The 72,089-nt window shown below is 41.5% G+C and overlaps 1 protein-coding gene across 2 annotated transcripts; it reads left to right on the top strand.

Moving 5' to 3' along the window:
* The first annotated feature begins 31,414 nt into the window (after window positions 1-31,414).
* On the top strand, window positions 31,415-47,173 carry Larp6 (La ribonucleoprotein 6, translational regulator). Of its 2 annotated transcripts, none has more exons than XM_076848672.2 (3): window positions 31,415-31,691; window positions 42,153-42,360; window positions 45,579-47,173. In XM_076848672.2, exons 1-3 carry the CDS (start codon window positions 31,492-31,494, stop codon window positions 46,644-46,646), a joined length of 1,476 nt encoding a protein of 491 aa, XP_076704787.2. In that variant the 5' UTR covers window positions 31,415-31,491; the 3' UTR covers window positions 46,647-47,173. The 2 variants fall into 2 exon arrangements, with proteins under 2 accessions (XP_076704787.2, XP_076704785.2); XM_076848670.2 differs by having other exon boundaries at window positions 42,150-42,360.
* The last annotated feature ends 24,916 nt before the right edge of the window (window positions 47,174-72,089 follow it).

Here is a 72,089-nt window from a genome sequence, read left to right as displayed (position 1 = left end):
AGAAAAAAACAACAAGCTGTTGAAACTAGCACAGGAAGAAACAAAGTCTGAATAGCCCTATATCCATCAAAGAAATTGAATTTGTACTTACGATCTTTTCCACAAAGAAAAATATCTAAGGCCCTGGTGACTTCACTTATAAATTCTTTCATATAAGAAATAATACCAATAATATCCAGCTTTTCCAAGAGAAAAGGACTAGGGAATACTTTCTACCTCAACAGCTCAGCATTGTCCTATTAGTGAAACTAAGCAAAGATGTTGCAAGAAAGGCAATTAGAAACCAATATTTCTAGTGTACTTAGATGTGAGAGTTCTTAACAAACTGTTAGCAAGCATATCCTCAATATATTATAAGTATAATACCTGATGTCTGAGTTTAGCTTAGCAATACAAGGTTGGTTTCACATCCAAAAATCAATCAATATAATTCACCACATTGAAGAATAACAGAAAAATCATCTCATCTCATTAGATTTAGAAAGAATTTTTTAAAATAAGGTTTATTGTTTTGCTAGCAAAGGAGGAACACAGGGGACTCCTGTCCCAGAGGCTGTGATTATGCCCATCAGCAGGAACAGAGTGCTTTTAAAGAGGCAATTAATTCAAAGGCTACATTCCACATGTTCTCTGTTGGAGTTGTAATTCAATCATTAATTTTGGAGATAGTCATTTCTGAGATCCTCTGGGGAGGAGTGGATTTGGGCAGAGAACATGGATTCCCCCAGAGCGTGTTTGTAGACGGCCGGTGTGAGTTCGGGAATAAAGAATTGCTGTTTGAATCTACAAGCTGTGTGGAGACTCGTGATTTGTGCCCAGTCAGAGACTGCGGCATTTGGTGGCTCGTACGCGGAACGCCTGAAGCTTGGGGGTAAGTGAAATTGCTCGCCCCTGAGGGAAGGCGAGAGAATGGGTAACCATTTCAAAAAACAATGTGTTCTCCTTTTGATTTATTTTGTTTTTGTTTCAAGCTGCCTATCCCTAGAAATTTCTCAGGCAAACTGGAAAAAATGGTTGACTAAAGGTTTGAAGTTTGTCGGCCCTGAGGAAGAGAAAATTGATACAACGATTTTTTATTCCGTTTTTGCTTCATTCAGTTTCGGTTTCGTTTTGTGTTACCTTATTGGGATGCGTTATCTTTATAGTAGATTAAAACAAACTGAACAGATGTTAAGTAAATTGTTAGAGGTTCAGAACATGGAGAAAGACATTTTAGATCAAGCAAAAGAGAAGGTCTCTCAAGCTAGTCAGACAGAGGAAGAAAATTTAAAGGAAAAGGGGTTGTTAGGAAAAAGGCCACAACAGGAGGCTGTTACTAACTCCGTTTTATCACAAGAGGGTTTAATTCAACCAACAGCCCCACCGATAGAGATAGCTGAGTGGCCCTCAAACCCCGTAGTTGATAAATGGAATCCTGAGACAGGATCTCAAAGATTAGCATGCCCTGTACTTGAACAGGTAGGAGGGCAGCGAATTCACCGTGCTTTAGATTTTAAAACAGTGAAGCAGTTAAAGGAGGCTGTAACAACCTATGGTCCCCAAGCTCCCTTCACGGTGAGCATGGTCGAGTCCATTACTAACTTGGACATGATGCCAGCAGATTGGGCTAGCATGTGTAAATCTGTGCTAAATGAAGGACAATATTTGTTATGGAAGGTTGCCAATGAGGAATTTTGCGCAGAGACAGCTAGGCGAAATGCAGCAGCCGGTTACCCTCAAAGAAATCTAGAGATGTTGCTAGGGAAAGGACCTTATGAGGGTCAGCGGCAACAAATTGAATATGATCCTGCTATATATGCACAAATTGCTGCAGACGCAGTTAGGGCATGGAAGACTTTACAAGGACATGGAGATTTACAAGGTCAGCTATCTAAGGTAATACAGAGAGCTAATGAACCTTATGCTGACTTTGTAGATAGGCTAATGCAAACGGCTGCCAAAATATTTGGGGATACGGAACAAGCAATGCCATTAATAAAACAACTGGCTTATGACCAAGCAAATCGTTGCTGCAGAGAGGTTATTAGACCATGGAGACATGAAGATTTAAACACATATATTAAATTATGTAGAGATATTAATGAACAAGGGCAAGTCTTGGCAGCTGCAGTACAACAGGCTTTAGATGCCAGGCCAAAAACATGCTATGATTGTGAACAAACAGGACATTTTAAAAGGAGTTGCCCCATAGGAGGAGGATTTAACAAAACTAGGTATCAAAGAAATAGAATACCGGGTATTTGCCCACGATGCCGTAGAGGGAGACATTGGGCTAATGAATGCCGTTCTCAAACCACCATAGAGGGTACTCCCTTATCAAAAAACGGACAAGGACCAGGTGTTTACCCACGATATCGTGGAGAAAGGCATCAGGCTCCATTGCCAAAAAATGGACAGCCGGGCCCAATGCTCCGGGGCCCACAACCACAAATATATGGGGCAGTGGAGGAACCCAGCAACACCATCAGAGTAGTGCCCAGGACACATTGTCCATTAAATCCCTCATCAGACAAACCAGAGGGAGCGCAGGGTTGGACATCTGCGCCTCTGCCAGAGCAGTACTAACTCCAGAGATGGGAGTTCAAATCATTCCCACAGGAATAAAAGGACCTCTTCCCCAAGGGACAGTAGGCTTATTATTGGGACGTAGTTCATCTACATTAAAAGGACTTATGATAAGTCCTGGGGTAATTGATCCCGATTATGTAGGTGAAATAAAAATTATAGCTAGTTCTCCAAGAGGTATATCAGTAATTTCACCTGGAGATAGAATAGCACAGTTGTTAATAATACCCAGCCTACATAATAAATTTCCTAGTCATAGTGTAAAAAGAGGTTCCAGGGGATTAGGCTCCACAGGTGTAGATTGGGCTATGCTGTCTTTAAATTTAGATTCTCGCCCAATGTTAAAACTAAATATTCAAGGACACGACTTTAATGGGCTACTGGACACAGGTGCAGACGTTAGCATCATATCTAGTAAGGAATGGCCAAAACATTGGCCATTACAACAAGCCACTCAAACACTTCGAGGCCTAGGAGTGGCGACTAATCCCCATAGAAGTGCAATGGTATTAGATTGGAAGGATCCTGAAGGTTGTGAGGGAACTATACAGCCATATGTACTGGATCATCTTCCTATAAATTTATGGGGACGAGATGTCCTAGATCAATTAGGTTTGACGTTAACAAATAACATCAAGCCTAATGCGCCCACTACTAGGGCTAGACAAGGTTTTAGGAAAGAAAAAAGATTTGGAAAACAAGGACAAGGTATAGCAGCACCAATTCAAATAGATCAAGGAACAGACAGACATGGGTTGGATTTTCAGAAAGGGCCAATGAGACAATAAAAATTACTTGGAAATCAGAAAGACCAGTGTGGGTTCCTCAGTGGCCCCTGTCTAAAGAAAAGATACAAGTAGCCCATGATCTGGTCAAACAACATTTAGCGGAAGGACATATACAACCTTCCATATCTCCCCATAATACTCCCATTTTTGTCATTAAAAAGAAATCTGGTAAATGGAGATTATTGCAAGATTTAAGAGCCATTAATAATGAAATGGTTATTATGGGACCTGCTCAATCAGGGATTCCTCAATTGTCTGCTTTGCCAAAAACCTGGCATGTTTTAGCCATAGATATTAAAGATTGTTTTTTTTCAATTCCAATTCATCCCGAGGATAGTCCACGTTTTGCATTTACTATCCCTGCATTAAATCATGAAGGTCCTGATCAGAGATATGAATGGAAAGTACTCCCTCAAGGGATGGCTAACAGTCCAACTATGTGTCAAATATATGTTAATAAAGCAATCCAGCCACTTAGAAATCAAAATCCTGAACTACAAATATTTCACTATATGGATGATGTATTATTGGCACATAAAGATAAAAACATATTGCTGGAATGTTATGCCACACTTACAAACTTATTAAAAAATTATAATCTAGAGATAGCAATAGATAAAGTACAATTAAATTTTCCAATTAATTATTTAGGAGTTCTATTATCCTCAACCATGGTCCGTCCACCAAAAATTCAAATACAAGTAGATCAACTCAAGTCACTTAATGACTTTCAAAAGTTATTGGGAGACATAAATTGGATAAGGCCTTATCTAGGCATACCAACAGGAGAGTTGGGACCTTTATTTGATATTCTAAAAGGTCCATCAGATCCAAACTCACCTCGCATGTTAACTCCTGAAGCAAGAAAGGCATTAAAAATTATTGAAACATATATGGAAAATATACATTTGGATAGAATTGATATAAGTTTGCCTTTATTATTTATTGTAATACCAACAAAAAATATTCCTACAGGAGTATTTTGGCAAGAAGGTCCATTATTGTGGATACATTTATCTTATTCTCCTAACACTATTCTTACTAGGTATCCTGAGGCTGTAGGACAATTAATACTCAAAGGAATAAAAGCAGCGAAGGGAGTGTTTGGAATTTCTCCCAATAAAATTATTACTCCATATACTATGGATCAAATTGATGAGTTAGCTAATGAGTTAAATACTTGGGCAATAATCATGTGTAAATCTAATGTTGCATTTGATAATCACTTACCATCTAATCCTTTGTTGTCTTTTTGGTCTAAGCATCCTGTAGTTTTTCCAAAAATGACAAGAAAAACCCCTACCATGAATGCTCCAAATATATTCACTGATGGGTCAAATAATGGTACAGCAGCAGTAGTTACCCCTGATCAAACTTTTACATTTTTAGTACCCAAACAATCAGCTCAAAAGGTAGAGCTTAATGCAGTTTTACAAGCCTTTTTAATGTTTAAAGATTCTGTATTTAATTTATTTTCTGATAGTCAGTATGTAGTTAATGCTATAGTATCTCTTGAAGATGCTGGTAGGATTTCCCCTTTTTCTACTGTTTTCTCTTTGTTTTCCACTATACAAAGTCTAATCTGGGACAGAAAAGATCCATTCTTTATAGGACATATTAGAGCACATACAGGATTGCCTGGAGCCCTTAGTTTGGGCAATGATTTAGCAGATAAAACTACACATGACATACATATTTTCTCTACACTAGAAGAAGCTACGAATTTTCATAAAAAATTCCATGTCAATGCTAATACTTTACAAAAGCGTTTTAAAATAACTAAGGAACAAGCCAGACATATAATAAAACAATGTCAAAATTGTGTGACCTTTTTACCACAAGTTAATCTTGGAGTCAATCCTAGAGGTCTGATACCTAACCATATTTGGCAGATGGACGTCACACACTTGCCAGAATTTGGAAAATTAAAATATTTACATGTTACAGTTGATACCTCTTCTGGATTTTTGATGGGCTCCCTTCATGCTGGAGAAAAAACTAAAGATGTTATAGCTCATTGCTTACAAAATTTTGCCACTGTGGGCGTTCCTAAACAGTTAAAAACTGATAACGGTCCTGGCTATACCTCTACCTCTTTTAAACAATTTTGCTCATCATTTGGTATTACTCATATAACAGGAATTCCATACAATCCACAGGGACAAGGCATAGTTGAAAGAGCTCATCAAACTATTAAAACGTACTTATTAAAACAAAAAGAGGGAATTGGAAAGGGGTATATATATCCCCCAAAGATAAACTTAAAATAACGCTTTTTGCTCTAAACTTTTTAAATTTGGATTCATCAGGACTTAGTGCTGCGGAAAGGCATATGTATCCAAAAAATGTGCATAAGCCTAAAGTTCTTTGGAAAGATATTCTAACAGGACAATGGAAAGGTCCTGACCCAGTAATTGTCTGGAGTCGGGGCTCTGTTTGCGTGTTTCCACAGGGAGAACAGCAGCCGATTTGGATTTCAGAAAGACTAACCAAAACGATTTCTACAGATCGAAAAGAAGATGATTTGACTTAAATCCATAACAGCTAATATCCAGAACTCCAGCTTGGCCATTCTTACATCTGCAACAGTGATTAACCAGGATGCTTTTTTCAACATCTATTTTATTATTGCATTTTTCCACATCATAAGGTTCTATTTTTATTTTTTGAGCTCATACAAACCTAGGTTAATGGTTTTTTTTTTTTTTGATCAGTTTTATTTTTTGACTGTGGAGTTTTTAAACATTGCAATGGAGATTTCACCTAGGTAAAGCTACAAGGCCTTTATTATTATCTTATGTGTTGTACGTTTGTTTGCACATTTGTGTTTTGTGTTGTATGTCTGTGTGTGCGTATTTCATATATGAGGAGCGCTCATGAGAAAATGGATCCGAATTATTTATTTTTTTTATTCACGTGATTTAAATGGCTTAATTTAAATTAGGTAAACAGCTGTTAAGGATTATTTTTAAAGGTGGTTAACAGATCTGTTTGTTTACTTTCACCTTTCCTTTTCATTATATTTAATAATTCTTTTCAGGATAATGTCTTTTTAGCATCATTGCCAGAATTCCTATCTTCATCCCAATGAATATAACTCAACAAGTATGCTCAATCAAGGAGTCAACTTACTTTGGGAGGAAACGGACTTTGGGAGGAGACGGGCATATTGATAGATTCCTCCACTTTGAACTGCTTGCAGAACTTGCCTGGAGTATGTAACTACGTTTAGTGCAGCTAATTGTGGTAATGCTGGCATATATTTGCTGATGGTGTCACCAATGATGCAATTTTTATTTCCTTGCCAGCGCACCACATGTTAATTGTGGTAATGCTGGCATATCTTTGCTGAAGGTGTCACCAATGATGCAATTTTTCCAAAGGAACTGTCAATTGGCTTGGTGTCATGGCATTTCTGTATCCTCCTCCCTTCTGCTAGTGATGGTCTAAATTTGGGGGCCAATGGCTATATGCTGGACCTGTAGTCAGTGACGGGTATGATCCAGTTGCAGTGGTATCAACCTAAGACAGGAGGCTGACGCCTAAAGGTCAGTTTTCCAATGTCTGTAAGAGCCATATGTTGAACTGGACAACCTACCAGGCACCGTCCTTAAGCCACATTACTTGTTGTTTAATTAATCAGAAGGGGGGAGATGCTGGGAGCCATCAGCCAAGTAGGTATGACAATCTCCTTGCCAGCTTACTCCCATGCTGTCTAGTGGAAGGACTTCTGAAAGGTGACCTTGCTCAAGGACCAGGGCAGGATCCGTGTTTAGGGTGTTCCCCCTTTAGAATAGGGCGGTTTAGCATAATAGGAGATTAGGGTGTTCCCCCTTTAGAATAGGGCAGTTTAGCATAATAGGAGATTAGGGTGTTCCCCCTTTAGAATAGGGCGTATCCTGCTGCTGAGTTCCTCTTGAGTTCTTAGGGTCAGACAGTATATTTTGGGAGACAGAAGCCCATGTGGAGTGGATTTGGGCAGAGAGTGGATTTGGGAGAGAGTGGATTTGGGAGAGAGTGGATTTGGGCAGAGAGTGGATTTGGGAGAGAGTGGATTTGGGAGAGAGTGGATTTGGGCAGAGAACGTGGATTCCCCCAGAGCGTGTTTGTAGACGGCCGGTGTGAGTTCGGGAATAAAGAATTGCTGTTGAATCTACAAGCTGTGTGGAGACTCGTGATTTGTGCCCAGCCAGAGACTGCGGCAAATTAGTATTTCAGCCAGTCTCTAAAAACCATGAAGACAGCAATTCATAATCAAATCAGTGAAAAACAGATTGAGTTTATAATTGTGGGAGGTTAGGAAAATATGTAGGTTTATGAGATCAGGCTCAAATTAACTCAGTACAAGCTTGCAACTCTAGAATCCTTTGTAATCGTTATTATTAGGTACTCCCACACAAGAACCCTTCCTGTAAAGTCTCCAGCTTTACTTACTTTTGGTAGGGCTGACCCAAAAGTACATCTTAAATTATATTATAAAAACATTGTTGACAGTGATGGAATATTTCTTATCCTGATGTGATGAAGGCTATGTCATTATATCTATTGCAGTTGTATATAGATTATACTGTATAAATTTGACTGAAAGAAAAGGCAATACATTCCGATCACCAAATGGCTAGTTCAAACAAAAACTTTTGCAGCTTTTCAAGGAAGGTTTTATAAAATAGGTAAAATGGTAGTGGCCTTTTAAGAAGATACAAGATTAGATATGTTTTGTAAACAAACAAACAAACAAGAACAAAAGAGGGACTGGGAGAAAAAGAAAAGTCCCCCATGCATGAATTCATAAAAGTCTGAGGAAGAGTGACTTAGAAGGATAATCATGTCATTAGACTGACAGCAGATTTCTAGGGGAGCTCTGGGAGATTGAGATGTTGGGTCAGAATACTACCAGAATAAGCAGATTGGTTTTAAACATCTGGGTACTGAATGAGCTACTGAGATTTATTAGGAGAAAATATATTGGGAAAATGAATCTGGAGCATGCATAGGAAGATTGGAAAGAGGGGAATTGTTAGGGTTAAGATGACATATTTTTACAACAGTCTTGATTTGGAAAGATAAAGATTAACTTAGAATAAGGAAAGGCAAGAAATGGAAGAAATATTGAGAAGAGAGAATTTGCTGGGTATAACGATTAAATTAGACACAAGATTTGTGAATGAGAGTTTTCAAGCCTAGATAGCAAAAAAAAAAAAAAAAAAAAAAAATGGCACTACCATAACAGATATAAGAAGGAGCCAGTTTGGAGAGAAAGGTGCTGATTTCAATTTTAGAAATAAGTTTTCTGAGAAACCTACCCTGATCCTACCTTTACCTTCTCCTCAGACTGGATAAAATGTCGTTGAATACTACCAAAGCATGTAACGCTTAATCTAGCATGGCATCTACTCTTTTGCATTATAAATAACTGATGTACAGGCATTCTGATTTACTGATCACCCACTAAACTCTATACAACTTGGAGGTCAGACCTATCTTTCACTAGTCTTCCCATGTACCAAGCACCTTTCAAAGGGCCTGTGTTCTTGGCACAGAGTAAGTGCTTAGAAACATTTGCTAAATGAGTATTGAAAATTGAGTCTGAAAGGATAATGGAACAGGAAAGCATACATGTTTTTCAGGCAATAAGAAAGGTGGAGATGTGGTCTGAGGAAGCGCTTATATAAGAGTGATAGTTGAAGTCATATTATAAGATCCCTAAAAGAAAACCTCCTGTGGCACACAATGTCTTCATTACAACCTGGAAAAAATGTTCCACAATGAGAAACAAGAGAAGCCAATGAAATGCATATAAGCCTGTATTACCCATTAACCAGATTTACAACTTATAAATATTTAGGAGTTAGCTCTGCAGATAATAGGACAAAAACAAATAAACTCTGACTAACATTTGATGTTAACAACTGCCTTTCCTGTACCAAGAACAAACAATCAGTGAAATTCAGCACATGGGAAGAAAAAATATCTGGGGAAATTGCAAAACAGTTTGGATGCATCTTTTCATCTGCTCCCTTTACCCTGGTTGTATGAAAGTTTGAATCTTCATCACTTATCAGCTTTCTGTGCTTTGAAAGTTATTTCCTCTCTCTGGGCCCAGGTCTACTCATTTGAAAAATTGATTTTAGTACTTACATCATATTTTTGTTGAAAGGATTAAATGAGTTACAATATGCAAACCTCTTGAAACATGGTAAATATTCTATACCTTTTAGCTATAAATAGGATAAAATACAATGGTAAGAGTGTCACCACGTCATAGAAAAGGAGTTCAAGATATGTCAGGTCGAGCTCATGCCTTTCATCTGCAGATGAAGAAACTGAAGATCAGAGGGGTGATTTAATGTAATCCCTGCCTGTAACTGTCTCTGCAATCCTGTCTTCCCATTTCTGACAAACCCAAGCAGAGATTTATTAGGGAAGCAAGCAATACAAATTCAAGGGAGAATGTGAGTTATCTTGGAGAGTGAGGCATGCCTTTTGGGGTCTCTTAAAAGAAACTTTGTGAGGGGAGGGCATGAGAAGGTGTGGGTCTGATGATGATGATGACAGGATGGGTTAGGGCTCAGGATCTTTGATGTTGTCTCCATTATCTGATCAATACATAACATTTGGAATGTACTCCATATTATAGGTTTCTCAAAGTATCATATCATATCCTAAAAGTATATTGCACAGAGCAATTTTCAGAAGTGAATAAAATTTCCAGTAACTTTAAAATTATGAGTGAATATTTGTAGATTTCCCAGAAATTTGGGAGTGATAGACCTGGAAGAAACATTGGCTTGGGAACAAAAGATATGAGGAACTTTAGCACAAGCTTTTTAGATTAAATGTATGCTCCCACTTTCCTTCCTTTTATATCCTTTTTATCATTTTTTGTTGTTGTTGTTGTTGTTGTTGTTGTTCTGACTCAAGAGGACAGACTTTGTAGCCAGCTACCTGGGCGTCACTTCTGCTCTGCCACTTACTGGAAAGCTTCCTTTATCTTCCTATGCCTTTTCTCATCTGTAAAGTAAGGGTGTTTGTTTGTACTTAACATGGGTTTGTTGTGAGAATCAAATGTGTGTGGACCACTTGGGATACTGTCTGACATATAGCATACTAACACACGCAAAGCATTAGTTATAATCACCATCAACCCCTTATCTGTTTGCTGGGGTTCTGAAGCCTGTCTTCAGTGACGACTATTCTCTTTGGTCATCTCTCCATTTAGCCAAACATTGCTATGCTGCTAAATTCACAGAGACACTAGATGGGGTTGCTGAGCAAAAGTGCCTAAGAACTGCTAGGCAGCCTGCTCAGAATTTTAGGACTTTAGGGATGAGCTAGCCCATGCCTTTCATCTGCAGATGAAGAAACTGAAGATCAGAGGGGTTATTTGATGTGATCCCTGCCTGTAACTGTGTCTGCAATCCTGTCTTCCCATTTCTGACAAACTTATCCTGCTCTTCTTCAGAAAAGATTGAATAATGAAGCTGGGAGTGCCTGGGCAGTCTACTTAGTGAATTTCTCTAGAATTATGTGATTAAACCCAATGATCTTGTAAACACCCCAAGGTCAGGAGCAAAATACAGTTATTCACTGCCTGCTCTGTCTTCCATGCTTGGCATTCAGTAGATGCTCAGCGGAGATTTGTGGAGTGAAGAATGCTAGGGATCCATCAGGCTTTTAAAGCTCTAGAGATTACAAATCTTTTCAGTGCTCTCAGAAGGGGATTCTTCCTGACATAGACTCATTCCCTTCATGTATAAGTTAATCCTTTTCTTTTTTTCTTGCTTTCCTGAAGATGCTAGAATTGAAAGGAACTTTGGGGAAATCATTCAGTCAAAAATACCTTGTTTTGTCAATGAAAAAGTTAAGTGAAGTGGTTTGTCTGTACTTGCAATATTTAGTGGCAAAGATGAGATTAGAATCTTCCCTAGCTCTTCAACTTTAACAAAACTTTTTTTTTAATTGCTTCAAGAAATTGTCAGGTTCTTTCCACCTTCCCTTTAAATGAGCCTTAACCTTACCTCCTAGGCATATTCTACAGCTTTCTGTAAATTTTATGGATGCCCTCGGGGAGCTGCTGACCTTTCACATCCTCTTTTTCCCTGATCCTAGCTCAAATGACTCACCTGTCCTGTCACATCCTACCCCCACACCTACCCTTCCACTTCCAGGGTCTTAATTCCTGGCCTTGAGAAGAAAAAAATTGATCTCCTACTATTCCAATGAAATTGTCTCCCTTTTACTTTTAGAACAGAGGATCCCAGATATCTAGGACACTTCCAGGACTATTCTTTGAAGGTGTTGCAGTTCTGTTCAAAGCTTCAAAAGTTGTACTGAGCTCTGAGACAGCAAAGCCCAGAGAAATCCTTTAACAAGTTACCCTAGTTGAACCAAATGATATTCCAGTAGTGTTTTGCTAAAACTGCCCAGGAAATGGAAAGTTTCTATAACCAAGGAGCATATTTGATATTTCACCCTTTCTGTATAATTTCTTGAACCTATTATTCCTTTACTAAATCTACTATGCAGTTGTGATAGATTGTAAAACAGGCCCAAAAGTCTTTCACTCTCATCAAGAGGTAAACTCTATTTCTCCACTTCTTGACTTTCAATTGGTTATGTGATTTGCTCTGACCAATGGGACATTAGCCAGGATGACCCAAGCTGAGATTTTAAGTATCTGAGCATTGGGCTTGTCCTTTCTCCGTGTCTGGAACTTTAGGACTATGAGCCCAAGCTAGCTTGCTCAGACAAGAGGCCATGCAGAGAAGCAGCTAGCCCCTTGCAAAGAACCCTCCAACTTCCAGGCATGTGAGGGAAGCCATCCTACATCATCCCATCACCTCTGACATGTCAATGGACTGGTCAAGAATGAGTAAACCCAGCAGGTCAGCCAAGCCTCCCAAGGACTTCCCAGAGAACCCTGAAATTATGACATGAGTTGACAATTGTGCTTTAGGCCATTAAAGAGTGAAGTAGTTTGTTATGCAGCAAATACTGTCTAATATTTTGATGGTAGAGACTCCTTAAAGAAAAAGCAATCTTGGTTTTCCTGTTCTCTTCTTATCAGGACCCTCATCTTCCTGTTCTACCTTAACAACTTTAGTTAGTAATGTTAACTGTCTATGATGTTTTACTTCAGTGAGGGAAGAGCAAAATGTAATTGTTATATAAACTTGGATCAATTGCAGGTATAGGCTTCGATTATCCCTACTTGGTAATCCATCTTGAAAAAGGAGGTCAAACTGGTTATGACATTTTAGGCGGAAGTCTTCTCTTTCAAAAATCTTGAAATTTCTTGGGGGAAACGGTCTTTTTAGGCAGTCCACAGTTTCAAATCCACATCACATTCCTTGGTGTAGACAAGAGCTTTCTTAAATTCTACTCATGAAACTTTTGTGGCTTACATTTCCTCTTTTTTTTCCTTTTATTTTGGTAAGTGCCAATTATTTTCTCCTTGTTGACAATGTTCTCATCCTTTTAGATCACATACAAACTTTGTGAAACCTTAAACTGCATCACAACTTTATCTCCAACATCATTCCAGGCTTTTAAACGACAATTCTGGGTCCACAAATGGGACCCCTTGGGAAATTACTTCCAAGCACTTGTCCCCTAGGTTCATCTCTTTGTACCAATATGAACTTTTTTTTAAAATTCATTCATTAAATTAATTGAGGTTAAAAGTGAGCATAACAGAATCAGTTCCTGCCCTCAAAGATCTTAACAGCATATCTAAAAATTCTTAAAACAATTCCAATAATTTTTTTTCCTTTAGAATTTGACTCCCAGTGGGGAAGAGATTGAGATGATGGCTTTGAGAGGGATAAGAATGACCTAATAGGCTTATTTCACATAGCTCTGTCATGAATTTTATCACCCCTTAAGTTGGAAACAACATCACATGAACCGGCAAAGGGTCACAAAAAAGTGGTAACCAACTATAGTGCATCCACTCATATTTCAAAATTGGCAAACCACAGCTGAGCCAGTGCCACACTGCAGCAGAATTTTTATGACAAAGTGTGGGCTGCTCTGCAGCAGTCCCTCCCAATTCAATTTGCTGATGACTCATCCATCCCAACCTTTGTGTCTATAAATCAATGGGGAAAACCACACTCTACATCTTTTATTCTGCATCAATCTTTGCTGTTGGAATCATCTTAGCTCCGGACAGGAAAATAATTTTGCCTGGATGCTTCCCAAACTAAAACTGTCCCCTGGATTTTGTACCAAATTGAAACAACCAAATAAAACCTCTCAGTTTCTGAAACCCAAGTGTCAGAAATAGGAGAGACTGAGGTTGGGGGATAGGAGTTGATTTTCAGCAAATAATTTTTTTTCTGCTGCAGTTTACAACTGTGAATTTTAAAAGTATGTTTATTTTATTTATTTATTGTTATGTGGTGCTGAGGATCGAACCCAGTGCCTCACCCATGCAAGCCAAGGGCTCTACCACTGAGCTATGATCCCAGCCCTCACTGCTGTGATTTTAGTAATTTTTTCTGCTGATAAGAGCAGTTTAACATTCAGATTGGAAGAGTAAGAAAAAACAAACATGTATAAATAAATAAATCACCTATTAATTCAGGAAATAATTGCAAGAAAGAGAAGAAACCCACTGTAATTAGCTCAAGTCAAAAAGGGAGATTATTTGAAGCATAAGGGGATATATATATATATTATAGTTTAGTGTTTACAGTTTTTACCCACTCCTGCTTTCCAAGGACAGTTTGAGTCAGCCTGTGTGGGTGTCTGTGTGCCTGCTGCTTAGTTACTGGCCTGTGTTGTATTGATGGTAATAACTGATAAAGCTGCAGATCTACACTAGTCTTGTGTTTGTACTTAGCCTAAGATGGACAACAATTCTCTGTACATATGTAGAGCTCTCAGCTATGTAAATGTGGTTTTGGGGTTTAATAGTTCAATTTTTGATAGTCTCTAATAGATTCATCCTGGGTCAGGTGTCTAGACAGCATCCAATCATCTACCACTGGAAGGGTGGTATCCCTTGGTATAAATATGACAGCTAAGAATTCCCTTTTGGAGAGGGCATTATTGAGAGAAGGAAGAGACTAATTTAGAAGATTAGATAGGAAAGAAATGATTGGCATCTATAATACCAATATGATACTACCCAGAAATCATCACATTAACATTTCAGTATGTTTTCTGAAGTCAACATGATATATATTATTTATATATATATATTATATATATATATATAGAAATTCATATACATCTGTCCTTTTCATTTAGTAATCTATCATAAGCAGAGCCTCTTATTAAAAAATTTTCCTAAGTGCTTTGATGGTGGCATCATACTACATTATATAGATATTACTATAGTTTATGAACTATTGAGTACTTGTATGATTTCCAAATATCTATTATTTTATATAAAGCTGCAATAGACATCTTTGTACCCTAATTTTGTACATATTTCTGATTTTTCCTTGGAGATACCCATATGTGAGATTTACTAGATGACTACCTATAGATATTTATTTAGTTTCTATTTTTTTCTAGGAAGTTTATACTAGGTGTATGCCCATCAACAATGATTAAGTATGGGCTTCTCATTTTAGTGCCATTTAGAAAAACAAAGTCAAACATGAAACTGAATTTTGCAACTAAGCAGTTATGCTAACTCTATTCTTCACTTAGATTGATTAAAGTTTAAAGCTGAAATTTTCAACATATGGTCCCTGGACCCAGCAGCATCAGTATCACCTAGGAACTTGTTAGAAATGAAAAATTTGAGGTTCTACCTCAGATTTACTGAATCAGAAACTTTGGGAATGAGAATCGGTGATCTGAGTTTTAACATGGTGATTCCAATGTATACACAGGTTTGAGAACCGCCAGTTGAAAGCATCAAAGAGTCCTTTCTATGTCCTGAAAAGTGTTTTCCTGCTTTTAAATGTCCAAAGCCATTTTCTGGGCCCTCACCATTTATAAGGACTGTGTAATGTGACACAAAGGCAATGGGTTTTCATTTCAAGGGTCTGAGTTGTAAGTCTGTCTTACTGGATATGCAACAGAACACAGGCAATAGTGAGTTGTTACACTGCTACACCTTACATTTCATGTTGAAAAATTTTTTATATCACTTAGCCCAAATGTGATATTGGAAGGATGTTTTCAGCTGAGTGACCCCAGATGTTTCATGGTTACGCAAGAATGTAGAACAAAACATGTTATCCTGCAGAATGAAAACACAATATAAGTTTTCTTTAGCAGCTGTGGCTGGAGGTTGCAAAAGGGAATAATTTGGCCACCCTCCAGGCCATTAGCATCCCCTCCCCCAAGGAGCAAAGAACAATCCAGCCAAAGAAGGAAAAACACAATGATCTCAAGTTCACAGCTAATATTGAGAAGTGGGAGGGATGGGACATCTGGGGTGTATCAAAACAGAGGTGACGGAGTGGAGTAGAGAGCACCTCCACCCTCCATCTCCAGATCAGACTAGTTCATTTAGAATGACTGAGAGGCAAGACCCCAGTGCTCTTCTCAAAGCAATGCCTGCCAAGACTTCAGGCACTCTGGTAGGTACGGTAGGGAAAACTGGGAATCAATAACTTCTTTCCAGTGCCCTTCAAATAGCATGGCAGAAATGGTTGTTTTCTTCACCTGAATTTAATAATGTCCCTGCTTCTGAGTTCATTCAAGACTTTGTTTCATTGCCTTTCCAAAAGAATGCAGTGTGATATAGTGGGAGAATTATAGATATGCTGTTGGGCAGCACAGATATAAAACTTCATGATTTGCCACAACCCAGCCATATGACCTTTAGTGAGTCACTTAACTTTGCTGAGTCCCAGTTTCCCAAAAATACCTTCTTGGCACTACAGGGGTTAAATGAGGTCTTGTGCTAGCACATAGTAATCGCTCCATAAATGATCATTCCTGTCATTCCTTCACAGTGCTTTGGTGTCTTTTCAGTACCTCAGTCCCCTACCCCAGTGTGAGAGACACAAAAATATTCCACTGATGCTCATAAAGAAAGAGTAAATTTCATCATGTACTTTAATCTTGCACATTTAGGAAGTTCCTTTCTTTTCTAAATGCTTTATCTATCCATCTTTCTGGGACACTTCAGAGTGCTCCTAATACCTCTCTCTATAGTGAGCATCTGAAATAAGGATTCCTGTCACAAAGCCAGGCCTATATGACTCACCCTGAGTCCCAGATAGACCTTCCTCTGGGAAGGGAGAAAGGAATTACAGAGCAGATACTGAGATGTATTTTCTTCTTTTTGAACCTTGTTGGTCCTGAGTTCTAGGCCTTCAAGATTCTAGCCTAGATCAGTCAGCAGCCAAATACTTACCATCAGATACCTAACACTATTTCAGGTTCATCACTAAATCCCCAGTCCAAAAGATTTCTGAAAGGCTGGACTTGAACTTGAGTTGACTTAGAATTCAGACTAGGTTCAGAATTACTCCATATTTCAACTGTCTTCATATCCCCAACCTCTTATTGTCTTCTCAGAGACCAAACATTTAATTCAAATCTGACAAATGGGTCAAGGACTAAATGAAATACTACTATTAATAATAATAATAACAATGATAATTATAACAGTTAATGATAATAGTTGTTGTTATTACTATTATTATTATGGAGATTGAATCCTGGTGAATTCAACCACTGAGATATACTCTCAGCTTTTTAAAAATATTTTTATTTTGAAACAGGGTCTTGCTAAGTTGCTGAAGCTGGTCTTGAACTTGTGATCCTCCTGCTTCAGCCTCCCAGGTTGCTGAGTCTACAGGAAGCACCACTTTACCAGACTAGAATCATTATTTTAAATCGATCTGATTTAATGGAATCTTCTTAAGATGTGATTGATTTCCTTAGCATCCTGGTATATGGTGGCTAGTGCTGTTCAGCAAATGTCTCCAGGTTTCCACATGGCCCCCTACTCTTATTTGCCCCTATCCTAACTCTGTGACTACTTAGAGGACTTAGTTAAAGTCAAAATTTGATCCTGAAGTTCATTTAAACTTCCAGAATCTCACTGGAAAGGCAAGGACAGTTGCACAGTTTAAGATTTGAAAACATGGCACTTATCCTAATAATGCTCAGTGATTATTGGCATGGAGATTACCCATTGACAGAGACTTACTATTTAAAAATGTTTTAGCTGGTCATTCAGAAAATAGATGCTGAATTTCTTTTTATTCATTCAATGTAGATTTAATAAACACTTAATATTTACCAGGATTATGGGGATACAGTAGGATTAAAGTAATGAGAGTTATATACGTGTCCCTGCCTCCCTGAGGTTTACTGTCTGTTGAGAAATTTAGACATTAAACAGAGAGTAAAAAATCTACGGATTGTTGCAAAAGAATAACCACAGGATGTGGGGCAAAGTAAATGATTCATATTCCTCCCCCTCAGGAAATAGGGTCCTGCTCCTTCCTTCTCAATACTCTGACCAATCCCAGTGCCCCTGCCTTAGGACCCCTCGATGTATTTCGTGCGTTTGGTTTGGGCTACAAGTTAGAAGTCACTCTGATTAGGCACTAAGTTCTTGATGTAAAAGGAGTGACAAATGAGGAAGAACTGAGTCTTCTGAGTCTATGACCCATGTTTTTCGAGTTCTTTCCACCTACCCCTCTTACCTGTTAATGCCATGAGTACACCATCCTAGCCTCACTTCCCCCCCTCCCCACCAAAAAAAAAAATACTATTCCAGTGTCTGTAGGCATTCACTGGTAGAGTCTTCCATGGATTCAAGCCTCCACCTAGTGACTTCCTCTACTGCCTCAGCCTCTCTGCTAAACAAGCCCTGTCCATGGGCACTAATGATACTTCCCTGAGCACAGCTGTGTCCACCAGGCACCACAGGCTCCTCCTACAGCTGAAGAGGAGCACAGGAGGTGCCCAAGCTTCTGTGACACTGTTCTGTGCAGGGACAAAGAACGTCTCCCCCCTTTATGTGTATGCTCAATTACTCATACTCTTTCTGCTTAGTTAATAAGGGCCACAGGGAAATAACAACTTTTAATTCTAATATACAGTTCCTGGCTTTCTATGGGACGGAGATATATAACCACAGGGTATAAATAAGGGATGGGTGGTGGCAGAGTCTGGGCCCACAGGCAAACAAACCCATTTCAGACACTCATCTGTCCCCGAGATCACTCACCCTTCCTGACAGTGGAGGCTTTGTTAAGGGGCAGGCTTGTGGTGCCTGGCTCCCACTGTCCTGGGATGACTATTCTTCCAGGAGAAGCTTCAGTTCTTCCTGAGGAGATTTTTGAATCTGCTTCCTGATTCCCTGAACATGTCAGACCCATCTGAACCCCAGCAGAGGTCACAGTGTGGGCTCTTGTTGGGACCCACAGCTTTTGTCTATCTTACATTATTGATCACTCTCCTAGACCTAGCCCTCCTCCCATTTCCCCCCAAAACAATCCATCTATTTCTTTTTTCATTTTTATTTGTTCTAATTAGTTATACATGACAGAAGAATGCATTCTATTCATTGTACACGAATGGAGCACAGATTTTCCTTTCTCCGGTTGTACACAATGTAGAGTCGCACCATATGTGCAGTCATACATGTACCTAGGGTAATGATGTTCATTCCATCTATTTTTAACATGTCACTCTCCCTGTCACTTTGATTAACTAGTCCTCCACAAAGCAAAAATGGAAAGTAAAGCTTGAATACACTCCCTCAAGTAAATGCCAAAACAATGCAATAATATGTCAAAAAGAAATTAATGTTATAACAGTTGGGTGTTCTTGAGCAATGACTAGATTCCATTGATAATGCTGGTAATTCTCTTCTTGAGAAGGGGTTATAAAAAGTAATAAAGAATCTAAACAAAAACAGCATGGTATTGGTACCAAAATAGTCATGTAGACCAACAGTACAGAATAGAAGACACAGAGACCAACCCACATGAATACAGTTATCTCATACTAAACAAAGGTGCCAAAAACATATATTGAAGAAAGGATAGCCTCTTCAACAAATGGTGCTGGGAAAACTAGAAATCCATATGCAGCAAAATGAAATTAAACCTCTATCTCTCACTATGCACAAAACTCAACTCAAAGTGAATAAAAGACCTAGAAGAAAAAGTAGGCCCAAATCTTCATCATGTCAGATTAGACCCCGACTTCTTTAACAAGGGTCCTAAAATGCAAGAAATAAAATCAAGAATCAATAAGTAGGATGGATTCAAAATAAAAAGCTTCCTCTCAGCAAAAGAGACAATTGTTGAGGTAAAGGGAGAGCAAATTTATACATACATACATCAGATAGAGCACTAATCTCCAGGATATATAAAGAACTCAAAAAACTTAACACCAAAAAAGCAAAGAACCCAATCAATGAATGGGTTAAGGAACTGAACAGGCACTTCTCAGAAGAAGATACACAAATGATCAACAAATATATGAAAAAATATTCAACATCTTTAGTAATTAGAGAAATGCAAATCAAAACTACTCTAAGATTTCATTTCACCCCAGTCAGTATGCAGTCATCAAGAATACAAACAATAATAAGGGTTGAAGAGAATATGGGGAAAATACACACTCATACATTGTTGGTGGGACTGCAAGTTCGTGCAACTACTCTGGAAAGCAGTGTGGAGATTCATCAGAAAACTTGGAATGGAACCACTATTTGAACCAGCTATCCCACTCCTCAGGTTATACCCAAAAGACTTAAAATCAGCATACCATAGTGACGTACCACACCAATGTTTATAGCAGCTGAATTCAAAATAGATAAACTTTTGTACTGGTTGTACACCTACCTAGATGCCCATCAATAGATGAATAAATGAAGAAACTGTGGTATGTATACACAATGGAATATTACTCAGCAATAAAAGAGGATAAATTTATGGCATTTGTAGGTAAATGGATGGAGCTGGAGAATATTATGCTAAGCAAATTAAGCCAATCCCTCAAAACTAAAGGTCTAATGTTTTCTCTCATTAGTGGATGCTGATGTATGATGAGGGGCAGGGGAAGAATGGAGGAACTTTGGATTTGGCAAAGGGGAGGGTGGGTAGGGATTATGAGGATGGAAAAAATAGTGGAATGAGGCACATGTATGATTCCATGAATTGTGTGTCTCCATACTATGTACAACCAGAGAATTGAAATGCTGCACTCCATTTAAATATGAGAAATTGAGATGCATTCTGCTGCCATGTACAACTAAGTAGAACAAATAAAAAAAGATTTTTTAAAAATCTTGCATTTCCACTAGAATGTGAGCTAGTCTTGACAGTGATCACTATGTTCTATGCCTTTTGGAATCCCGCATTATTCTAACTACATAACTTTCATACTTTATGCAATAAGTGTTTAAGTTGTCAAATTTCTAAAATAAAAACTGAACATCAGTTTATTCAGTAATTATTATACCCTGACCCTGAACTAGGCATTTCCATGTTATATCATTCCATCTCAGCATTAATATTAGGTATTAGTAAAGGTGTAGACTCAACTGCTATAACAAAGGTATCTCAAGAGAGCCGCCGCCCACGCCTGCAAGGTAGGCAGACCTGCGACCGACCGGCAGAACAGGCCCAGTGGCCCGCCGGCGTGGTAGACACATCACCCCAATTGAAGGAAGGGCCCAGCTGCCGCCCGCAAGGTAGGCAGACCGCACGTTCCGGAGAAGGGGCCCAGCGGCCAGCCGGCCTAGTTGAAAGATCACCCCAATTGGAGGAGGAGCACAGCCATTGCCCGCCCCTGCAAGGGAGACTTTGCAACTATAGTTGCAAAGTATATAGGGGGGGAAATTCAATAACACAACAGTTTCATCAAGCAGAAAGAAACGCGAGCAGTATGAAAAGACAAGGAAAGAAAGGACCACTAGCAATGCAGGTCAACTCAACTATAGAAGAGGTAATAGCTGCAGCAGATGGAATGTCAGATAAAGAATTCAGGATTTACATGCTTCAGATGACATGGAGTCTCAAGGAAGACATGAGACAGCAAAATCAGACAATGAAAGATCACTTCGACAATGAATTACATAAACAAATCCAAGAAGCAAAAGATCAATTATACAGGGAGATAGAGGTTATAAAAAACAAACAAACAGAAATCCTAGAAATGCAGGAAGCAATAAACCAACTTAAAAACTCAAATGAGAATACTACCAGCAGAGTAGAACACTTAGAAGATAGAACATCAGACAATGAAGACAAAGTATTTCAACTTGAAAAGAACATAGACAGCTCAGCGAGACTCTTAAGAAACCATGAGCAGAACATCCAAGAAATATGGGATAACATAAAGAGACCAAACTTAAGAGTCATTGGGATACAGGAAGGTATAGAGGTCCAAACCAAAGGAATGAGCAATCTGTTCAATGAAATAATATGAGAAAACTTCCCAGACTTGAAGAATGAGACAGAATCCCAAATCCTAGAAGACTACAGGATGCCGAATGTGCAAAATCATAAGAGATCCACACCTAGACACATTATAATGAAGATACCCAACATACAGAATAAGGAGAGAATTTTAAAAGCTTCAAGAGAAAAGAAGCAGATTACATTTAGGGGTAAACCAATCAGGATAACAGCTGATCTTTCAACACAAACTCTGAAAGCTAGAAGATCCTGGAACAACATATTTTAAATGCTGAAAGAAAATGGGTTCCAACCAAGAATTGTGTATCCAGCGAAATTAAGCTTCAGGATGGAAAATGAAATTAAAACCTTCCACGATAAACAAAAGTTAAAAGAATTTGCAGCTAGAAAACCATCTCTTCAAAACATCCTCAGGAAAACATTACAGGAAGAGGAAATGGAAAATAACAATGAAAACCAACAGTGGGAGGTAGTAGAGTAAAGGGAAAAAATAATCAAAGAGGAAAAACAAACCATGTTAAGTAAAATAAATAAACAAATATAGCTGGAAGAACAATCCATATCTCAATAATAACCCTAAATGTTAATGGCTTAAACTCACCAATTAAGAGACACAGGCTAGTAGAATGGATCAAAAAAAAAAAAGGTGCAACAATATGCTGCCTATAGAAGATGCATTTGATAGAAAAAGACATACATATATTGAAGGTGAAAGGTTGGGAAAAATCATATCACTCATATGGACTTTGGAAACAAGCAGGAGTGTCCATACTCATATCAAATAAAATAGATTTCAAGCCAAAATTAATCAAAAGGGATAAAGAGGGACACTACATACTGCTCAAGGGAACCATACACCAACAAGACATAACAATTATAAATATATATGCTCCAAACAATGGTGCAGCTATGTTCCTCAAACATAGACTCTTCTCAAGTTCAAGAGTCTAATAGACCACCATACAATAATTATGGGAGACTTCAACACCCCTCTCTCACCACTGGACAGATCCTCCAAAGAAAAGTTGAATAAAGAAACTATAGAACTCAATAATACAATTAATAACCTAGACTTAATTGACATATATAGAATATACCACCCAACATCAAGCAATTACACTTTTTTCTCAGCAGCAAATGGATCCTTCTCAAAAATAGATCATATATTATGTCACAGGGCAACTCTTAGACAATATAAAGGAGTAGAGATAATACCATGCATCTTATCTGATCATAATGGAATGAAACTGGAAATCAACGATAAAAGAAGGAAGGAAAAATCATGCATCACTTGGAGAATGAAAAATAGGTTACTGAATGATCAATGGGTTATAGAAGACATCAAGGAGGAAATTAAAAAATTCTTAGAGATAAATGAAAACACAGACACAACATATCGGAATCTATGGGACACAATGAAAGCAGTTCTAAGAGGAAAATTCATTGCCTGGAGTTCATTCCTTAAAAATAGGAAAAACCAACAAATAAATGATCTCACACTTCATCTCAAAATCCTAGAAAAAGAAGAGCAAAACAACAGCAAAAGAAGTAGAAGGCAAGAAATAATTAAAATCAGAGCTGAAATTAATAAAATCGAAACAAAAGAAACAATTGAAAAAAATTGACAAAACTAAAAGTTGGTTCTTTGAAAAAATAAATAAGATTGACAGACCCTTATCCCCGCTAATGAAGAGAAGAAGAGAGAACTCAAATTATTAGCATACGGGATGAAAAAGGCAATATCACAACAGACACTTCAGAAATACAGAAGATAATTAGAAATTATTTTGAATCCTTATACTCCAATAAAATAGAAGATAGTGAAGGCATCAATAAATTTCTTAAGTCATATGATCTACCCAGATTGAGTCAGGAGGATATAGACAACCTAAACAGACCAATATCAATTGAGGAAATAGAAGAAGCCATCAAAGACTGCCAACTAAGAAAAGCCCAGGACCGGATGGGTATATAGCAGAGTTTTACAAAACCTTTAAAGAAGAACTAATACCAATACTTTTCAAGCTATTTCAGGAAATAGAAAAAGAGGGAGAACTTCCAAATTCATTCTACGAGGCCAACATCACCCTGATTCCTAAACCAGACAAAGACAATTCAAAGAACGAAAACTACAGACCAATATCTCTAATGAACCTAGATGCAAAAATCCTCAATAAAATTCTGGCGAATCGGATACAAAAACATATCAAAAAAATTGTGCACCATGATCAAGTAGGATTCATCCCTGGGATGCAAGCCTGGTTCAATATACAGAAATCAATAAATGTTATTCACCACATCAATAGACTTACAGATAAGAACCATATGATCATCTCAATAGATGCAGAAAAAGCATTCGACAAAGTACAGCATCCCTTTATGTTCAAAACTCTAGAAAAACTAGGGATAACAGGAACATACCTCAATATTTTAAAAGCTATCTATGCTAAGCCTCAGGCTAGCATCATTCTGAATGGAGAAAAATTGAAGGCATTCCCTCTAAAATCTGGAACAAGACAGGGATGCCCTCTCTCACCACTTCTGTTCAACATAGTTCTCGAAACACTGGCCAGAGCAATTAGACAGATGAAAGAAATTAAAGGCATAAAAATAGGAAAAGAAGAACTTAAATTATCATATTTTCAGATGACATGATTCTATACCTAGCAGACTCAAAAGGGTCTACAAAGGAACTATTAGAGCTAATAAATGAATTCAGCAAAGTGGCAGGATATAAAATCAACACGCATAAATCAAAGGCATTCCTGTATATCAGCGATAAATCCTCTGAAATGGAAATGAGGACAACCACTCCATTCACAATATCCTCAAAAAAAAATACTTGGGAATCAACCTAACAAAAGAGGTGAAAGACTTATACAATGAAAACTACAGAACCCTAAAGAGAGAAATAGAAGAAGATCTTAGAAGGTGGAAAAATATACCCTGTTCATGGATAGGCAGAACTAACATCATCAAAATGGCGATATTACCAAAAGTTCTCTATAGGTTTAATGCAATGCCAATCAAAATCCCAATGGCATTTCTTTTTTTAATTTTTATTTTTTTTGTATAACCTTTTTTTTTGTAATTTTTATTGTTGGTTGTTCAAAACATTACATAGTTCTTGACATATCATATTTCACACTTTGATTCAAGTGGGTTATAAACTCCCATTTTTACCCCGTATACAGATTGCAGCATCACATCGGTTACATGTCCACTGTTTTACATATTGCCACACTAGTGTCTGTTGTATTCTGCTGCCTTTCCTATCCTCTACTATCCCCCATAGCCTCCCCTCCCATCTTCTCTCTCTACCCCATCTACTGTAATTCATTTCTCCCCCTTGTTTTTTTTTCCCCTTTCCCCTCACTTCCTCTTGTATGTAATTTTGTATAACCATAAGGGTCTCCTTCCATTTCCATGCAATTTCTCTTCTCTCTCCTTTTCCCTCCCACCTCTCGTCCCTGTTTAATGTTAATCTTCTTGTCATGCTCTTCCTCCCAACTTTGTTCTTAGTTACTCTCCTTATATCAAAGAAAACATTTGGCATTTGTTTTTTAGGGATTGGCTAGCTTCACTTAGCATAATCTGCTCTAATGCCATCCATTTCCCTGCAAATTCTATGATTTTATCATTTTTTAATGCAGAGTAATACTCCATTGTGTATAAATGCCACACCAATGGCATTTCTTGTAAGAATAGATAAAGCAATCATGAAATTCATATGGAAAAATAAAAGACCCAGAATAGCAAAAACAACTCTAAGCAGGAAGTGTGAATCAGGCAGTATAGCGATACCAGACTTCAAACTATATTACAGAGCAATAGTAACAAACAGCACGGTACTGGTACCAAAACAGGCGGGTGGACCAATGGTATAGAATAGAGGACACAGAGACTAATCCACAAAATTACAACTATCTTATATTTGATAAAGGGTCTAAAAGCATGCAATGGAGGAAGGATAGCATCTTCAACAAATGGTGCTGGGAAAACTGGAAATCCATATGCAACAAAATGAAACTGAATCCCTTTCTCTCAACATGCACAAAAATTAACTCAAAATGGATTAAGGAGCTTGATATCAAATCAGAGACATGGCGTCTGATAGAAGAAAAAGTTGGCTACGATCTACATACTGTGGGGTTGGGCTCCAAATTCCCCAATAGGACACCCATAGCACAAGAGTTAATAACTAGAATCAACAAATGGGACTTATTCAAATTAAAAAGTTTTTTCTCAGCAAAAGAAACAATAAGAGAGGTAAATAGGGAGCCTACATCCTGGGAACAAATCTTTACTCCTCACATTTCAGATAAAGCCCTAATATGCAGAGTATACAAAGAACTCAAAAAATTAAACAATAAGATAACAAATAACCCAATCAACAAATGGGCCAAGGACCTGAACAGACACTTCTCAGAGGAGGACATACAATCAATCAACAAGTACATGAAAAAATGCTCACCATTCTCTAGCAGTCAGAGAAATGTAAATAAAAACCACCCTAAGATACCATCTCACTCCAGTAAGATTGGCAGCCATTCTGAAGTCAAACAACAACAAGTGCTGGCGAGGATGTGGGGAAAAGGGTACACTTTTACATTGCTGGTGGGACTGCAAATTGGTGCAGCCAATATGGAAAGCAGTATGGAGATTTCTTAGAAAGCTGGGAATGGAACCACCATTTGACCCAGCTATTCCCCTTCTCAGTCTATACCCTAAAGACCTAAAAAGAGCATACTACAGGGACACTGCTACATCGATGTTCATAGCAGCACAATTCTCAATAGCAAGACTGTGGAACCAACCTAGATGCCCTTCAATAGACAAATGGATAAAAAAAAATGTGGCATTTATACACCATGGAGTATTACTCTGCATTAAAAAAATGACAAAATCATAGAATTTGCAGGGAAATGGATGGCATTAGAGCAGATTATGCTACGTGAAGCTAGCTAATCCCTAAAAACCAAATGCCAAATGTCTTCTTTGATATAAGGAGAGTAACTAAGAACAGAGTAGGGAGGAAGAGCATGAGAAGAAGATTAACATTAAACAGGGATGAGAGGTGGGAGGAAAAGGGAGAGAGATGGGAAATTGCATGGAAATGGAAGGAGACTCTCAGGGTTATATATAACTACATACAAGAGGAAGTTAGGGGTAAGGGAAAAAAAACAAGGGGGAGAAATGAATTACAGTAGATGGGGTAGAGAGAGAAGAGGGGAGGGGAGGGGAGGGGGGATAGCAGAGGATAGGAAAGGCAGCAGAATACACAGACACTAGTATGGCAATATGTAAATCAGTGGATGTGTAACCGATGTGATTCTGCAATCTGTATACGGGGTAAAAAGTGTGAGTCATAACCCACTTGAATCAAAGTGTGAAATATGATATATCAAGAACTATGTAATGTTTTGAACAACCAACAATAAAAATTTTTTAAAAAGAAACATTTTCCTATAAAAGAATATGAAAATTTTAAAAAAACACAAAAATTTATTCTTTTTCAGATCTGGTGGTCAGAAGTTGAACACAAGAATTACAAGGCTAGACTGGATGCTAGCAAGTGATTCTTCCTGGTAGTTTCAGAGGAAAATTTATTCGTTGTTTCTTCCAACTTTCAAAAGCTACAGGCTAAGTCTACCAATCTTTAAAATAAAAGGTTTAAAAGAAAAAAAAAGGTATCTCAAAATACCAGGTAGATTAAATAAGGTGTGAGTTTTCTTTCTTTCTTTTTCAAATAATGTTCTAGCTTATGATACACCAAACAAGTCCAGGACGTGTTTTGGCTCAAGCATCCTTAACATGTAATTTCCATTGGATCCAACACAGCTGCTCTACCAGGGGGTAGAGGAAAAGTGTCAGGAAGCATATCTGCATTTCCAGAAATACAATTCAAAAGTGGCAGAAAACAGAAAACATTTTTGTTCACATCCTATTTGCCAGATTTTAATCACATAGTTAAACCAATATGCAAGGAAGAGTGGGAAATGTAATTGCTAATTAGGTGGCCTTGTATCCATTTAATATTATCTATTTAAGGTTGTCAAACAAAGGAGAATAGATATTGATAGACAAGTCTCATAAGTAAATTCACACGCATGAATAAATATCTTAATTCTTATTAAAGCTAGGAATAAGTTACAGGAAGATGCTGGTTTCAGGCTCAGAAAAGTTTTTCCTTCTGTCAGTGTATTCAAAATTAAGTGGCTTCTGAAAAGCTACCTCAACTTATAAGAGCTTGGTGTGCAGGTCAAAAAACAAAACCATAATTTCTTAATTTACAGTGGAAGAACATTCATATCAAGAGATCAGAATGTTTTTGTTCCCCATCGAGGCTCAGATTTTCCTGGTATTGGGAATCCACTAGTGTATACTGAACCTCTATCTGGGCCAGGTGCTGGGCTAGACATTTTCCACAAACAATCTCATTTGGTCTATGTGCCAAACTCAATTAAGTCAGGATCATTCCGACCACTCAGACCATCTTACAGGTAAGTAACTCAAAAGGAGAGGGATTTTGAAGCTGAGAAGCAGCCAGGTTGGTGTCTAAATCCAGGTTGTATAATACCAAAGTGAGTGCTTTTCCCATCACACCCTGCTGCTTATGTGAGAGGTTTTTGTGGTGAGCTTCAGGACATCCTTGGTGATATTTTTTTACTGGCTGTGCCTCTTGTCCACATATCTGTTACAGCACTTACTGCAGTAGACACATTCTTATTATTGAAGGCTGTCTTTTCCAGTCTCCTTCCATCTCCTGGTATTCTTGGATCCTGTCTTAGTCATTTGACAAAGTTGAGTGCAACACGGGGTCTGGTATTTGGTACATACTTAAACGAATGATGAAATGAGTTCATAAAAAATGTCCTCTTAACTTACAGTTAAAATCAGACCTGAAAATGAGTACCCCCAACTCTTCAACACTTAGCCCCATCCCATTTCACCACATTAACATTTATTCCAAATACTTGGTTTCCAACTTTTGTGCCAGACACAATAAAAAAAAAAAATATTTCCAACTGATTCCAAAACAACATGTTTCATGTACTGGAAAGGTCTTCCAGGGTTGAGTTTTTGCTTCCACCTAACCACAGTCCATCCTGTTGCTTCGTCCACATATTCCCTGTTTTGTTTCATCCTCAGGAGCTCAGGAGAAAGTGATTTCCCATTTCCAGTTTACTATAAAAATAAACTCTCAAGATTCAGGGAAAGGGAAAGATGCCCGCCCAGGCTGAGGTCATGATTTTGTTTAAAGAGACTTTACTAATCATCTTGAAGGGGTACAACACCCCTGCAATGATGCTGGTGGGGATTGGCCTCTTCCCCTGCTGTGGCTCTGGGGAGAAAGGAGCTCTTTAAAATCACTTGTTTTTTCACTAGTGACACACATGATGGGATGTGTGGGTAGAACCAACCCAATTAAGTCAACATATATTCTAGATGCACGCTCTCTGCAAGATGGAATAGGAGGTGCAATGAAGTGGAAGAAGAGATCCTTTCCTGCAAGCCTTTCCTCATTTGAAAAATGATTGACACCCATCAAGTGCAGATGAGTGTTTCTGTCTTTCCCCGCTCCAGGCATGATGCTGAGCCAATGTGAAGTTGCCATAAAAATTCCATGCAAGTTTTGTATTCATTTCACAGATATTCCAAGTTGTTTTAATATACACATACATCTCTTCTCTCAAATATTTGAGAAAAATTGATACCTGGGAAAGAGGCCCCATATCAACCCTATAGCTTAGTAGGGCCCTGGCTGAAAAGTTTATACCCTTGAGCGTACCCATTCCCTACTGGGAGGAGCTCAGGGCTGAACAAAGTCTGAAATCTTTTCTAGATCCAAAATTCTTTTATGAGGAGTCAAAAATAAATAATATCAGAAACAACATGGCAGATATATTTGAATTGAAGAGCATATAAATTCAATTTATTTATTTCAAAACTCTAAATAAAATATTTCTGTGGGCAAGATTCACCCACCAACTATCAGTTCTCAAGCTATATTTCCAGTATTTATATTTTTAGAAAAGTCCCCAATGGCCTCTCATGATAAGACATTTGGAAACCCTGATGTAAGTATGTACGGATTCTTTAAAAACTGTAAACCTGGTACTAATGTAAGACATTACAGAGGGTATCATGATGTCTTTGCCATGTCGGATGGTTCAAATGAGATAATGGATATTGCTTGGTGCAACTCAGGAACTGAAGTTATCAGACTGGAAGGCATGGAGCCTGCTCAAATCTCTCTCCTTCAGAGCCTCATCACAGGTGTGTTCTAGAACACCTATCCACCTGGAGGCCAGTACAACTAACATGTCAAAGATATTCTTGACCTCTTGCCTCTTCCCAGTAGCTCAGATCCCTGGCTATGAGCTATTCTGGTGCAGAAACAGCTGTGGCACCCAGAGGTTCTCTTTCTTTCTTCACTTACTCATTCTAGGACTTCTGTGTCCAAAGAAAGGGACAGATTTTAGTCAAATCTTAAAAAGAGGGCCTATCAGGCTGGAGTTGTAGCTCAGCTGTACAGTGCTTGCCTAACATGCATGAGACCCTGAGTTCAATTCCCAACACTGTAAAAAAGAGGAGCAGGGCTGTCCTTTTGGGCTCCTGGGTCTCTCCTGATCCAGCCCAGACACTAAGGTCCTATGCGTGGTGTTCTTTTTTCAAATTGGCATTCAAAAGACCCTATTTCCTGAGCTTCTTCTGCCTTGCTTCCCTATCTCAGAACAAATGTATCTGTCAAGGGGGTCTGTTCTTTTGGAGTAGTTTTGTGTAACAAATTGATATGATAAATAATGTTTAAGGTCCTAAATTAAGAGCTTCATGAAAACAGATTCAAGTCATTCATGTCTATGCTCCTATCCCTAGTTTGTAAGGCCGAGGTGGGACTCAAAGCTACAAGTGAAAAAGTGTCAGGGTTTTAGAATGTTCTGGCATTCCCCTTTATTCACTCAACAAACATTTGTGTACTTACAATGTGTAAGGCATACTCTATAGGTCCGTGGGTTGTCAAACTTAGGAACTTCAGCATCATCTAGAGGACTTCAGATGCACAAAGTTTTGAACTGAAGATCCTGGTTCAGGGGGTCTGGATGGGCCTGAGCATGTGCATTTCTAACAAGTTCCCAGGGATGGCTGATGCTGCTCTTAGGATCCCATACTTTGAGAACCACTGTACAGAGCCAAGTATCTGACCTCAAAAGATGCTGCAGTGTAGGGTGGTTACGCCAAAGAGATTAAAGGTGGAGACTTGATCTCATCTTTGCAGGTCATGGTGAAAGACACGCAGGGAACACAGAATCCCCCTTAAGCTGGTGTCTGTGCCTGCCGCCCCCAGAGTCAAGTCCGAACTACAAAGTCAGATGCGCTGCGCCCCTACCGGCGCAGGCAGCGGTGAAGGGTGAAGGAGAGGCGAGAAGAGGGGAGTCGTGGCACCTTCTCTGGGCTGGGGCCCTGCCTACCGCGGGAGGACGGAGGGAAGGGTCCAGGGGCCAAAGGAGCGTTCCCCCACAGGCCGCTGCGGGAGAACGGAGGAAGTCCCCCTCCGCGGCCCCGCCTGCGCCGGCGCTCCGCTAGCGGTCGGGGCGGTGCCGGCGGCAGCGGCGTGGGGCGGGCCGCGGCGACCCCCGGTCCCTCCCCTGGGCCGAGCCGCGGCCGCACTCGCGCCGCGCCGGCCGGGTAGTCGCAGTTGCCGCCTCCGGGCTGGCCGGGCCTCGCGGTGCGGAGACCCCGGCGGTGTCGCAGTGCCCGCGCGCCCGCCAGCCATGGCCCAGCCCGGCGAGGAGGCTCTGCCCGGACCCGAGACGACTGTGCAGATCCGCGTCGCCATCCAGGAGGCCGAGGACGTGGAGGAGCTAGAAGACGAGGAGGAGGGGGCGGAGACGCGGAGCGCAGGGGACCTGGCCCGGTACCTCAGCCCCGGCTGGGGCAGTGCTAGCGAGGAGGAGCCGAGCCGCGGGCACAGGTAGGCGCGGGCCTGCGGAGGGGGACCCGGAGGCGAAAACGCGAGTCGGGGTGGCTGACAGCGCGCTGCTGCTCCACTGGTAGAGGGGTTGAGTCAGCCCCGCCAACGGGGAAGCGGCTCTGGGTTGTCCCACTGAGTCAGAACTGGCTTTTGGCGGCCGTCTGTTCCCCACTCTGCAGCTTCTTAACCCGATAAGGCTCCCGGAGCTGACGGCGGGGATCCGAGGGGCCTGGACGTGGGGATGCTCTGGGATCCAGGAGGCGGACCTACATGGGCCAGCCCAGCCATCCCCTGTTCTGGAGGAGACGTCCCCTCCGTGCGGTCTCCCCAAAGCTCATCCCAACAGCCTAGCCTTCACCCCTGAGGCTGGACCACCTCCCCTTGAGAGTGGTCCTTTGGGATCCTTCGTTGCCATCATCGCCTTAGGGTAGGAGCAGGCCGGGCGCAGCTGACACTTGCTGATGGGACTTCAAGGAGCTATGATTTCGTAGTTGGAGAGACCTCTTGCCCTGATTTGAGGTTTCCCTGCTGTATCTATGCAACCCCTGCACCCGCCGCCCCCCACCCCGGGAATCCCCAGTTTCACATAGGCGTCCCTCCTGACTTCTCTGCCTGCAACATCATCTTGCTGCCTGGGACGGTGGGGGTGGGGTTCCTGGTGGGTAGATGGCTTGGAGCTGGTATGGCATGGCACCTGTCTAACCTTGCCCCTGAGTCCTGAGCTTTGTCTTCAGCCAGATACCTTAGGCTGTGTCCACTAATGCCCAGGTCCTTCAGAACTGTGATTGTTTGGTCCTGCTGTTGAAAGGAGATACAGTATGGAGTATCCACAGGAATGACGAGGATAATAACAGAACTTGCAAATTCTAGGAAATGCCAAGAGGCATTTGTAAGAACCCTCTTTCCTCTGAGACTCTGAACAGGCTTTCAGCTGTTAAGGCTCTGCAGGATCATCCTTGGCAGGCATATTTACTTCACTGGGAGAATACTAAAGACTGGGTGTAAGGATACTGGGACCAGATCCATTCCCCAGTTAAAAGGGTCTGGACTTAGGAACCCAGAGATTCAGGGCAAACCAGAGGAGACAGCTAACGGAGGAGAAAAGTCCAGCCCCACCATTTAGGACAGGAAAACTGTACCACAGCATATGACACAGGAGATCTATCAGCACTTTATATACTAAAAAGCCTGATTCATGCAACTCTGTGTTTAGTACTGAGGGCATAAAAATGATGAAACTGCAGTAACTGACAACTCAGAGTCTTGAGAAGCAGCCACCTCGTCACAGAACTTCAGAGGTCATGTAAAATAGCTCTGAGTGGTTTATCCTTCTGATGTTATTTTTCTCCTGCCTGTGGACAAATAAAGCTGCGCCTATCTTGGAGATTAAATTAGCCAGGATTAAAGCCCTGCTTATTTTCTGAGCTTTGAAAGATCCTCTATGGAGGTCTAGGAGAAATTGGTCCTCAAACATGGGTGGGCCTCTTGCCTCACCCCTCACACTCTCCCTCCAGAGCTGTCCTTTTTCTTTCCCAGCTCCATTGGCTTGAGGCTCATGAAGTGTTCAGTGTGAAGCAGTTCCTGCTGCCCACCAGCATAGAGTTGACCCCAGATAAATCTCTGGGGTTCCTGAGGGTAGTGGAGCTGACAGAACCCAGCAGGCAGGCATCCAGGGCTTGAAGAGATGCAGCCAAGAACTGGATAAACGCTGTCCCCAGTTTGGACCCAGTCTGGTGTGTCAGCAGCCACCACCCTATGTGAATGTTCTCTGCTCCCGGCGCCTACAGGAGAAAGCCCAGATTCCAAAATCTGCTTGTTCAAAATGTTGCACCCACCTACATGATCCCCTCAACCCGTGGCTTTCTTCCCGGCCTGTCTTGTTTCATACTCTTGCAGTACCTCATTTGCTTCTAGTTCCCTGAACATGGGAGCCTGTTTCCTGTCTGCGTGCCTCTGCTCTCCCACCTCTAGATCCTCTGATTGATTGATTTGTCAGTCGAACTTCCCCGCCTTCCCCCCAAAATCCCTCCCCGAGCTGGGTTTGTTTCTTCTCCTCAGTGTTGCTATAGTGTTCTATACATTTTAGACCTAATACTTGTAATTCAATAGTTCTGTCTCCTCCACGGGATATGAGCTCTGTGAATCCAGGGATCACGCTTGCCTTTTTCTTACTATATCTTCAGTACTTAGCACAGTACCTGGCATGTAGTAGACACACAGTGAACTCTTGCTGAATGAATGTGTGTGTCTGTCATTAAACTCACTTCATCCTGATTGAAAACCATGTGTCTTCCTTCCCTTAGACAAGAAACTCCTTGAAGGCAGTTGCCTGTTCCACACCTCGTCATATCTAGTCCCTAGCCCAACACCTGGCTTACCCCAGGGAAACAAGGGATAAATGCACAATAAAAAAAATCTTCATAACTTCTAAATGTTCATTAGTCTTCTCCCCCTGTCTCACTCATTTAAAAATTTCTTTTATTTTAACTTTCTTAACATAAAACTTTCAAATAAGGAAAATATGAAAGAATAGTACTGTGAGCATTCATTTACCCACCATTTAAGTTTAACAGTTGTTATAATTTTGCCATATTTTGTGGGGAGGTGGTACTGGGGATTGAACTCAGGGGCACTCATCCACTGAGCCACATCCCCAGCCCTATTTTGTATTTTATTTAGAGACAGGGTCTCACTGAGTTGCTTAGCACCTTGCTTTTGCTGAGGCTGGCTTTGAACTCACGATCCTCCTGCCTTAGCCTCCTAAGCCACTGGGATTACAGGCATGTGCCATGGTGCCCTGCTGTTTTGCTATGTGATGCATATATAATGTGTGTGGTTTCCCCTGAACCATTTGAAAGTATGTTGTACACAAGATTTATACCCTGAATATTTTGTTTTGTAACACTTCATAATGACATTCCCTATAAAATCAATACACAATTATTCCAGCTAAGAAAATTAACAATAATTCCCTTATATAATCACTGAGATCATCTAATAGCCAAATTCCACATTTCAAGGATTCCCCCAGTTATCCCACAATTGTCTTTTACAGATGTTACTTTTTATCCTCAAATTAGAACCCAGTCAATCCAGGTTGAGGCATTTGGCCATTATGTTGCTCTAGGATCTTTCAATCTAGAACATTCCAACCTCTTTTTCCCCCTAATGCTTTATTATTTTGGACAGAAGAGGCCAGACATCTTACTGAGTGTCTCGTTTTTTGGATTGGTCTGATTACAACCTCGTGGTTTCATTGAACTTGCTCCTTTGTACCATGTATGTGCTTCTTATAAACTGAAAGTTAGGGCTAAGCATTGGAGTCAATCCAGATGAAACATTCTGGCAACAATACTTCATAGACTAGGGTGAAACTTCGCCTCAAGAGGTATCCCACCATTAGTGATTTTCAATTTGATTATTTCGGTAAGGCAGTTTCTCCATTATACAGGTATGTTTTTTCCCTTTGTAATTAATAATTTGTTAATTTGTCCATTTTGTTAGTTCCACGTATCAAACTTATTGATTTGCTGATGTTGAACCATCCCTCTATCCCAGAGATAAATCCCTCTTGATCATTGTAGACAATCCTTTTATTTATCTATTCATAAAAAGACATAGTGGTCTTGCTATGTTACTCAGGTTGTTCTCAAACTCCTGAGCTCAATCGATCCTCCTGTCTCAGCCTCTTGAGTAGCTTAGACTATAGGCATTTGCCACCAAGACTGACAAATGATCCTTTTGATATGCTGTTAAGTTCAGTTTGCTATTCTTTTGCCAAAGTTTTTTGCATCTGTGTTCATCATAGGTACTGGCCTGTAAACTTCTTTTCTTGCAGTACTCTTGTCTGGCTTTAATACAAGGGTGATACTGGCCTGGTAAAATGAGTTTGGAAGGATTCCCTCCTCTTCAATTCTTTGGAACAGCTTAAAAAGGACTGGTATTTGTTCTTGTTTGGTAGAATTTAGCAGTGAAGTCATCACATCCTGCTCTTTTCTTTGATGGGAGATTTTTGATTACTGATTCAGTCTCCCTACTTGTTATTGATCTGTTTAAATTTTCAGTTTCTTTATAATTTGGTCGTGGTAGGTTGTGTGCTTCTAGCAACTTACCTGCACTTCTAAGTTACCTAGTCTTCTTGTGACTATTCTTTTATCAGTCACCTTCACCTAATGGTGTTAGCTTCCATTCATGATCCTCACCTGCGTCCATTGCTTCACTGGCAATTACTAATTGGTAATTTTCTAATTTTGCCATTCTTTGTAATTTGATTGGTTAACATTCTTATGTAAAAAAGAGAGTTGTCTCATAATCTTGATTGATCAAGGGTTAAGGAAAAACTAATTCTCCCTTAATTACCAATTTTTAAAGAGAGCAGTTGGTGTAACAATCACAACAAATACTTAAAATGAGTGGTCTCCCTCAAGTTTGAACTCACTTCCTTTCTCATACATGAATTTTTATTTGCTTACTTTTCAATAATGAGCTATGATCATTATTCTTGATGTTCAAAATGTCTATAAGGTAGCCACAGGAGCCCCCTCACACATTTTTAGTGCATCCTTTAGCAACATGTTCATTAGTCTTTGAGACTTCCTTGCTTTGGGATTCAAGATCTTTCAGCCTTGATTTTTTTTTTTTTAAAGAGAGAGGTGAGAGAGAGAGAGAGAGAGAATTTTTAATTTTTATTTTTTAGTTTTTGGAGGACACAACATCTTTGTTTGTATGTGGTGCTGAGGATCGACCCTGGGCCGCAGGCATGCCAGGCGAGCACGCTACCGCTTAAGCCACATCCCCAGCCCTCAGCCTTGATTTTTATTTTCCTACTCCAGGCATGGAATCCAGCCATTTCTACAGAAATACATAGTTTTTCAAATACTAGTGAGAAAGTGTTTAGGAACCAAGATCTGGAATAAAAGTGCTAATTTCTACCAGGGTATAATTGCTTTTATGGTTTTTCAATGCAACAAGGATAAAAAATATTTGCTTTTGAAAGAAAAATTTATATTGGTAATTCCTATTCAAATTAAACACTGCAGCGTTTTTGCTATTTTCTTATTTTATTGTTTACACTGATAATCTTGATTCCTAATGACATTAATGCATTTTCTTATTTTGCTTTGTCTTTATAATATGTCAAAATGATTCAAATTTATAATACTAAGCATTACAATGAATTATAAAACCCACTGAAAACAGCTTTTCATTTAGCAAACACAATCATCTAGGTTTCCTCCTCTCTGAAATGTTTCAGGGACATTGCATGGGCTACATTTTACCTGCTCTGGGTCATGACAATAAAAGTCTCCATTTATTAATGCCAATTTATGCCAAATGTGAAACTAAGAGCTTTATAGTCATCATCTCTACTCCCTACAACAAACCATTATTTAGTTTTGCAAAGGCATTCACCAGTTATACTCCTTTTCAGGACCTAGGGACTAGGTTGGAGCAGCATGGCTGAAGACATGGTTAGAAAGGAAGGTCATGATCTCCATAATCTCCATTACTTCCTGCTCTTTTCTTTGATGGGAGAACTTTCGGGCCATCCAAACAGAATGTGGACTCTGTTAGTGGCATCTAATGTGATTGTTCCTGTAATGCCTTTTCCGAAGTTGAAAACATACCTAAATGTTTTCAGCCTGTCTCACTGAAGAGCCTTATTTTTTTGGTTTTGGTTTTTGTGGTGCTGAGGATGAACCCAGAGCCTTGTACATGCTAGGCAAGTGCTCCATCACTGAAGTACACCTCCATTCCAGAACCTTTACCTTTTGAATCTGCCCTCTTGTTTTTATATTGCATTATCAACTTGATTGCTCTTTTGGAATATTTCTGATTCGTTATCTTATTCTAGAAGTGAGTTAAAAGAAACTTCACACAGATGGGTCTGAACCCTAGTGTTTTTCATAAATGATATTTCTCCTTTGTGTTCAATATCCTTGTCGCTAACCATCATTTTCCTGTTCTTAGTGGCCAAATACTGTATTAGACCATGTGATAGGATAGACATAAGTTCAAGAAATCTTTCCTAGGTCACAAGTCAGTGAGGATCTCATTATCCTACCATTTTCATTTGAATCAATCCACATACCCAGTTTAATATGAGATCTTTAGAGGTGTTATGCTACAAATCATTTTTGTTTTTCCAAATTATTTACAAATATAATGAATATTTTAGCAGTGATCCATGGAACCCAGTTACCTGTTTTGAAATGTATCCTCTTCTATTCTTTGTGTCCATTTCTAGCAGACATACAGTAATAACAGCAAGATTTCATAATCACTCCCATTTATGTATTTTTTTAAAAAAAGAAAAAACAATACTTAGGTATAAAGCTTTTTGAAGTCTTTTTGAAAACCTGTAAAGTACGTATTTACCAGTAACCGTACTTCCTTCCTCCAAGAACCCTGATAGGTATGATTTACTCCTACAACAACGATTTGTTTTATCTTGTTGATTCTTTTAAAATTCCTACTATGTGCAAGGCTCTGGAATGGTTATAGAATGGAAGGAGGCAATATGAATCCTACCCTCAACTTAGGGTTCACAGTGCTAATAAGATATGCACACAAGTAGCCACAATACAACTATTCACAGAGGACAAGGCATTCACAGAGATGGGAACAACACACCAAGGCAGAGAGTCTGGATAATTTGTGACACAGGGAACTGTGATCTTTCTATTTGCTTGGAGCAGAGGATCTGAAAGCAGATAGATGGAAAGTGTAGAAGCTAGGTACAGCCAGATTCTAAAAGGATCTGAATATGAAGCTAAGGACTTTAGATTTCATCTAGTAGGTAATAGAAAACCTTTCATTATTAGTACTACTACTGTTATTATTATTGTTAAAGTAAAGCAGTAAAGTAAACAGCTGTCCTTTAAAATATGTAACATGGCACATAACGGAGGCGGCGGCTATAGCCCAAAAATACAACACGAGAGGAGGTGGGAGGTGGGAAGTCAGAACTCTAGAAAGGCTCTGGTTGGGAAATATATAAAGGATGCAAGAATAAAAAGAGATGCAAATATCTGAGAGGTAATTTAAATTCTTCCTTTAGAACCATTTCCCAGCCTCTCTGCCTGCCAATGAAAAGTAGCAGGCAACATATCATTTACTTTCAAGGAGGAGAACAGGAAGAAGACTCTTTTCTAAAGGAATTGAATGTACTGATGTTAAGGTAAAACTGGTAGCTGGTAGCTGCAGAGTAAAGCCTTCTTTTAGGTAGAAGACCCCAACTGAATGAGTCCTTGCCTATTCACCCTAAAAAGAAGCCTGCCACTTGGCACGCCCCACCCATGAAATACAGAGGGCCACCTAGAAAAACAAAATCAACAGGAGCATAAAACCACCCACCCTGCCAAGAAAAGGCAACGTGGATGCTTATTCTTCAAAATTAATAGCTGTGGAGCTTAACTCCCTTTCCTTACGTGGAGGCTGTATGTTGTGATTCTTCTGCCAAAGAATATAGTATAGAAAGAAAAGGAGTAATTTTGCAGTAGAGAAAGCTCATCAGACAGGTGACCAAGGTTACTATCCACTGTTAATAAGTTTGATTGATAGTTTGTACTCTAATATGATGTGGCTGAGCACGGAACTTTACCTCTGTGGTCCTTCTCCCCAAATCCTATGACCCTAATCTAATCCTGACAAAAACATCATAGAAATCCCAATTGAGGGACATTCAATAAATAGCTAATCAGTACTTTGCAATGCCTGCATGATCATCAAAAACAAGAAAAGTCAGAGAACTCACAGCCCGGGGAGCCCATGGAGACCTGACAAATAAATGTAATGTTATCCTGGATAGAATCTCATAAGTAAAAACTTAAAAATCTGAACAAAGTATAGACTTTGGCTAATAATAATGTAAAATTATTAGTTCATTAATGGTAATAAACATACCATACTAATGTAAAATGTTAGTGATAGACAAGCCTAATGTGGGGTATATGGGAACCTATCTGTACTATTTTTATAGCTCTTTTGTAAATCTAAAAGTGTTCTAAAATAATTTTTTGAAAATAGTTTATTGAAGATTTTAAATGCATAAAAAATGAATTGCTTATTAATCACAAAATGGCTATCGGTGGCATGAAAGTTAAATGGAAGAACTGACTCCAGAGGACACAGAGCTGATAGTGTTAGAAACAAACAAGTTTAAAAGATTCATGCTCCAATTAGTATTCTGAGAGAATTTAAGCTACTGCATGAACAAAAAAAAAGAACAAGGTGCTCTTAAAAGGGAACAATGTGAAGGCCAAAAAGAGTTCTTAGAGACTAAATAAATATTGAAATTTTAAAATTCATTAGGAAAGGTCAGAAGATAATACCATGAAATCTCTTAGCATGTAAATCAAAGACAAAGGCAAAAATGGATAACACGAGAGAAAAGGTACATGTAAGAGATCAGTTCAGGTTCAGTTAACTGATAGGACTTTAAGAAGAGAAATACAATTTTAGTAAATTATTTTTCTCTGAAGGGAAAAATAAAATAATAATAATAATAATAATAAAATAAAATGGATGAACTTTTAATTTTTAGTATCTGTAGACAAAACATGGAATATTAGAGAATAGAATGAAATATTATGAACCACAGCAAAATGAAATAAAGGTACATCTGATTGAATTTGGAGGGTTGGACATGGAGGGAGTGGTAGAGGAAAAGCTAGGCCAATAGTATGCACGTGTGTATGGTGAAGAATAATTGAAAAACAAAGATTGATGGAATAAAAAATTATGTTAAATGTAACATGTAAAACAAATAGAAGGCTAATGGAAGATTGAAAAATAAAAATTTAAAAATTAAATAAGGGATTTGGGGACATAAGTGACCCCAAATTTTCATTTTGGACATCAGTGGAGAATAAGCCAGATAAAATAACTATAAACACATGGAGAATTCTGAGTCCAGCTGATAAGGATGTGAGTAGATCAGCAGGGGACAGGCTGGGGTGGTGACAATGAGGAGTGGAGAGTTTGAGGTGGACTGGGGATATTGGTATAATGATTTAGCTTATTACAAATGCCTCATTTATCAGAGGTAACTGGACAGCAAAAGTGACCCTCACACCTACTCCCAAATACATCCTACTCCCAAATAACAGCAGTCAGTGCTGTGTAAAAGCTGAACTCCCACAAGTAAGAAGGGCCAGGGAGAAGGCAGTGTGCTCTCTCGGTCCCACTGACGCCCACGCTGGGACCTCCTGGCTCTCCTCAGGTCTGCCATGCCTGTTTTCCTCGCCAAAGGTAAACCTGTCTCAGACTGGATTGAGAAGAGGAGGTCTGTCCAGCCAGGCTTGTGCAGATCTCCCCAGGACACACTTCCTCCCCCAACCTGTTCTTTGCCTCAGACATCACCAAAGAGCTTGTGTGTCACATTCAGGTGCCTCTTCTCCATCTTGGTCTTCTTGCCCTGCTACAGGATCTGGCACTGTTGACCACCTTCTTGATGCTCTCTGCCCTCCTGGGCTTAGGTGACTTTACTTTTATGATTCTTCTGCCAGTGTGTCTTTTGGTTGCCTCTTTCTCCTCCCATTTCTAAGGTACATATTACCAAAGCATCTGTCCTTGATTCTACTTTGGGTCACATCCAAACTGGATTCCTCAGAGACAGTGAGCAGATGGCTACAAAGGAATAGATTATGTCCCCAGTGAGCTAAGAAACCAAGTTTCTCTTGATAACCAGTGGGGAGGATCTTGTTACAGGACCAAGTTACTCTGCCCCACTGTCTCCCAGCTACTGGATTCGAGGGTGGGCACAGTGAAGAGGGAAGAACAAGTAGTCTGTGTGAAAAGCATTTGGCCGATGGCAGAGCACACATGAATGTCAGGAGTGGGAGTTGTTATTATAATGATCCTCCACACTCAGTAAAAGCTTGATTTTTTTAGGTGTTTGGAGACAAAACCCAACCTTTTATGGCTACATGAGGAGTCTAGTTCACTCAGTGCCTCTGAAGAACCCAGTTAGGGCATCACCTAGTCCTGGTTCCTAGGGCCGCCGTGACAAAGAGCCCCCAACTGGGTGGCTTAGAACAGCAGGCATGTGTTGTCTCGTGGTTCTGGACGTCCAGAGTCTGAAGCCAAGGTGTCAGTAGAGCTGTGCTTCCTCTTCAAGGTGCTGGGGAAGGGTCTGTTCCAGGCTTTCCCCTGGCTTCCAAGAGCAGCTTGCGCTGATGTTGGTTTCTGCTGCATTACCCCCACCTCTGTTCCAGCTGCACATGACATTCTCTGTGTGCATCAGTGTCCATATCTGCCCTTGTAATAAGGACCCCAGTCAGACTGAATCAGGGATCCGTTCCACTCCACCATGACCTCATCTCTACTGATTCCTTCTGCCATGACCCCATCTCCAATAAGATCAACTTCTGAGCTTCTAGGCTAGGACTTCCCCCAAGGAAGGGTGGTTACAGGGCCCAGTTCCACCCCTGATTCAGTGTCTCTTTCTGGCCTCAGCAGCACCACTACGAGTGGGGGCGAGAACGAGCATGAGGACCTGGAGCAGGAGTGGAAGCCCCCGGATGAGGAGCTCATCAAGAAACTGGTGGATCAGATCGAATTCTACTTTTCTGATGAAAACCTGGAGAAGGACGCCTTCCTGTTGAAGCACGTGAGGAGGAACAAGTTGGGCTACGTGAGCGTCAAGCTGCTCACCTCCTTTAAGAAGGTGAGGCGGATCCTCAGAAGCCACTTCTGGGATCTCAAGGGTGCTGGGGGCTGTGGCAGTCACTTTTTTTTTTTTTTTTTAGCCTCCCTAGAACTCTGTTGACCAGCCATTTTTTATTGACTCTGAGGCATTAGAAAAATGAACAGAATGGATTTAGGGTCATTATTAACAATATACTTTCACACTATGAAAAGGGTCCTGGGTGTTGGGCCAAGTCTCAGCTGTCCAGTTATGAAACACTGTGAGCGCCCAGGAGGTTGCTGTACCAGGACAGAGGCACTTGAAGGCCTTAACAGATATCCAGAGCCTAGAATTACACAAAATCTAGGCTTTTCATTTGTCAAGTTGAATATAAAAAGGGAGAGAGTGAGCACCCAGAACCAGGGAGCTGAGCCTCTCCAAGACTCCAGTGTGACCGCAAGGTCCTCGCCTATACCACAGAGAACTGCTGAAACTGAGCAGCAGACTGCTTGTCCCTGTTGTGCCTACCCCAGCATTTGGGCTCTGAACTCCCTGCTTCTCAGGGAGTTGACAGCCCAGTTGGAATAAGAACTCTATGTTTCCCTTGGGGGAAGTGTATTTACTAGAACGGAAAAGAACCACACGGCCTGTTGCATAATGGACTGTGTAACAAGTGGGTCCCAGCCAAGTTGCCTGTGCACTTTGTCAGAGAGCACTGGGGAGAATCTTTGCTCCTTAGAGCCCTTCTCTGCCTCACCCACGAGTGTGCTCTTCTCTCTCTCTCTCTCTCTATCTATCTCTATCTCTATCTCTATCTCTATCTCTATCTCTATCTCTATCTCTATCTCTATCTCTTCTTTATTCATTTATCATTCTTTCTATTTGCTGAGTGCCACATTATGTACAGGAGGTACAAGATGAATTTGGGGGCTGGGGCTGAGTGGTAGACACTTGCCTAGCATGCGTGAGGCACTGGGTTTGATCCTCAGCACCACATAAAAATAAATGAATAAAGGCATCTGTCTATCAACAACTACAATTTTTTTTTAAAAAAAGATGAATATGGTATTCTTTCTGCCCTTGAGAAGCTCACCATCCAATAAAGAAGAGAGACCTGTGGCATTTTACCACAGAACTCGTTCTACAAAAGACTGAAGAAAGTATTGCTAGGAGTTAGTTGATCAGAGCAAGTAACCCTGCTTGGAGAATCGAGAACCCTCCCCAGGGGTGTGAGATTGGGATAGGATCTTGGAGGATGAGCAGGAGTTTTCAGGGGACAGGAGAAAGGGAAAGGAATTGCATGTCCAGAGAACAGTGAGAAAGCTCTCCCATGAAAAATGTTTGCCAGGGATCCCAAAATGAAGCCTCCAGTAGAACTGCTCTGCACATTCCTTTAGTGCTCCCCAGGGACCTCAAGAGCCGGCCTGTTTTTCTTTCCTTTTTAAGCTTCCACTTGTGGATCTATTCAGGAATGTTCTTCTCTGTTGAAAATCAGCTACAGAATACAGACAGATGCCCTAACACCCCTTAAATAAAAACTAACACCCTATTCCTGCTAATCATAATGGGAAGCATGTGACAAAGGTCGTAAACATAAGAAAATTACAAAGTTTCTGAAAATCTTGTAGAGTTCTTCTAGAAATTGCACAAGGGTAGAAGCTGCCTGGTTCCTTTTCTAAGGTGGTACCTGGACACTCCTAGTAACAGGTCAGTACATGGGCCTAGGATGCTCAGACTCTAACAGAGCTTTCCTAGAGGACCGTGCTGCTGGCTCTGAGGCCCGTGGTTCTGCCAGAGCCTGCTTCTCCCTCCTTAGGATGTGGTCTTCCACAGACTTCTCAGCCCTCTGAGTAGGGCAGCATTTGCCTTCCCCCAAGTACTCCTGACTCAGACTTCAGGCTTAGGAGGCAGTTGCTTCTTCTCTCTGAAGTGTACCTTCCCTACAGTTTTTTGAAAAGGTTCCACCATGTCTCACCCCAGTAGAGCCATTGCCTGGCTTTCCCACAACGTCACCATGACCAGCAATCATCTTCTTCACACCTAAGCCTGCTTCTCCTTGGCCCATGTCACAGTGATCACCCCACTGATTCTGTGTGTAGATGATTTGTGATTCCTGCACCATAAGCCTAAGTCTGGCCATTTCCTCCAGAGGAACATTGCAGAGTGGACAGTGCTCTCAGTCCAGAGCCTATCCATTTTCAGGTTCTCCCGTGGTTTCCCTGTCCCACCCAGTTAAGTGAGCCTTCCTTTCTTGATTTCCATGAAGTTTCTGCTGTAGGCTTAGGGGCACCTGGAGTTCCCGATTCCTTTGCAGAGCAGCTTCACTGGCCTGGCCTCAGAGGACTCTGATTTCGCCACTCTTGGCTCAGGTCACCTACCCCACCCACCTTCACTGTTTCTTTGGGATGATTCATTCTCCCTGGCTTTCCCTTCACCGGAAGTGGGCCTCTAGAAAATTACTATTTTACAATATAAATATAGCTTTCATATACTGCAACATCAATATGCACAATTTCCATCAAGGGAGGGGGAGGGAGGGATTATTTCATCATTTTTTAAGAGGCTTAAGCTGGATTTAAGTCCCAGTTGAAGCAATCCATGTCATTTTCCAGAGATATTGCAGAGAAATAGAGAAGATCTTTTGGAACCTTCTCTGTATCAAATGCAGAAATATGACTTCAGAGAAGTGTTTGAATGTCACAATCTCCAAGTCCTATCAAAACAATAGCACCTAAAATCTGAAATAAAAACAGCACACGATTATGGAATACTCTCTGGGAGCAAGGCACTAGTCTAAATTTTACACGTAACGGTGTGCGTCTTTATATGTAAATATGTATTTTTATTCATTCAATCTTCATGACACCTGTATGGGGTAGACACTACTAACATTTCCAGATGAGGAAGTTGAGGCACTAAGAGGCTGACTGTTGAGGTCTTGTTGCCAGTTGGAGGTGAGCCTTAGATCTATATATACAACAGCCTGGATCCAACCTACAGGTTTAACCTACACACTTGTGCAGAATTAAGTATTTCCACTGTCATGGAGTGTCCTGTTGGACAGCTCTGAACTGTGCTGCACTTGCCTGCAGATGTAGAAAGCGTTGCCATTCATCAGGTATTTGAGTGCCCACGCAGTCAGGTATGAGTCCAGATATTAGTATTACAGGCATGAGGGAGAGAGGAAGGAAATTCAGTAAGCTTAAATGTAGACAAGGACATTAGGTACCATTTCAGATTTGCTGTATGTTTTTTAGGTGAAGCATCTCACACGGGACTGGAGAACCACAGCACATGCCTTGAAGTATTCAGTGACCCTTGAGTTGAATGAGGACCATCGAAAGGTGAGGAGGACCACCCCCGTCCCACTGTTTCCAAACGAGAACCTTCCCAGCAAGATGCTCCTGGTCTATGATCTACACTTATCCTCCAAGCTGTGGGCTCTGGCCAGCCCCCAGAAGAACGGAAGGGTGCAGGAGAAGGTGATGGAAAATCTTCTCAAGCTCTTTGGGACTTTTGGAGTCATCTCATCAGTGAGGATCCTCAAACCTGGAAGAGAGCTGCCCCCTGATATTCGGAGGATCAGCAGCCGGTACAGCCAGGTGGGGACCCAAGAGTGCGCTATTGTGGAGTTTGAGGAGGTAGAAGCAGCTATCAAAGCCCACGAATTTATGATCACAGAATCTCAGGGGAAAGAAAACATGAAAGCTGTCCTGATTGGTATGAAACCACCCAAAAAGAAACCTTCCAAAGATAAGAACCATGATGAGGAGCCCTCTGCAAGCATCCACCTGAACAGGTCCCTGAACAAGAGGGTGGAGGAGCTTCAATACATGGGGGACGAGTCTTCTGCCAACAGCTCCTCTGACCCTGAGAGCAATCCCACATCTCCTATGGCTGGCCGACGGCATGTGGTCACCAACAAGCTCAGCCCTTCTGGCCACCAGAATCTCTTTCTGAGCCCAAATGCCTCCCCGTGCTCAAGTCCTTGGAGCAGCCCCTTGGCCCAACGCAAAGGCGTTTCCAGAAAGTCCCCACTGGCTGAGGAAGGTAGACTGCACTCTAGCACCAGTCCGGAGATCTTCCGCAAGTGCATGGATTACTCCTCTGACAGTAGCGTCACACCCTCTGGCAGCCCCTGGGTTCGGAGGCGCCGCCAAGCTGAGATGGGGACACAGGAAAAAAGTCCTGGGGCAAGTCCCCTGTTGTCTCGGAAGATGCAGACTGCAGATGGGTTACCTGTAGGGGTGCTAAGGCTGCCCAGGGGCCCTGACAACACCAGAGGATTTCATGGTGGACATGAGAGGAGCAGGGCCTGTGTATAAATGCCTTCTAAATTTTTAATACCAGCTCCATTGAAAACCACCTGTGTTTTCAAGGTTCTGACAAATACCTGGCATGACATAGAATGGAATTCAGTCCTCTTTGCAAGATTTTTGTATACATGTAGACCTCTTAATTTATATATTTGTAAGGCATATAAATTGTCTGGTACCCTATGGTTTTGAGATCATCTTCTAGTTCATATCACCCATTTGTCCCAGCATGGCCATTATTTGGATAGTGCCTGATGTGTGTGTGTGTGTGTGTGTGTGTGTGTGTGTGTGTGTGTGTGTAGTGGCTCTGAAAGGCTGTGGGACAGAGGGTGCCTGGAGAATGTCTAACAGGTCCCATTTTGGAGACTGTTTCCCCACCACCACCCTGCAGTGATTGAGCTGTCCTTGGTAGGCCATACTAGGGCTTCCTAAGAGCCAAGATGAGTTTTGTTGTTTAATGGCAAATAGATAAACTTATAGCATGGTGTCTTGTAGGACCAAATGTATGTTCCCTGTCAAGTGAATAAATAATTAAACACCCACTGGAGTGTTGACTCTGAAGTCATAGATTGTGCCTGACAAAAATTGTTCCCTTCTGAAAAGGCTGTGGGTGTTGTGCCATGAGGCCCTGAAAAGCTCAGCAGGGTACATTTTTTTCAGTGTACCCCAGGGCAGCCCTGAGCTCTCCTTGGAGCTCCCGCAGGTGAGAGTTCTCTCATCACGTGAATCTCACTGAGCAGGCAGCTTAGCACGTCATGATGTTTCTCTAGGTAGGGTCCTAAACCAGCAACAATGACATCACCTGGAACTTGTTAAAAATGCAGATTCTCTGTCCTACCCAAGCCTACTGAACAAGACACTCTGGGATAAGAACCTGGAATGTGGGTTTTGACAAGACTCCAGGTGATTCTATTATATGCTAGAGTGAGGACCATTGGTGTAGACCAAGGTTGTGGGTCTGGAGGTGTCAGTTTGACTCTATTTGTGACCTTGGGAATGTACTAACCCCTTGAGCCTCCTCATTTCCCTGGGAAGTGCTTCGTCAGGATGCCTATCTCTGGAATGCAATTGGCCCTCTGTAATGGCAGCCCCTTTCCCTTCTCACATGGGTTAATGTCCATTATCATCTGGGAGTAGCAGAAAGAGCACTGGCCTCAATTCCAGTGTTGACTTCCCATCTACTATTTTAGGGTTTTAATAGAACTTGTGGATAAGTATTGGACAGTGATTATTTGCCTGGAACTATACTAAGAACTTTCCATGCATGATCTAATTTAGTCCTCCCAACAGCCACATGACAAAGGTCCAGGTATTATCTCTCTTTTATATGCAAAGAAACAGACTTCATGTGGGTAACTAACTCGGTGGAGTTAGCTGGACTCTGGAGCTCACACCCTTAGCCACCAGATGGTTCTCTGGGAGTCTCACCATCCAAATTCATAAGATGCAAACCAAAGGTGCTAGGATTTCCTGAGTGCCCTCCCATGTCGTGCTAGGCATTTTGTTAGACCTCAAACAGGATTTATATCAGTTTTACACAGGAAGCTGCTGAGAAAGATAATAATGCTCACTTCAAACAATTGTGAAAATGGAAGAAGCCATTTAATATAAAGAAGTACATTTTAAATTATACAGTTCTGTATCAAGAGCAGGCAATTATTATTTGGTTAGTAGGATGATATGTCCCTTAAGGGTCAGAAGAATTCCTGCCAACTGATAAATGCCTCCAGGAGTTTTTAAGATTTTCCCTTTCCACTACTACCTGCTGTAGGTAGCCCAAGGGCTTGTGTCTGGACCCCAGGCCTGCAGTAGTGGCAGCCCCCTCCAGCCTCCTCCCTGTGTCTCACCCCCTACCTCTGTTCCCACTGTCCCTGCCTGATCCACCAGCAGCTCCAGGACCACCAGGCCATCTGGGCTTCCCAGTGCTTCCCAGAGTGGTCTCATCCATAGTGTTCCACCCTTTTCTGTTCTAACACACACACACTGCAGCTCTATTTTAGATAAGTTCCCATGGAGCACGATTACTTTTTAGAATACCTACACCTTCACCTTTATACAGGAAGACAGATGAACTTGGCCTTTCCTCTGTGGTATTGTCCTGTGTGGTGTTATCAAAGAGCCCTGAATTTTGAGTCAGCAGAACTGAACTCTAGTTGTGGCTTTTCTAGTGATTAATTGTTTGACCTTGAGCAAGTAATCTCTCTCTTTGATTCATGTTTTCCCCATCCCATCAGTGGCTAACAATCCGATGTTCCTTAAATAACACCCACCTATGGGCAAAGTGCGTTATGAACTGGGAGAGAAAGTACCTGGAAAGCACTTTGCAGATGTTGGTCATTACTCATTCTGCTCTCTGATTATCTCCTCCAAAGACAAACCTTCCTCCTTCTCTCCATGTGGTTTTTCACCCTAGCTTCATGCTAGAATCGCCTGGAGAGCTCAGCCTAAGATGTTCTGATTTAACAGGTTCTGGGTTGAGTCTCCCTCCGGGATTGTCATAGGTAGTCAGCATTGAGAAGCTCTGGCCCATTGCAATGAGGATGGGAGCCTTAGGGACATTTGTTCCTTTGTCCTCTTTCAGGGCTTGGTCCTGATCTCTTCTGTAGACTTCTCCATGTGGTGCTTAGAGTAGTCCAGAGGCGCCTCGTTGATGAACCTGCTCTTTCTGAATCTCTGGCCAAAGCTTCAACTGTGGCATGGTCTTCCTGTTTGCTAGCATGAAGCCTTTCTTGAACAGCTTGACTGGGAAATCCAGCCAACAGTATTTTTACAGATGTTTCATTCTTTTTAATGAAAACCAGCTCCCTCTCTGCACTGGGACATGAAGCCTGCTGGACATCTCCCCTTGAAGTGCTGGCAGAACATCCTCACTCAGAACACGTCCAAAATACCACGTTGTCTGCCACCCCTGCCTCCACATATGTGCCCACCTGCTTCCTTTCTTGACTTCCCATGTCAGTCATTGATGTCACCATCTCCTGAGCCACCCAGACTGGAAAAGAGACTGTGTAAAAAATGTGGAGAACACAGGCTCTGGGGTTCGCCTGCCTGGGTTTAAATCCTATTGACTGTTGACAAATGGCTTAGCCTCTTTGTGCCTTGTTTTCTTTCCCATAAAAGGTGAATAATAATTTCTACCTTCTATGGTTTGTTAGGATTAGGTGAGTTGATATCTGAAAAGCTTGCACATGGTAAATGCTCAAAGACTGTGAAGCTGCCGTGTTTATACCTTCTGTTTCCACTCTCTCACATTCACCCAAGAAGCCGGAGTTATTGATTCTTGCTCTGAAACCTTTTATACCTGCTTCCTCCTCCCTGAGCGCTTGACTTGTCCCATTCACACTTCTAAGGTCTGCCTGTCCAGCCCTCCTTAATTCTTCCCATCATACCACCTTATTCATCTTACTAAAATAGAATTCTGGTCACATAACTTCTCTACTTAAAAAAAAAAAAAAAAATACTGGCCACCTCTTTCTGTACATAAGGGGAAAAAAGAGACAAACTGCCCCGTATCCCCTGACATGCTGTGCATCTTGTAGAGAAGACCCTCTGAATATTACTCAGTGGGTTCACATCCTGTTGGAGTGTAGGGCAATATCCTGAACTGTCAGGCCAGAGTCATAACCGAAACGTCCATGTCTGTGTCTCATTTACTCTTGCATCACTCCAGGGTGTGGCTGGGTTGAAAACAGCTCTGTTTGGTTTCTGCCACACAAGACTGAAACATGTGAACAAGCATTTTTTTGAAGACACATTATTTATTGATTATTTTTAAATGCTTTTCCCTAAAACACGAAGTAGCTTTTTCCAGTAATTTTCATTTACATACGCAGCTCCTTGTAAGTTGTAAACATGTTGAAAAAAACTCAGAAACTAGCAGCAAAGATTCGAGGAGGAAAGGATTGAAGCAGCAAGAAATGTCAACTTATTCTCAATACCAACACAGATCTTGGTGTGTGCTCACTTCTTCATGGAAAAGTAATCCCGAAGACTACAGTCTTAGTACTTCATCTTTATAAAGCATCCTTATAAAGCCTCAAGATTAGCTCTCTGTGACTTGGTCAGTGGGGATGAGGTTTGCCAGCCACTCAGTGGTCTGGGAGCTAGAATAAATGGGATATGGGGCGGGAGGGTGCTCATTTGGTGTGTGTATAACGGCCATGGGCAAACCAGCTACCTTCATTTAGACCAATTTCTATGTATGCAGCTGTTTGCACATTACCTCTGATTTGGAATCAGCTGTAAGACGAGCAGAAGCAAGGTACCCATGTGCCTTGTGACATAGACATTCAATTAAACACCACAAATATTGTGGAGTAATACCAAGGGTGAAAGAAGCAGGGGGCTAAAGTGTTTTGGAGGAAAGATGAATCCTATGATCCTTGCCTTTATCTGTAAGTGGAGATTGCAGTAGGTTCACACCCGCCTTCTCAACACTGCACTAGTAGTTAACCCACCTTCAAAGATGCACTTAGGAAGATCAATTTGTTGTGGTTGTCCAGTGGTAGCCCAAGGCAAATGACTCCCACCATTCTGCTATCTCAGCGCCCTCTAGCGTCCAAACTGAAATATATCCTCCAAGAGGATCACACCCAGGACGCACCATTGAGAGTACACGCCTGTGGTTGAGAATAACAAAAACCCTAGTTTAAATTGCAGCCTTGTCATTTGGCAGATGACAAGACATGCCCCTCTTCTTTAAGCCTCAGTTCCCTTGCCTGCAATATGAGCATAAGCATGCTCACAACACCAATGTTCTTGTAAGGATTAAAGGGGTAATTTGTGGAAAGCAAACCATCCTAGCATAAAGAAATTGCCCTAAAAGATATAGTGTCACTAAAACTGTCAGATATAAACTCCTTCTAAGTCAAAAGGATGGGAAAGACTTATCTAGAGCACTCGTCACTTTGTGTTATACTCAATTGCTTATGCTCCATTTCCTTGCTTCAATTTGAGCCACGTGGAAGGGACAATGTATGTCAACACATAGTATCTGGCCCTCGGCAAGAGCTCAGGATTTATTTATTGGGTGGATACTGAAAAATAACAACTTTTTTTCTATCTTTAATAATATTGTAAAGTGTCATAAAAATTTAGTGTTTTCAAATACCTAAGAAGACCTTCTTGTGAGCATCTAGATTCTAAGGGCTCCGTGATTCAGCATTGGTTGGCAGCTTCCCCTTGTCCTGAAAAGCTTCGGCCCTGAACTACACCATAGAACCTCTGCAGGTCTCATCATAAGGAGTAGAAAAGCATATAATGCATAACAAAGTCTGGGATGGTGACTCCTGAGCTCAGAACCCCTGAAAAATCTGAAGAATGAGCTCCGGGGTTGGATGGGGAGCTTGATTAATAGGGTGGAAGCCAAGGACCTTAGGGATCTTCAGAAGCCAGGACCCAGGAAACTCCCTTGCTGCCTTTCTCCTGTGTGAAATGAGTAACAGTTCCACCTTGAAATGTCAGGAATACATTCTGGTGGGCCAGCCTGACAGGTGAATTCAATTACCACAGTGTTCTTAAGTCTCTAATATGTCATCTTAAGTTTGCCATGAGGCAGAGTACAGTGAAGAACAGATAGACACAAACAAATGTTTTCTTTATCCAAAAATTATCTTTATAACTCCACAAGTCTACAAACCTGCCATCAAGAACCTATAAATGGGATAGACAAGCGGTTTAATTTTTAAACACAAGAGAGATGTTAAGTATTAAGTGGGTTAATACTTTTAAGGAGCTAAGATTTGGGGGCAAAAATCTTGTTTTTGTTTTTGTTTTTCTGAGTTGTACATCCCTTCACAAAATGGAGAGGCTGACTTTGACATTGAGAAGTGATTAGCACCTGGTAGCTACAGATTTATAGAGTGCGACATCTGTTCTTTGGTATAATCTTAAAACAATTTAAGGAAGATGGAGTCTATAATACTACAAAGTTCTTTGAAATTGACAACTTCACAGGGAACTTAGCAGGAGGTCAAATTAAAGTGCTGGACTCTGCAGCCTTTGCAGACAGGCACAAGAACAGATTGGGTGGTCATGAAATGTTGGTGAGGAACCCCTGGAGGGGATTTAGTCTCTGCATCCATCCAAATCTTGCCATCTGTCCTTGGAGAAAAGAGTGGAGACCTCTATGTGAAGAGCTGGGATTCCTTTGAGACCAAAAGAGGAGCTGCACCGAGATCTGATTTTTAAAATAGTATAAAAAATAAACTATCTGTCAACTTCAATATCACCCATTTGAGAAATCATATGAGATAAAAGGTGTTGATAGTTCATTGGATTCTTGTTCCATGGCAGGAGCAGGAAACAGCAGGGGAAAGAGCCATCTAAAAATTTTTATTACTATAAGGTCCTTAGCATCTGGACCATCTTAAGTGACAGCTGCCATTTTAAGGAAAAAGTTTCCCTTGGGTGTTTCTGAGAAAGGCTTCACCACTCCCCCATCCCAATCCAACCCCTAACTGGCCACACTGGGACCCACCAGGCTCTGATTCCTGAGCCGGTCCCATAAAAGTCCCAGAACCCAAGCCTGTTTTGCCTCTCTCCACCATAGAGAGATGGCCTTTATTTGAAGGCTCTGACAAATGAACTCTGGTGTACATCTCTGCCTGGTCTCTTTCATTTCTCGCTTACTCATCTCTCATTCCTCACATGTCTTCGTTCCCCTTGAAGTGCTGGCAGAACATCCTCACTCAGAACACGTCCAAAATACCACCTTGTTTGCCACCCCCTGCCTCCATACATGTGCCCACCTGCTTCTCCTCTTGACTTCCCATGTCAGTCAGTGATGTCACCGTCTCCTTTCATGCAAGCAAATACAAAAGTAGAGAGTACAATGAATTCTAATATGTACCCCAGATTCAACAATTATCAATTTTTCTCACATTTACTCCATTTGTTCCTTTTTCTCTCTTCTTTGTTTTTTTCTAAAATATTTTAAAACAAATCCCAAACTTCATTCATTTCACCCCATACCTACTTCAGTGTATCTCCTTAATAACTTGAATTGTTTTTTATCCTGTTTGTGGTTGTGATTTCAGGGTTCTTAAGAGAAAAACTAGTAAATCAGAATTCATTTAATTAAAGACAAAATTCTTTAAAAAAATAAATTTTTAATTTATTAAATTGAATCATTATAAAATTATGAATTATATGACAAGGTAATAGGACTTGACATTTTAACATTAATTATGTAACAAATAACTAACTAGAAAATGCTGACTAAACATTATAAAACAAAGTTAAAAATAAAATCCCATAAATACCCCATAATCCAATCACCTTGTTTTAGTAACTGAATTTAGGAACTTTTTCTTTCATCTTTAAAAAAAATATTTTTATTGCTTTATAACAGACTATTGGAAAGTACCATAAAATGAACACAGCTGTGTAACTATGGCCCTAGCACCCCGGGTTTGTTTGCTTTCTTTCTCTCCCAATTTATTTATTGAGGAAACTGGTCATCGTCCTATGGTCCCTCCCACACTCGATTTATTCTTCTAAACCTCTGTTTTCTGTAAAACGGCTATTAGATCAGGACTTTCCATCAGGGTCCGGATCCCAGTGTAGCATACGTAATAGAACTCACGGCAAAGGAAAAATCATCACACCAATCCTGTTTTCGCTGAAATTTTGTTCATCACGGGCGATTTATTTTTGCATTGTGATTTCTTTAGAATATGCATCAAGTGTTCTTCATCTTGATGGTTGAGTTTGGGAGCGTCCCCTGTCTCTGCCCTGGGTGGAGGCTTGGTCTGTGGCAGGTTCAGTTGTCTTCAAGAGGATTTCGCAGCTGATGGCCCTGCCTCCTGCCTCACAGAGAGGGATGAGCCCGCTGGTTGTCTCTTTTCGTTATGTGAAGATTAATAAGTGGGCCATGTGTGAGTTCACCACAATTGTCCCACACAATTGGAAATCCTAGATACTGTAACAGGAAATCAGATCGGAAAGGAAGAAACAAACCTGTCTCCTCTCACAGATGTAGAAAATATGAGGGAATCTACATAAAAACATTTTGAGGACAAACTGTATTTAACAAGGTCGTGTAGTAGAAGATCAACACAAAAGGGCACTCAATTCTAAAACTTGCAACCGAAATTTATAAACCAATGCCATTTCAATAGTTTCCAAAAGAATATCATACACTTAGTTACAATTTTTAAAAACTAATGAAAGAATTCAAAGACCTTCTGTTTCCATTATATTCATTGAAGTCAAAATATCAAACATTCCCCAACTGATGTATAGATTTAAGGCACTCCCCTCAAAAACATGATTCTTCATAGATCTAGGCAAGCTAATTAGAAAAATATATATGCAAAAGCAAAGGAACTAGAATATCTAAAACAGTTTTGAGAGAGAACAAATTTGAAGTCTCACAGTATCCAATTTTAAGATATAAAATAGAACTACTGTGATCATAGCAGTCATGGTATTGACTACAGGATAGAGATGAAGGAAACAGACTAAAGGATTCCACATACAGGGGCTATAAAATATGATCAATTTAAACATTTTCTTGAGATACAACAGCAAACAACATGTGTTTAAAGCATATGATTTGATAAATTTTGGCATCTGCATATATCAATGACATCATCATCCCAATCATCCATCTTTCCCCAAAATTTCCTTGTGTCCTCTTTTATCCCTCCTTCTCACTCTTTGTCTCCTGGCAATCACTAATCTACTTTCTTTCATTTATATTAGTTAACATTTCCTAAAATTTTATATTAATGGAATCATATCCATTTACTGAATGTAAATTTAAAATTTTTAATCTCACTTCCTGGACTCAACAGAATTCTTTTGAGATTGTAGCATGTATCAATAATTCATTCTTTTTTGTTGTAATATAATATTCCATTAGGTACCACACTTTTCATATCCACATCATATATAAAAATTAACTGAAAACAAACCATATGACTGAACGTAAAACTATAAAACTCTTAGATTAAAAAATAAAGAAGCCTTTATATCATAAAACAAAATCCTTAAGAGAAAAACTAATAAATCAAAATTTATTTAATTAAAAATTTTAGCTCTGAGAAAAACTAAGAAATGTAAATATAAATTACTGACTGCTAAAAATTATTTAGTAATCACTTAACTGAGAAAGGACTTGTACCCAGAATATATAAAGAACCTTTAACACTCAACAATAGAAAAACAGTCTTTCAAAATGGGCAAAAGATTTGAACACACATCTCACCAAGGAAGATAGAGAGGTGGCACATTAATATATGAACAGCTATTAAACATCATTGGTCACTAGGGAAATTCAAATTAAAAACTACATTGAGATATGATTACATACAAATTTGATTGGCTGATATAAGAAATTCTGATAATAGCAAGTACTGACAAGGAAGGATACAGAGCCACTGGAACTCTAATATGGGACTGATGAAGATGCAAAATGGTACAGAACATTCTGGAAAGCAGTGGATTTTTTTTTTTTTTTACGAAGTTCAAACTATACTTACCATTTGACCCACAAATCAAATTTGTAGGTATTTATTATAGAGAAAGAAAAACTCACCCAAAAATCTGTACATAAATGTTTATAGCAGCATTATTCATGATTGCCCCAAACTGAAAATGATCCAGATGTTCTTCAATAAGAAAAATGGGTGAGCAAATTAAAATACCTGTACAATGAAACATTATTCAACAATGGAAAGGAATGAGCTATTGATGTATACCCACTGTGGGCAAATATCAAATGCTTTATGCTAAGTGAAATCAGTCAGTCTCAAAGTATATAATTTTTCGAACAAAAGGCAAAATTCTAAGACCAGAAAACAGATCTGTAGCTGGAAGGAAATGGGGAAGGAACGGACTGTAAAGGGAAGCTTGAGGGAATTCTCTTGAACTTGAGTAGTTTTTTATCCCGTTTGTGATTTCAGGGATCTTTGCATCTGTGAAAACTTGTAGAACTATACAAAAACAAAAATGAGGTTTACGGCATGTAAATTTTTAATAGCAATAAAAATGACTGAGCAGTGCTTCTAGGTGTACGGGCAGCCTGACCCCTCCTTGCAAGTCCCCCAAACTTGAAGTGCTTGGTGAATAAAGGATATTATGGCTGCAGCTCAGATTGCAGGGGAGAGAGTGTCACACAGCCAGCCCATAGAGAGCCCTAAAACACTTGGAAAGGAATTTATTCTTCTCAAAGAGAATTCTGGTTGCTATGCGGAGAATGGATGTATACTAGTGAATCACAGGGGGAAAAAGGCTTTTTCACTTATAAAAAGGAAAGCAACCATACCTTACGAAGAGAGGACCAAATATTTGGAACTTTTAACTAGGACCGAGGACTGGGAGGGAGGAGAAAACAGTTTTGCTTTTCAAATGCGGTTTTGCCTTGTGGTTAGAATTTCCTTGTTTGGCTAACTCCCAGGATGTAGGGACAGGACTTCTTCCAGTGTGTTTCTGGCCTTCTGTCTCAGGATAAACAGACGTGGCGTCGCCAAGCTTTTCAGAGGGTCCCAGGTACAGGGCGATACGATCCAGACCACAGAAGCTTATTGTCAGCTCGCTCCAAGCTCCCGGTGGGGTCCCTGTTGCTATAAACATAACTCGGGAGGCCTGGGCAAGTGTGGACACCTCCCAGAGTAGTTTCTCTGCCACCCCAGCTCCTCAGGACACACGAGGCTTAACCAAGAAGGGGCAGGGCTAGCACCTCTGACCTCAGAAAACACTGGAAAACACATGTGGGCAAGGCTGTTGGGAGCCCCATGAGTCACTGCTTGAGGTGGCCTCAGATTTGAAGGTGCTACTACAGAAAAGACATGATATCTAAAAGCTCAAGAGGTGCCTGTTTGCTGGACCTTCTAGCTGGCAGTCTGAATGCCAACCCAATCCCCAAGTCTCAGTTGACAAAATGGCTGCATGGGCATTAACCCTACTGAGAGAGAGAGGAATGTCCACCTGAGCTCTAGAAGTTGTTGACGCCTCCCTCTGCCGTCCCCAGGTAGCTGATTTCCATCCAATGGGCAATTTCACCTGATTCTTGGGAGGTTTCCACCTCTTTCCTGCTTTATTTCTCCTCTTTGAAGCCCTGGTCACCTCTGCCATGGGCAAATATCACTCCTATGAAAGGGCTGGGCCTGCCCCCATGGAAATGTAGCCTAGCAGGAGGACAGCCGCCAAGCCCTGTGGCTCCATTTCAAACTCCCTTTTAAATGGAAACCATTTGATACTCTTTGCCCACGCAGTCCTGAAGTCTCTGAATATACTCAAACAAAGAGGAGAGCTCTGACTCAGAGATTCAGCTCCCTGCCTACACGAACACTGGTAATCAACTCTACTGAAAAAAAAAAAAAAAAAGAAAAAGACAAGATAATAAAACTTATCTTTAATTGGCACCAGAAAACCTAATATGAGTATTGGCTGGTGAGTTCCCGGAATTTCCCACAAAGTGCCTTTCATGGGTTCACCAAAGACAATGTTCACATTTACCAGGATCCAGATGACACCTGGGAAAACTAAAAACACAAAGAAAACCTGAGTTTGGGAGTCAGAAGCAGGTGCCAGCCATGGGGACCTCAGTGGCCTTCCCTGTTCTCTGGGTCTCAGTTTCCTCGTGTGTAAAATGAAGGACTAGGACATGGTCTATGTCTCCAAAACCTGTTCTCCTCGTGCAGTTTTCACACTGCCCAGGCGCTCCAATTGGTACGTTTCGTCTTAAATATTCCACTTTCTGGGGCTGGAGGTGTCGTCAGTGGTAGAGCTTACCTAGCATGGGTTCCATCCCTAGCATCACAAGGAAAAAAAAAAAATCTGCCTTCTCTTTGCCAGATATGTGCTCCTATCTATGGGAAACCTCTGCTTGAACATCCTGCTGCTACTCAAAGCTAATGGAGTGAAAATCACATCTTTAGATGGCCCTTCTCAGACAGCCATCTTTCTTTGTCCTTTTTTTTTTTTTTTTGATAATGAAGGCATTTTGGTGGAACCAAAATGGCAGCTTTCCCTTCCTCTTTTGGGGTCCTCTCCCTCTATTTTTAGAAGAAGGGGTGTCTCCTGACTCCCGCCTCTGAGTTTCCTCTGGCCTCCGACCCTCTGAGTCCTGTCGTCTTCCGCCTGCTCTGGGCTCTGTGTGGGCCACACTCAGCTCCTCACAGGGCCAGCCACCCCCAGCTTCCTGCAGCTTTCAGGTGCATGAGGAGGCAGCAAATATGGCCCTTCTCTCTTCACAATATTATCACAAACTGTACTAAAGGTTGGACAAATTAGATAAATCTCCAAGACACTTAAAGGCCACTGTCCTATTTTTCTTGTATTCACAAGGAAAATTATGCAAGAAATGACATGTTTGACAGGACTCTCCAGGTGCTGATCTTGTTCCCTTGATCTTCTGTCTGCCTTTCTCCCAGACAAGCAGCCTCTTCAAAGCTCTCTTTTTGAGGTGTCACTGTGATTTGACTATGTCCCCAAAAAGCATGTATTGGAAACTCGATCTTCCATGTAACAGTATTAAGAGGTGGGGCCTGCTGGGTGCAGTGTGACATATGCCTGTAATCCCACTGGCTGGGGAGTCTGAGGCAGGAGGATCATACGTTCAATGCCGGCCTCAGCAACTTACTGAAGCCTTAAGCAACTCAGTGAGACCCTAAGCAACTCAATGAGAACCTGTCTTTAATAAAATATGAAAAATGGGCTGGGGATGTGGTTCAGTGGTTAAGTGCCCCTGGGTTCAATCCCAGGTACCAAAAAAAATAAATAAAAAAAAAAGAGGTGCTTAGGCCACGAGCATTCTGCACTCATGAATGAGTCAATTCCATTATCATAGGCGTGGGTTCCTTATAAAAGGATGGGGTACCTTCTGCCATGCTATGGTTAGCAAGAAGCCCTTGTCAGTTTACAGCCCCTTGATCTTGGACATCCCAGTGTCTAGAACCAAGAGTCAATACATTTCTGTTCTTTATAAGTTATTCAGCCTGCAGTATTCTGTGATAGTACCACAAATGGACTGAAACAGGTGTGCATTTCCTCCTGTGTTTGAGAAACTCCTCCTCCCACCTATGGGGACTTGTCTGTCACACAGGATCTTCCAACCCCACTCGACTCCCCTAGGAGTTGGTTTAGCCAAGTCTTGTTCTAACCTGGACAACTCCCTGGTAGCTCAGCAAACTGGTCCAAGATGAACATGAACTCTCCAAATTCTTAAGAGCTGAATAAGCTGTGAGGGACATGAGGACCCCACGCCTCGACCTCTTTAAGGTGTTCCACCAATGTGAATTGATAATAGACCTCTTTATTCTTCCAAATGGTCATAAAATAATAGTTAGTACATGCACATATCCCTCCTAATGACAAACATTAATTCCCAGAAATAGCATAGACTAATTTTAGACACTAAAGAAAAAAAAAATAAAAAACACAAACTCACTCCCCACCCTCAAACTGCTCCTTGGAATTTTCCTTTGCATCCTTCTGGCCATCAGAATGTGTTCCTCTGCTCAATTCCCACCCAACCATTCCACTTTTAAACTGTGCACCCTTAGATTGGCCAAGAATGCCATCTGCCTTTTTTTTTTTTTTTCAGTTGTAGTTGGACACAAAATCTTTATTTTATTTATTTATTTCTATGTGGTGCTGAAGATCGAACCCAGTGCCTCGCACGAGCTAGGTGAGCACTGTACCACTGTAATCAGCCCCGCCCCCCATCTTCCTTTTAATAGTAGCTTTTGGCAAAGACCCCCTGGCAACGTGGAAAGTATTTCTGGTAACTGAGAGACAAATGAAGTTCTTAAATGATGGGACCCGACAGTTCCCCAGTTTCTGTCTCCATGTGTTGTTGCGTGTGTGAGGTGCATGGGGCAAGGGTAACTCCTCCAATTATAACAGCAATAAAAAGAGTGACATCCGGCCCAGCTTAGTAATTTTTACAGTGTCTCCCAAGCCCAACCGAACATTAGAAGCACCTAGAGAGCTTTAAAAATATTGATGCCTCAACCTTGAATTATGAAATCAGGCTCTCTGGGGCTGAGGACTGGCCATCGCTGTTTCTATGCGATGTGGTGATTCTAATGTGCAGCCGGGGTTGAGAAGCACTAGTGTGTAGGGATAGGAAACAACTGCAGCTGGAAAAGGCCATGCTTTGCTGCAACCTGAAATAAATCTTACAGCCCCAGACAGTGCTGTTCCATCAAACTCCTTTCAGCAGCCGAGAGTCTGGGTGAAATCTCATATGAGGAGGAGAGAGACAGGTGTGGATACTGCATTCCTACAATGCAGCTGCTACTGTCCCTGTGGAAGTTTCCTACCATATAGGCACGCCCTTGTTTTCAATGTTAAGAGACAACCACAATTGGTGTACAGTGCCCGAGACAGAGTGGATGCTCAGTAAAAACACCATGTTTGGGAGCATAAACAGGTAGTTATCCTCTTTGATCACGAGATGGCGACATAACAAAGATTTCTACAGCATCATGCTCAAAGCCTCAACTTTGTCAAAATGAAAGGGAGGAATAATTGAACATGGAGATAAAGTGTAGGTGAGATTTTGGGTTTTATTTTTGCCCTTCACCATTTTTTTGAGATAAGTGGATCATAAAAATATAAAGTGGTAATAGAAAAAAGAAAAAGACCAGAACTGTAAATTCACATGACTCATCTCCTAGAAGACTGAGTCTCTTGGTTGTGTGTGTGCTCTTGGCATCTCAGAAAGGCAGGCCTGGGCCAAGAGGCAAACTGTGTTATATATAGGGGTAGAAGTGGCCCCAATTTGATCACTTTGCCAAAAACAAACAAAAAACGCTGATGTTTGCAACTCACCTGTTCCCTAGCTCCTCCCACACAAATGGGGAGTTTGGGGGAAACAATTCAAGGAAACACAAGATAGTCAAATATATATCAATTAATAAGACCTCTCTATTTAGGAAAACCGGCTTTGGCAGTGGGGAACTGGTGGAATTTCTTGTCTGTGTGTTGGGTCCTATGAGAGAAGGCAAAGTGATATCCTGTGACCAGATTTTGTTTTGTTGTTGTTGTTTCTTTTTAATATTTTTTAGTTGTAGATGGACACAATACCTTTATTTATTTATCTTTATGTGGTGCTGAGGATTGATCCCAGTGCCTCACCCGTGCTAGGCAAGTGCTCTATCACTGAGCCACTACCCCAGGCCCTGTGACCAGCTTTTTTTTTTTTTTAATATTTTAAAGTTGTTGATGGACCTTTATTTCATTTATTATTAGTATGTGGTGCTGAGAATCAAACCTAGTGCCAGGAAATCACGCTACTACTGAGCCACAACCCCAGCCCCCCTGTGACCAGTTTTTGATTGATAGGTTGAGATCTGGGTTCAGCTACATGGAGGACTACAGCCCTAGTGACTACAGAGCCTGTACACAGGTGACCAGAAGCCAAATTGTCTTGATTGTACCCTGTGTCTGGGCTCTGTGTACCCTGGACACAGAGAGATGGAATATTTCCCGAGAGTTAGGGTGACTACTTGGCCACCTGCACTTGCACCACCTGAGCTTCCCACAAGACAGGCACTTGGCCCTATGGGGAACAGAAGAGCTGGCACCTGGGTGTTGATGGGAATGGCCCCATATTTACAAAAAGCTTTCTGAGCCACTTACCCTTTGCTTTCAGAGAGGAACAATAAAATTCTGGGCTTAATGACTATTTAGACTCCAGGGGTTGGGCACAATGCATTCCACTGTGATGTCCTATGGATTCATTCATGTCAACCCTGGGTCTAATGCTACCCTCTGCCTTCTTAGACCCTGAGCCTGTATTGCCTGATGCTGTTGGAGGATAAATTGTAAACTCACAGTCTTTGGTGCTGAGCAGGCCTATACCCTGTCTCTGAGGAGCATCCTCTCCCTTCCCTGTGATGGTAGTTTCCGTCCTTCATCTCTGCTTTCTCCATCTCATTCTTAGTTCAATTCTGCTCCCAGCTGGTGGCTCTGCCTCCAGGGGCATGAACCCCTCACCTGCCAGCCTCCCCACTACACACATCCTTCTGTCTGCTGCCCTTCACACCAACCACACCAATATCAGAGAATGAGGTGACCTATCCACTGGGAGACTAGAACTCTTGACCTGTGCCCTGGATTCCAGGACCTTTGCTCCACCAACTTCCATCTCTCTCTTTATGGCTTTTTCCATGTGTGGGCTCCCTCACTGGTAAATAAATAAATAAATAAATAACAACAGAACCCTCCCTTTGGACTCCCTCTGCAACCTGGAATATCACATTCTCCAGTTGCCTCAGTTCCCCCTTGTAGAAGCCCTTCCCCTCCCCAACCCTTCTCCACTGGTGGTCTGTCACCACAAATAGCAGCAGAGCAGTACAAATAAACACAGGTCCCCAGCAACAGTGCTGCCATGCACACATGTCATGACCTTGCAGTCTGGTCTCTGACACCTGATCTGGCCTCAGAGGTGCCCACGGGCTGCTGTGGCTGTGGGCAGTGAAAGGCTGTGTCCTAGGTTGCCTTGGGACTCACTTCTTGCCAAATCATGCCTTTCGTTTCCAAGCCCAAGGCCACAGCAAAAACAAGCCAGGCAAGATGCCTGTCCTTTCTGAAAATGAAATGGGGACAGGAGCAGCAGCGGAAATAGCATTCAGGGGTGGGAGGTGAGCATGCTCCCAGCTGAGGTCAGGGTGGGTGGCTGCGTGGGTCTGCAGCTCTGCACAGGAAACAGGCTCCAGGGAGGTTGGGATCACTGTTCGGGCCACCATCCGTGTTTAACAGCAGAGAATCCCCACATTTGAACCCCATCTGGGAAGTCTTCCAGACCAGCCCCAGCTGCCAGTCATTCCCTTCCTGCAGGCCTGAGGGTATGCCTCTCTGCAGTTGCTGTTCCCAGGCTGCCACTCAAAGGCCTAGCCTTCAATTTTCCTGATCATTACAATAAAGCACAGCATTGCCTGAGCCCATCCTGTGTGGTCTGCAATATGCTGTGAAATCCACACAAATGTTTCATGTAATTTGATCATGGCTGACTCTGTGAAATTTTATTATCTGCATCTCACAGAGGAGGAAATTAAGACTTATAGAAATCAAGTCCTCACCCAACTTGCTGAAAGATTTGAACGCTGTTCTGTCTGACTCCACATCTTCCTGATTCTTCTGCCCAACAAGAGTTCTAACAACACTCAGGAGCAAGGAAAGTCACCTTACGAATGTGACAAGCCTTTCCTCGCCAGGGTCAGCAAAATAGCCAGTATCTATTATTAGGGAGAGCCCTCTGGCTTAGCCCATTCTCCCCACAAAAATTCAATAAATAAAAAATGTCACTCTTTTATGTTAGAGCTTTATGAAGAGGGGAAGGTAACCCTGGGGCAGCAGCAACCATGAGAGAAAGGGGGTGGACCTGGCAAATACAAAGTGACACATTATGGCGCAGGCTGTGGTACCACAGGAAGGGTGGCAGGTCATGCTGGACTCTGGGGAGGCCACATGAACCCACGTACCCTGGAGCAGTTTCTTAGGGAGAAGAGTCTGGAAGCTGTCTCTTGCTTCCTCCCTGTCTCCGTCTCTCTCTGCTCCAATTCACCCCGTGGGACATTAGCTCCTTCCTGCATCTGGACTGTGAACCTGGGCCCTCTGAGCAGCTGGGAGGCCAGCCTCAGTGGTCTAGGTCAGTTTGGACAACATGGGGGCTGGAGCTGTTTTACAGCCACATTGAACTTCATGCCCAAGCCCAGCACTCACCCCTGGGTGAGTAGCCTTCTGGGTTAGGAGGTAGGGTGATGGTGGCAGCAGGAACTCTCCATGGAACAATAGGCTGATGCAGACCAGGAGAAGGGATTGGGGGAGGCCACAGGCTCACACAGATCTGGCTTTCCATTCACTCAAGACCAAGTCCAAGCTCCTTATCATGGCACCCAAGGCTCTCCTAGGGTGGCCTTAGCCTGTTTTTCCAACTGTACCTCCACGTTCCCTCACTTGAGGGCACCATTGGAGCTCTCTGTATGAGGGAGGAAAAGGCACCTCTCTGAGTGGTCACAGCTCTGGGGCTCTGAGTTTGGCTGGCAGAACATTAATAAACAAACAAACAAATAAACCACCCTTTCTTCTCGGTCTCAGCTCATACCACAGTGCATAGCTGGATATCAACAGATCCATGTGTGGAGGCCTTGTCAACCATGCTAAGTCCCAGATAGAGAAACAGGCCCAGGGAGGTGGAGGCCCTTGCCCAAGGTCACACAGCCTCTGAATGGCAGATCCAGAAGGGGCTGATCTTCTGACTTGAATTGAGCATCAGATCTGCCTCCTCCTTTACCCCTGGGGCCCACTTGAGACCACCCTTTCCCCATCCCATATACAAATAGCTTTTGAAATTTTCCATCTGTGTCTGGCATTGACCCCATGCTCTGCCCTGTTTTAGTACCCAAGGCTACAAGAAAAGGCCTACTCCCGAGCTTTTCCTTCCACACCCAGGGCCTGCAGAGAACAGACCCCTGGGGCCTTTGCAGATGACCTCATGGGGAACTGCTGCCTGCAGACTTCCTGTTTTTATATTCTTTCCTCCTCTGCTTATTTTTTCTACTTTGTTGTTCTTGGGCATTTATGGTTCTTCCCCCTTAACCGACTCTGCAAAAGCTTTATTTTCTGAAAACTTTATTTTCTGTGATTATTTTAAATACACATTTAGAATATAAATAAAGATAAGAAGGCATTATACCTCTTTTTTTCATCATTTCTTCCTCCTCCTCCTCTCCCTCCTCCTTCCCTATGGTTTAGTTTCCAAAGTATAGCCTTCAGGTTCCCTGGCTTAGGGGAAGCAAACTCAAAAACTGTGTCTGCCAGTACCATGGGAATTCTAGGAATTCTAGGATTCTCTCTGCTAGAGATCCCATTTCTGCTGGATGCGGCCGGAAACTGATTGGAAGAGGTCTCCCAGCTTCCCGCCACTGATCTTCTTAGTTCTCTAAAACACAAGACAGAGTCCCTGTTCCAAAGCTACAGGTACTCTCCATGTCAAGGTCAAGTCTGCATTTTTGCAGTTTACCAAGGGATCCTGCTGCCCCGCTGTTTGAACATCACTGATCTTGGGCGCTTTGGGAGCTGGAGGTCATGCTACTGAAACAAACAGCCCTTGTCCAGGCCACTAGTCATTAACCTTCTTGAAGGTGTAATTCAGGGTCTGCCTTGCAGGGCTCTTTTGTGTGTTCTCCTGGTGGGATCTGATGTGTATGGGCATCGCCTGCTTTAGGGAGCTCTTCCCTCTGTCACCTTCTATGACATCTCTTGGTCCTGGTTTGTATCTCAGCTCTTGAATTACTCATTACACAGTCCCTCTCTGGTTCCTCTTCCTCCCATTGTCCCTTCACTCTTGAGTCTTCTCCCAGGTCCTGACCTTGGCCCTGTCTTTGACATTCCCCACCCCATCTCTCTTTCCACCACCATGTGGTCATGCTGAGCATGGCAAAGCTGATGTTTCCAGCACAGTTGGCCTCCCTCCTAGACATACCCGTCCTTCCCGAACTGCACTGGGATGGTCCCTGGTGTCTCAAATTGCACATTTCTAAAACTGTTCTGTGTATCTTCCTACATTTCCTATCTTTGTGGGAGGCACCTACTGGGATACTGAACGAGACACCTGAGAGTCACCCTACCCTTAACCACTTCTAGCTGCATCACATTGGACAGTTTCCCCCATCTCTCTGTGACTGCATTTCCTCACCTGAAATATGCACATCATGTCAGTGCCTGTCCCTTTGGATTATGAGGAATTATATCAATGCATGCTTATAAAGTCCTTAGAATAGTATTGTCAGGCTAGAAGCACTAATAAATGCCAGCTGTTAACAATTGTCATGATGGCAATAATAAAAACTCAGTAACTAATCCTGGTCTCTTTCTTTTCTCCCCCATTGCCTACCTATAAAGGTGTTACTAAGTCTACTTTCTGTCTTTAACATCTCCTTAATATCTGAGGCAGGCATAGTGGTGTACACCTGTAATTCTAGCAACTCAGGAGGCTGAGGCAGGCGGATTGCAAGTTTGAGGCCAGCCTCAGCAACTTAGCAAGACTCTGTCTTAAAATTAAAAATAAGGGCCAGGGATGTAGTTCAGTGGTAAAGTACCTCTGGGTTCAATATCCTGTACCAAAAAATAAAAAAAATAAAATAAAGACACTCTGGTCTGATATCTGCCCCTTCTTCCCTATCACCTCTGCTCTACTTATCTTCAGGACTTGTCTCTACCTGGACTTCTGTCTCCTTTCTCACCTTTGAGGCACCTTAGAAGCAATACTCATGTTCTGCTCTCTGTGTGTCTCCCAGTATCAACTGGGTGCACATTAAGTACTTAATGAATAAATAGATAAAATGATGGATGGGTTGGGAATAGTGGCACGCTCCTGTAATCCCAGCAGCTTGGGAGGCTGAGATAGGAGGATCACGGGTTCAAAGCCAAGCAACTTAGTGAGGCCCTAAGCAACTTTGTGAGAAGCTGTCTCAAAAAAAAAAAAAAAAAATAGAAAGGGCTGGGAATGTGACTCAGTGGTTAAGCACCCCTCGGTTCAATCTCTGGTACCAGAAAAAAAAAAAAAAGATGGATAGATGAATAAACCAATGCATTATGTAGAAATCTTCTATGCAGTAAGATGCCTTATAAATCAAGGTGGAAACTGATAGTCAGGGACTTGAGAAAACAAAACTCTAATCATGGTAGAATCTCCAGAAGGGGTTTCTGAACAGGAAAGTAGGAATGGCCTAGTCAGTCAAATTAATGTCTGAGGAAGTGTGTCTCAGAAGGAGTGGGGTCTGCAGAGACGTCAAAGCACAATTTCTATCTGCAAGCAAGTTAGTGCATCTCCAGTTGTGCTCCAAGGAAAGGGGCATTGGGCCTGAGGGCGCTGTGAGGGGCAAAGATGTTCCACTGGACTATCATGACTCACATGAAATATTCCCTCTGAGTCTTCCCACTTCTTTTCTTCTCATTTCATCCCCTTTGTGGGAACTAGCATTTTAAAGGACTAATTTAGTCAGGAAGAAGATAAGAACTGTCTCCCTGAATCCCTCATTTTATTTTGCTGTCAGTCTCAGGAGTGTAGTTCTTCTAAGTCTGTGTTCCCAAGAGTCCAGTCAGTTCCAGATGCACCAAGCACACAGACTTTCTGGAACTTCAAGGGTAATGACCAGATCTGCAACAATGGTGAACTTATTTGCACAGTGTCCCAGGAATCCTGGAGAGCCAGCCAGACTCCCAAACTGTGACTCTCTTCAGTTCAGTACATGGTTGTGTTCTCCAGGGACGTATTGCCGGTTGGGTCCACTTGAGGAGTTCGGCCCTCACCACCATGTTCCTGGAAAATATTATCTAACTCCCTGGGAAAATCCCTAATTATTTTGCCTGCCCTACATTACACTTGAGTAATTTTGCTTTCCTTATTCATTGGCCTCCGTCTGATCGATAACATGGAAAAAAGGATGGTAAATATGTGGCATGTACCTTGCCACTACTCCGGCCTGTGTATTTTGTGTGTATGGCTAATGAATCATGGCTTCCCCTCCCCACACTAATTTGGCCTTCAAGTTCTCATGAAACTCCTCCAAGAAAGCACTACCAATCAATTAAAAGTTGATAGATGGTATAACATATTGGCCATTTTTGACCTAAAGATTTCTATCAATGTTTTTTAAGAAGTAGCATCTTGATGATCTATTCTTGCAGAACATGCCAATCTCAGTGCCTTAAAACTAGAATTTGCTCATGATTCTAAGGGTTGGCAATTTGAGCTGAGCTTAGCAGGTCAGTTCTTCTGCCATCTGGCGGCTTGAAGTAGACTGGAGGGTGGAAAATGGCCTCACTCACACAACTGGCCGTTAGAGCTGACTGTTGATTGGTATACATATCCCAATAGTTTGCAAGCTCATGGATTCAGAGACATGAACCATTGGAAGCCTTGAGGATAACAACATACCCCCAGATGGAGTGGCATTTTACTTATAGGAAACTACCCAAGTGCCCACTATGAGCCAGACACAGTGCTTGGCACTGAGTATAAAAAATATGAAGTCATTGAAAAGACCTTTGAAGAACTTTCTGACTGGGTGGAAAGACAGAAGGATATACCAAATGCATTTGAAACCACTATCTCAGTGACTATGGATGAAATAATCCTGGTTTGTATGTCCAACTGTGTGGGTGCTAGAAAAAGAGGGGTGCTGAATTATTTATAGACAATTTGATCTAGTCTCCATTTCACATAACTGTGTGCCCAGCCTAGGTTAAATGAGTAACTCTATTGTTTTCCATGGTGATAAGTGTCTTTTCAAGATATTCTTCAGACTCTAAGACATTGAAAACAATCACATAAGTATATTCTTCATGACCACAAAGAGCTACTTGAGATTTTTTTTTTTTCCTTCTAGAAACCTGGCCAACTCTGGAACTGAGGCCCATGCTTGCTAACGCTGATATTTCCTCCCTCTCCACATTCCTGCCACCCACAGCTGCTCCACTCCAGAGTAAAGGTTCAGAGGCCAAATACTTATGATCCAAACAGCCTCTCCAGCAGGGATGGCAAAAGGACAGCTCCACTTAGGAAAATAAACGATTATGCCTCCCATTTCTATAGCTCTTAAGCCTTCTTTCCAAAGCACGTTCACATCCTTTCTCCTATCAGATTGTCCCCCAATCCCTATGAGATGGGCAGGGCATGTAAAAGATGGGGAAACTGAGGCCCTGAATGTGAATTGCCCTCCCCAGGGTGACGAAACAGAAAGAAGAGTTCTGCCTTCCTGAGTCCAGGTGCTGGCTTGCCCTGCAGACCTCACTGCCTTGAATGGAGACGCATTGTATCTTCAAGTCTAGCAAGCCTGCTTTAAAAACCCTGTGGGACTTTCTGCTCCTTACCTTACAGTTACACTAACAACCACTTTAAGCTTGCTGTGTTTTGTGTTCACATGGAAAGAATAAGGAGATCACATCAAACATTTTCCCAGGTACTGTTTCTAAATCTTGTCTTTACAAAAGATAGCAGATTCTCTTTGAAGTGTCAACTTCCAGTCCATAAATGATCCAGCCAAGTTCTTCCAACTGGAAAAGAGAGTCTCAAAGTTGCTCAAAAGAAAATGTGATACAGGAAGGAAGTTAAAACTTCCTCAAGAGAAGGTTTGGAGAGAAGAATACAGTTTGAGAAAACCCAGTATTCAAGTTGAGAGGTGCCATCTTGCCTTCCTGCTGGTGGAAGGCTTTGGAAGAGATGAGGGCATGCTTGTACAGTCCTAAACATCTCCTTATGCCCAGGCTTATCTTCCCCACAAGGGTTGACCTTCTGTGTCCCTACCTTGCAGCATGGAAACCCACTGGAAAGCTGGGACTGGAGCAGATTGACCAATTCTCATACATTAGGTCAGGCAAGTGAAAAATGGCACAATTCTGCCTCCTTTCCATGGCAGACATGCAGTCTTTCTGGTTAAGACAAGAAGTAGCCTTGGAGTCCTTTTCCACTATGACCTTTGAGGCAGCCACAACCAGATGATTAGACTGGCATGCAGGATGAAACCAATCTGCCAACTCTGTAGTTCCTGGTAGCTCAGGGACTGGTGAGCAGAAAAGGGAGAATTCTCCAGATATGCATGAAGTGGACATTCCCAGCCCCTGGAGACCCCCATGTTATAAGTTTTAAAGATAAGGTGGCTTGGGCCCCTATAAACAAGAGTTTGTTGCTATAGAAGAGAATTTTGAAAACCAGAGGGCTTTTAGAGCAAAGATCAAAGGTTACCTTGCTATTTCTCCCTGGCATAAACATGTGATCAATCACTGGGAACCTGTCTGTAAGATTCAGAAAACACAAAGGACTGAAAGAAGTTACCAAAGGATGCTCTGAACCACTTGATGAGAAATCTTATCAAATCTTATCTCACTGCAGAGCAGTGAGACTAGGAAGCCACTGTCTGAGTGATGGAAAAACAGGACCCGATAGGGAAGCAGCTTCCTCAGAGCTCCACAGCACATCGCTGGCACAACTGCGACCGTCTCCTCACTCCCAGAACAACACACTTTCAATTTCTGTGCACACATTCCTCTTCCTTCTCCATTTGTACTTATCCCTCTACAAATCTACTTCCTGCCCCAACAACTTCCCCATCTCATTACCTCTCTCCCTTTGGGGTAGGGGTGGGGTTATTAGCTGACAGATTTAGGCACTAGGTGACTGAATTGAAATTGTGCTACTGAGGTGCAGGAGGAGAGAAATCTCAACCTGCTCAGAAAGAAATACAAGTTGTTTAGAAATAAATACAAGTTGTTCTTCTGAGGCTTTTCCTCATAAGCCCCCTCAATGCAGAGCTTATGCAGAGTGCAAGGAGATACTGTGTAATAATGGGTCTAGAAATTCCTATAGAACTTCAAAAAAATATTTGTATCCCAATCCCCCTGTGGCCAGCAGAAGAGAAAGAAGGTCTAGAGATGCAGTGCCTCACATGCTAACAGTGATCAGATCCAGGAAGATGCTGACAGATCTGATAGACAGCTCACATTTCCAGGATGTCCCAGACCCAAGGTCCCAAAAGATGAGTATCTCCTCCAAAGGGTTTTTAATTAGAAGCCCTCAATTTTACAAGAAGTCGTATTATAACGGTGGCCTTCATTCTCACTGCGGTTATTTCCAACTTTCACATAAGGATGAAGAGTAGCTTCGCTATCTTGCACAGTGCAAACATCAGTGTGCTCGGAGGGCACTGGCCTGGCTGTCCATTGCCCCCACCCCATCATCTTTTAATGTTTGTGTAGCGCTTTAGGCCAACATCTGGGGGTTGAATTTTCCTAACACAAAAAGATGAAGGAGCTTCAGCAATTTGACTTCTGGGAAATTATCCAACAAAAAGGGTTAAGAACTTATGCAATTAGCTGCATGGCTGTTCATTACAACTCTTATCATAGAGAAAAAGCAATAAAAGAAACTTTATTTTGAAACAGAGGGGGACTTGATTATCATAGAATCTGAGCCTTGGTTAGGAATTCTGCAAGGAGAAATCTCCTGCAGAAAGGCAGTGGGATGGGAGGAAGGCAGAAGGCCACATCCTGCAGTGAGAGCTGGAGAAGGAACCATCTCCCTTCCACTTTGGCCTGTGCACTCTGCATAAATACCCTCTCCACCCAGCTTGTGCTCTGTCCTGGAGTTACTCACCACTGGATTTCTGGCCTTATTTTGACTCACTCTTCAGACATCATTTAAAAGGAATTTCTGTTTAACCACAGCGCCCACATGAAGAATCCTACTAAAACTTCATTTTAAAAAAAGTTCTAGCAGGCAGATGACTTAAATTAGTTACACTGACCTCAGAGGAAGCCCCCAAATCTCCCCGCTTGATCAGCTGGTAGGCAAGCTCCGTCTTCCACACCCCAACCCCCATAAACTAGAGCAGCAATTGATTACATGTTTCTGTCTCTGCTTGAATTACTATTGTGGACTGGTTGCTGGGGTTGGCATGGAATGTGCCCCTGACTCTACTCAAGAGGCTAAAGTAC

This window comes from Callospermophilus lateralis, chromosome 3 (genome assembly GCF_048772815.1).
Source record: "Callospermophilus lateralis isolate mCalLat2 chromosome 3, mCalLat2.hap1, whole genome shotgun sequence".
In the NCBI taxonomy this organism is placed as follows: domain Eukaryota; kingdom Metazoa; phylum Chordata; class Mammalia; order Rodentia; family Sciuridae; genus Callospermophilus; species Callospermophilus lateralis.
The sequence above is the reverse complement of the archived record's forward strand: the minus strand, read 5'-3'. Positions and strand labels throughout refer to the sequence as shown.

Bases quoted from the DNA above. Each gene is read 5' to 3' on its own strand.
- Larp6 (XM_076848670.2), top strand. From the start codon at position 31,492: ATGGCCCAGCCCGGCGAGGAGGCTCTGCCCGGACCCGAGACGACTGTG. The intron at 31,692-42,149 runs GTAGGCGCGGGC...TTCTGGCCTCAG, and splicing joins GAGCCGAGCCGCGGGCACAG to CAGCACCACTACGAGTGGGG. The intron at 42,361-45,578 runs GTGAGGCGGATC...TATGTTTTTTAG, and splicing joins TGCTCACCTCCTTTAAGAAG to GTGAAGCATCTCACACGGGA.